General features: G+C 45.3%; 2 protein-coding genes across 3 annotated transcripts in view; both read left to right on the forward strand.

The window, feature by feature from the left end:
- The window catches only part of LOC117354580 (gastrula zinc finger protein XlCGF26.1-like), a 10,339-nt gene extending 8,996 nt beyond the window's left edge, over positions 1–1,343 (forward strand). The window contains exon 3 of one of the 2 annotated variants that reach the window (XM_033932347.1): positions 1–1,343. This exon is cut by the window's left edge and continues 2,174 nt beyond it. The gene's annotated coding sequence lies outside the window, so the exon portion shown is untranslated. The other variant, XM_033932346.1, reaches the window with a different exon arrangement.
- A 29,770-nt stretch (positions 1,344–31,113) lies between these two features.
- Positions 31,114–42,769, forward strand: LOC117354962 (zinc finger protein 436-like). Its single transcript, XM_033932921.1, has 5 exons — positions 31,114–31,273; positions 34,560–34,686; positions 36,592–37,905; positions 41,393–41,697; positions 42,554–42,769. The coding sequence occupies exons 1-5, from the start codon at positions 31,250–31,252 to the stop codon at positions 42,767–42,769; spliced, it is 1,986 nt and encodes a 661-aa protein (XP_033788812.1). The 5' UTR covers positions 31,114–31,249.
- The last annotated feature ends 19,868 nt before the right edge of the window (positions 42,770–62,637 follow it).

Below are 62,637 nucleotides of genomic sequence, written 5' to 3' on the forward strand. Positions count from 1 at the left end.
TTTTACTACCTGCGACAAATTAATAACTATTTTCTGAGTCTGACTTCACCCAACTACTCTATGCCTTAGTACTCTCCCGCATAGATTACTGCAATGCACTATTCTGCGGTCTAACGGCGAAGAACGTACAACGGCACCAGCGTGCTCAAAATGCAGCAATCAGAGTGCCCTTGACTTTGTTTCCCAGGCTCTATCGTTGTTTGTTTCCCAGGCTCTATCGTTGGCTCACTGGCTGTCCGTAGCCAAACATTGTGTCTTCAAGGGCCCGATGCAAGCATTCAAATCCTTACATGACATGGCGCCGGACTACATAACAACCAAGCTTCCTCCATATGTACCAAACAGCTCCCTTGCTGAAATACGCCTTAAACGCCCTGGTCATGCCCTTCAACCGCACTCCACCAGATGACATTTCTATTCCCACTTCATACCGAGCCACTGGAACCAACTGCCCCCACAGATCAGATTCCTTGAAGGACTCCTCAGCTTTAGGAAAGCAATAAAAACATACCTCTTCACCTAACTCTCCTGCCTGTGACCCATGGATTACAAAGAAATGTATATTGGGACCAGATTCCAGTATGTGTCACATTAGGAAAAAGCTTGTATTGATCAGTTTTGCACTATGGCAAATTGTGACCTGTAGACTGTATATTGGTATTAGACCCCTACTATGTGTCAAGTTATAGTAAAATCTTATATTGTAAACATGTGCTGTAATTATGGCAAATCATAACCTGTTAACTGTATAGTATGTACGTCTATCCTGTAACCCGCTCTGTGCTCTTTGGGGAAAACGGGATAGAAACCGAATTAAATAAATAAACAGCGTGTGAGGCAACTGTGAACCAATAAGGACAAGTGTGGAAATACTGAAGTTTGCTTTATTCCTAATGAATAGTTTGCTCTCTGATTCTGTGAGTTAACAGGATCAGGCCAAAGTGAAAATGAATCTTCTGGGTGTTTCTATGCCGACCTCTCCTGCTAATCCTGTCCAGCCTGTTACACTCCCATGACCCGCCCCTTTTTTGGTTTGCAAGTAAGTTTTTAGGTGCAGATCCAAACAATTCAATTGCTCATGTAATTTGGGTATAATCTGGTTTTCCATTGCTAGTCTGGATCACGTAATTTGGGTACATGACCAAAATTCTGCATGCAGTTTTGGGAGAGCTTTATAGATGTGAGGAGGGGTGTGAGAAATTAAAATATTCATACATTTCCAATGTTATTAATTGTTGCAAAATAATACATAAAAGAACCTAACATGGGGGATGTCTGGAGGAAGGGGAGAATACTGTTATCACTTTTTGTCTGATTTGCTGGCACATCTTTGAAAAATGTAATAAATATATTTAAACATAAAACAACATAATATTTACATATAATACATCTAATCAGGTGTGGTTAAATAAAAAAGAAAATATATACATATAATTGTAATAGGTTAGAGTGTCATATAATAAATATCCTGTGGAGATGATCCAAGATGGCTGCTTCAAGTCAGACGCGCTGAGCTGCTCGCTTCGGGCTTGCTCACAAATCAAGAATTTCTTCACAACTGAACTCTGGAAAGGGTTTTTGATTACTTACAATTATGCCCAAGAGAAGAGGACGGAGCGCTGCTGCTGTCTTGCGGTGTCCCGAGGTTCCCTCTCTGGGCAATATCGAGCGGCTCTTGAGGCGAGTCCAGGAGGTTTCTCGAGCGTCGGAAGGCAGCCCGCTGAGGACACAGGGAGGCGAACCCGTAGCTGTTCCTCCAGGGCATGGAAGCCCCGATGTAAGGGAGCCGCCCCCACACTCTCAGGTTACCAGTTCTCCCAGGGGTGGGGAAACCCCGGAGTTGGAGGTGTTCTCTCCCTCAGAGGCAAGTGTAAATCTGGGAGAAGGTTTGGAGGTTGGGGCTCATGCTCAAGGAGCCCTAACAAATATACCTGAAGAGAATCCAGCTTTACAAGGGGGTGAAATCCAAGAGACAGGCCCTGAAGATTCTCTACAGAATGGTGAGCACTCTACTATTTTACAAGCTTCAATTTCTTTGGTAAAACCTGAAGTTGTAACCTTAGATTCATTATGGGACCTAATTGCTGGTTTTGTAAAGCTCACTACGCCTAAATTTCAATATTTGGAAGGGAAAATTACAGAACATACAAAAGAACTTAAAGATTTAAGAAAAGAACTGTCTGACTCAGATAAAACCATTCAGAAAATTGAAAAGGAAATAATTACATCAAAACAACTTCAAGAGACTTTAATTAAAGACAATACCAACCTGAGAAGGAAAGTTGAAATGCTTGAGAATAATTCTCGTAGTAATAACTTAAGGCTAATTAACTTTCCTAAATTAGAAATGGTAAATCCAAGAGAAATGCTTAAGAGATACTTGATGGAAATTTTAGAAGTATCAGAAGAAATGATACCACCATTCTCACGTGTCTATTATCTGCCTATGAAAGTTTCTGTAAATCAACAAAAAGAATTGGGCCAACAAACTTTAAATGTTTCAGAATTATTGGAGACATCTGATAAAGACTTGGCATCACCAGCAACTTTGATTCTAACTGTGGCGCTTCCGTTAGATAAAACATGGTTCTTAAGACTTTACTTTAAAAATAGACAAAAAATTTTCCTTGGTTGTAAAGTACAGATGTTTCCTGATCTTACAAGGGAGACACAGAAGCGTCGCCGTGAATTTCTTCTTTTGAAACCTGGGGTTACTTCTCTGGGGGCAACTTTTTATTTGAGACATCCATGTAAATGTGTAGTGTGTTACCGTTCTGTTAAATATGTATTCTTTGAACCATCTCAATTGACAACTTTTGTAGCTACGTCTCGTCTGGATGGAGAATCATCTTGAACCCTAATATAATTAAGAAACCTCATCTTTCAGCGTTCCTGCTTTGAACATCTTGCAAAATAATTTCTTTTTAATTCAATAAATTTTTATTGAGTATTTTGAAAAATACAGGGAGCAATTCAGATACATAAAATAATATAACTTTTTGTATATATATGGTCTATAAATGTAAAATTAACTATAAAGGATTATAGTATTAAGAAAAGCTCAGAGTAATGAAGTTGTTTATGAAGACTGTATGAGAAAAAGGTGAGAGAGAACAGAATAAAAATTAAAAGAGAAAAGAAAGAAAGAGAAAGAGTGAAGAAAAGAAAGGGAAGACAAGAGTGTCTACAAAGCAGAGCGTACATATGAATCTAAGAATGACCAGGGTGATTTCTTGCTTTTCAAATTCCTGGAGATTCGGAGTGTGAATTTATTCTCATATGCGTATGATTTAAATCTATGATACATACATAGTGAGTTCCACCAAAACGTATAATCTAATAACGAAAAAGATTTCCAATTTTTCAGAATGTGCATGAGAGCAGTCACAAACATGGTATCAATAAGTTTTGGAGGACATTTTGATTGCGCGAAGCAGGGATGTTGAGATCGAAGGATTATAATGTCCATAGAAATCTCTTCTGAGCAGTTAGTGATAGATTGTATGGTATTCCAAATTTGGGTCCAAAAAGAGCGGACTAAAGTACAATGAAAAAACATATGATCAAGAGTTCCCTCCTCTTTCAAACAATTCCAGCAAACAGAGTCTAGTTTTAGGTTGGCTTTCCACATGCGGAATGGAGTCCATATTGCATTCCACATAATAAAGATCATTGATTGTGAAAATCTGGAAGATAAAAGCGGGCGGTTTGTTGAAGACCAAAAGAGTTCCCAGTCAATGTCAGAAAGCGGAGTGGTGAGTATATTATCACAGTGTTTCATAGATTGATATGAAAAAGTGAAGAAATGATCTCTCAGAATATTATAGAAAAAAAGATATAGCTTTTCCTTTTGATAGAGACCATAAAGACCAATGGCAGATAGTATTTTTGGACGACATGAAGTCATACCGTATATTCACAGAGGACAGCACTTCAATGAGTGAGATCCACTGTGAATAAGCAGAGGAAGGCAATAGGTATGTGGATTAAGAAACCTCATCTTTCAGCGTTTCTGCTTTGAACATCTTGCAAAATAATTTCTATAATTTTAATTTTTCGCTAATTTAAAATCTTGGATCCTTTAGGAGGACTTGAGCTTAAATAGTTAAATAATGTTTTCTTATTGGATGTTGAATTACTTCATGACTATTTTGTTATTATGACTATTGCTTTCTGTACAAGTGCTTAGCTTGATTTAAATTGAAAATTAATAAAGAAATAAAATAAAAAATAAATATCCTGTGGAGGTAACATAGAAATAAGGATAAATTAATGAGTGGTAATAAAAACCAAATGAAATACAGTAAAACCTTAGTTTGCGAGCATAATTCATTCCAGAAGCTTGCCTGTAATCCAAATACTCGTATATCAAAGCCAATTTCCCCATAAGAAATAACGGAAACTCAGACGATTCGTTTCACAACCCAAAACCTTTAATACAAAATACTATACGTATTTGTATTGCAAAACCTCGCTCATTTAGAACAGTCACTATACTCCTGCAGTGTCCGAGAGAGAAGAAGCATCGGCTCAGTTGCGATGTGTGTATACTGTGTGTTCTTATATTTCAAGATAAACAAATAATATAGAACAATATAACACTACTAGTTTTATAGCCCGTTACATTTACAGGTGCTAGAATATATGTGTGTGTATCTGTCTTTCTTTCTTTCTCTTTCTGTCTCCTTAACCGCTTTCTGTATTTCTGTCTTTCTTTTGGCTGTCCACCACCACCTCTTGCGTGCTCCCCCTGTCCATTCTCCCTTCCTTTTACCTCCCCTGTGTCCACCACCACCCCTTCACTGCTCCCCTTATCCAGCAGTTGCCCTTCTCCCTTTGTTTTACCTCCCCCTTGTCCATCAGCACCTCTTCCTGCTCCCCCTGTCCAGCAGTAGGCCTCCCTTCCTTTTTTCCCCCCCTGTCCATCAGCACCTCTTCCTGCTCCCTCTGTCCAGCAATAGGCCTCCCTTCATTTCCCCCCCCCTGTCCATCAGCACCTCTTCCTGCTCCCCCCCTGTCCAGCAGTAGGGCTCCCTTCATTTTTCCCCCCCTGTCCATCAGCACCTCTTCCTGCTCCCCCTGTCCACGGGAGTTAGTACAGGCCCGGTCTCTGCCGTTCTCCCCGGAGTTTTTTATTTACTCGGATGGAGAGTCCCCCCTTCACTTCCCGTGGGCCCGACTACGAACCTGGTGATTGCAGCAGCGTGTGCAGCAGTCTTCACACACTGCTTCGGGTCCTTCTACTGCCCTGATTTACTCTGGCACATCCCTGATGACATCATCAGAGACGCGGAGCAGGGGGGTGTTGCCAGGTGCAGGTAGAAGGGAGAGGGCCAGATGCAGGACTCATGGGTGAGGGAGGAGAAGAGAGAGAGAAAGAGAGAGGGGAGGGAAACAAAAGGAAATATTTCATACTGGGCTGAGCCGGAGTGGAGGGAGGGTGGAAAGATTCTGGCTACAGGGTGCATTAACAAAGGAAAAGGGGGGAAAGCTGAAAATGGAGATAGTGACACAAAGATGAGAAAGGGTAAGCAGGACCTACTGAATAATGATAGAGATACAGAGGGGACATGAAGAGGAGGTGAAATAGAGACATAGAAGTAATGCTGAAAAAGGGGGGGGGAGATAAAGACATTGAAAGGGCAAATGGTGAACATGGGGTAAAGACAAGGACAGAGACAAATGAAGATTCTGAAAAAGTGGTGAGATAGGGATATAGGTGAGATGGACACAAAGAAGGGTGATGCTGGAAAATTGGATGGTAATTCTGACAAACACAGAAGGGAAATGCTGGATCAAGGAGAGATGGGGCTCAGGCTGGATGGAATGAGGAGAAATGCCTTGTTGGCCCGGAACTTCCTCTCCTACGTCAGAATTGACGTCAGGGAGCGGAATGCTGGTCAGCGCGACGCTTCTGCAGGGAAAGCTTGGGACAGCGGTGGCTTGGGGGCTATTCCCCGATGGCGGTGGCAGCAAACCGAGTGGCTTGGGGGAGGGCACGGAGAAAGAAAGGGGGCAGACAGGGAGACAGAAAGAGTTGGGGGAGAGAATGAGGTCTGGAGGAGAGGAAACATACAGGAGGCGTATGTTTCTATGTTTCTAATATCGTTTTTTAGCGCAGGGAGCCTATGAGCATTGAGAGCAGCGCGAGGCATTCAGCGTAACTCCCTGTGCTAAAACCTACCTATTGTGGTTTAGTAAAAAGGGAGGGGGTGTATTTGTCTATTTTTGTATTTTGTTACCGAGGTGACATTGCATAGAGTCATCTGCCGTGACCTCTTTGAAAAAACCCGGAATATGAATAATTAACATTTTCTCTGCCTTTCATTGTGCTTTGTGTTTTTTAAAATTTTATTGTTGGTAGATCATTTTGACTTAGTCATTATAAAAGTAGCTCGCAAGCCCATAAAGTGTGGGCACCCCTGCTTTAAGTCTTCTTACTCTGGGGCACCAGACCTCCCTCATACAAAGGCCGGGAATGCAGAGTTGGTTCCATTGTCGGTAGGGGATGCCTTGGTAGGCTCACTGCTCAGCCACTGGGAACCCAGATTCGGTCCTGTTCTGGGTGGAGGACACTTGTGGGGTGGGGTGGGGTGGGGAGGGGGGCTAGTTTGCGCCATCGTGCAGGCTCACCACTCTGCCTCTGCTGGCAAAAGCATAGTCTGTCCCAATCTAGGGGGAGAAAACCTAGCAGGGACCAGGCTGCACCACAATACTGGCTTCTAGGAAGCACAAAGTACTGGGGGGGGGTCTAGCAGTGTGTGGCACCATTTGGACCCATGTAGACTTGCATGTCCATTCAGATGCTGACCTGAGGTCTCTTTCCATCCAGCATCTGCTCCTCCTCCTCTTTCCATCCAGCATCTGCCCCTCTGTCTGCTGCTTCTGCCCAGCATCTGATATGTCTCCTCTCTTCCTCCTTTCTGCTCCCTCTGTCATCCCATCCATTATCCACCCTTCTTTCTCCCCCTTCCATCCAGCATCTGCCCATCTTTCCCCCCCTTTCAGCCCAGCATCTGCTTCATTTCTCTTTCTCCCCCTTCTATTCAGTGTCTGCTCCATCTTTCTCTTTCCTCCCTTCCATCCGTATCCTCCCCTTCTCCTCCTTTCCATTCAATATCTTCCTCCCCTCTCCTTTTCTTTACATCCATCATCTGTCTTTTTCTCTCTCCCCAGGCATTCCAGCTTGTCTTATCTTTCCCCTTTCATCCAGTGTGTCTGATCCCTCCCCATTTCTATCTACAGTCTGTCTCCTCTCACCTCCACATCCAGTATCTACCCCCTCCCACCTGACACCTCAGCCACCGCCAGACTGATGCAAAGCCTTCCCTCCGATGTCAGCTCTGACTTCGGGGGAAGACTTCTGGGTCGGCTACATATGGCTTGCTGCAGGCTGCCTCCAACCTCTGCTGTTATCTGGACTCGAATGAAGTGGTGGAAGGGAGTGCATTTTTGGACACAGAAGTCATGAACTGGGGAGAGAAGAAGGGAGGGAAAGAGATGCTGAGGTGGGGGAGGGAATAGAAAGAGAGAATTGGGTGTGGGTGTGTCAATGAGCGGGAAAGAGAGATGGTTGTGTACACACGGCAAATGGAAGAAAGAGGAGAATTTTTGGTCGTGGGGAGGAAGGTACAGAATGTGATAGGGAAGAAAAAGATGAGAGTGAGAAATGTGGCAAGGGAACAATGGGACAGATTGAAAGGGATGCAAGAGGGAGGAATATTGGACAGTGGTGAAGGGAATGGAGGGAGAGATGTGGCATAGTGTTGGAGAGGGGTGATAGAAGGAGAAATGTTGGGCATGGGGCTGGAGGGCAGGCACGAAAGATGAGAAAGAGATAAATGCTGGACCATGGTAGGGGGAACCAATGGACAGCAACAGAAGAATTTACAGAAGATGGGAAAGCGGAAAAAAGAAACTGGGACCAACTTTATGGAAAAATAAGTCTCCAGACAACAAAGGTAAAAAACGGAATTTATTGACTAAAATATGTTAGCTTTGGGAAATGTATATAGCAGATGTCTTTGTATTGTGTTCAAAAGAAAAGGAAATGCATTTCTGGTTTTATTTCTACAGTGTTGAAGTACTTGTTGACCCTTGCTGTGACTGGTGGGGATCCCCAAGCACCGCCAGCAGAGGACCTCCTCTAGAGATGGCCAGAATTCCCTCCACCAAGTGCAGCAGTCGCTGGCAGCATCCATGAGCCACTGAGGTGCCAGCATCTGTGACTCAGGGACGCTACTGCTGCCTGCCAAGCTTGGCAAAATGGACCCCCGGCCAACTGCAAAGGAAGTCCTCAGCTGACAGTTTGTGGGTTCTCATCAGCTGAGTATTTATATTTTATATTTACATTAGAGGTTCTGGTAGAAACCCATTTACAAAGTATGTATTCTTCCCAATTAATATTTCCAAATTAATAAAGTCTCTTTGCTTATTTGTAAATGGGTCTCTACCAGAGCCTTTAATTCAGTAGCATAATTAATTAAAATAACTATTTCTGAAGTTTATAGGGAAGGATGGTAACGGAGGGGATTCCTCACGGGGACGGGTGGGGACGGGTGGGATTTTGGCAGGGATGGGTGGGGACGGGTGGGATTTCTGTCCCCGCGCAACTCTCTACAAAGGACTCATACTCCTATGGTCTGTTGCGGAGGGCGGCCCAGCTCCATTTCTCATTTCGTCCCGGAAAGGGGGGGGGCAGGAGGCGCTCTTTGTGCCCCAGTCCCGGCTTGTGGAGCCAATCGTCGACTGGCTGGGAGCAGGCTTGTAGAGGCGATCGTTGGCTGGTGATGTAGTACGCGCATGCGCACTCTGGCCGCCACACCCCGATAGATCAGGGATCAGGGAACACGCGACACGAGTGTGCATGCGCGGCTAGCATTTTATTATTATAGATAGTGCACTATGATATCCAAACAGAGGAGAAAAGACCTCAAAGATCCCTCAGAGTCCAGTCAAGACACCAATTTAAGGTTTGGGGTATTATCATAGGTCAAAACCTCTGTTTGAAATCAATATTTTTCTAATAATTTATATTTTTAATTAATTTAAGATTCAAATTCTCTCATACTTCATGGAGAAAAGAGAGCTGGCAACCATTAAGATATAATTAATACCTTCAATTATTCAAGTGTTACACACAATAACTCCTAAAACTCACAAGCTGTTGCCAAATTGAGGAAATTTACTGCATATATAGACTTTGGAACTCAAGTGTCTGCTGGTATCACCATCGGAACTAGTCTTGGTAATTAACCTTAATGCAGACTATCATCGATCCAATTGTCTATTTTCTAATTGTATGAAAATTTTTTTTTTTTTATTTTTTATATATAAATACGTAAAGTGCTGTTGTTACTATACACGTATTGGTGAAGTTTTATCTAACTATGAAAACAAAACTGTGGATACAGATGTTCTGGAGATAGTTTATTAAACACTGACATATAAAACCATGAAAATTCAATTAAAAAACTACAATGATAAAAAATACTGTGAAAAAATCCAACCGGACCCTACACAGTCCATGTTTCGTCGAACTGAAGTAGCAAAAAAATGCATAGCTTGTCTGCGGTGTTCTTTGCTCACATGTTTAAAGACAATAGACTGTTTTCAGTCCAATTCTTTATATGTGAGGTTGCATACCATTGGACCCCTGAGGAAGGCGTGTTCGCCGAAACACGGACCGTGTAGGGTCCGGATGGATTTTATCACTGTATTTTTTACCAGTGTACTTTTTTAATTGAATTTTCATGGTCAGTGTTTAATAAATTATCCCCAGAACATCTGTATCCACAGTTTTTGTTTTCATCGGTGGATCATTGGATCTCCCCATTTTTCTTTGAAGTTTTATCTAAAACATATGTAACTTGTTTTCCTTTTAAGTCAATAATATAAGGTAATGTTACTTAGTTTGGGTGTAAACTTTTACCCAGCTGCCCAAAAGTAATGTTACGATGAAGGCTCTAACTGGATTGACTAGAGCTTCTTCAGGAATTGAATATTTTGTAATAGTAGTCGCTGTGAACATAAAAGAGGGAAACGAATGTTCAGGGCAGGATTAATTCTTCGAGGGCCCCTGGGCACACAAGTACACTGGGCCCCTCTGGGCCTGCCCCGCCCACACCCTGCCCATGCCCCATCCACACCCCGCCCCCATTTATCTGTTTTCTTCTTTACTTCTTTATTTTCCACTTATATTTCTTTTTTAAATTCAAAACAAACAAAGATTAGCATACCAGTGCACAGTTTTTCTTCTATGCAACCCCCAAACATCTCTGAACAAATCTCCCTTCCTTCCCACCTACTTACCCAGAACGTTAACTCTGAACCCTTTCCATGCATATATAAAAGTGTTCAAATATATTGTAAAGCAGTAATATTATCCAAAATAAAAATCTATATTAATAACCAAGTTTACAACCCCTAACTGCCTCACTCTACATCAACCAACTGTAACCCATAAGTATGTATAAACAACCAAATCTGTAAATCCTCTAGTATGTTCCACTCCATGTATGTTAACTTGCAACAAACAACAAGGAAAGCAGTCCGCCAAAGAATCCAACGTGAAACAAAAGAAGATTGGCAGAAAATAAGGAGATTCAAATCAGGTTTATTCAAGCTGCTCCCAAGAACCATGCCCGATGCATTTCGCTTAAAAAGGCTAGTCAGTGCTAACAAAAAACAATGTCTTTCATACAAACAGAACACAAAAAACACCTTCGCCTAGTATGGAATATGATGTATTCACAAACTAACCTCTCCCCCTTTTACAAAACTGTAGCATGGTTTTTACCCATGGTGGTAACAGCTCAGATGCTCATAGAATTCTGAGCATCATAGCTGTTACCACCACGGCCGGTGCTAGAAAATGCTCTACAATTTTGTAAAATAGAAATATGTAGACAAAGGTTAAATTGAACCACCAAAAAAGCTGGACTCTGCATACAATGCAACACCAAAGAAACAGTGATGAATCTCCCCTAAAGAAAAAAAATAAATAAATAGAATTTTTTATCTACTTTTGTCTTCTCTGGTTTCTGCACTCCTCATCTTCTTGTCACTCTCTTCCTTTCATCTGTCCATCTATGCCACTTCCAGAAACTGTATTCCTCCCCCTTCCATCTTTCCCCTCATTGGTCTGGCATCCATCTTCTCCCATTCCTTCCTCCAATGATCTGCCATCTCTCTCCTCTACTCTTCTTCCCTCTCCCACACCCCTATGGTTTGGCATTTCACTCTCTCCTCTCTTTTCCCCACTTCCATCAGCATCTGCCCCCTTTCTTTCCCTCCAACCTAAATCCATCCAGTATCCTTCCCCCTTTCCCTGCACACTAATTCCATCAGAATCAGCTCCCTTTCTTTCCCTCCAACCCAATTCCATCCAGTATCCTTCCCCTGCTCACCAATTCCATCAGCACCTGCCCCCTTTCTCTCCTTCCACCATCCTTTCCACACAGCAATGGAAGTGCACTCCCCCAGTAACGGGCCCCCACCCGGCATCGACGATGACAACACCACTGTTACGTCCCCATCGATGGATGGACGGCAATGCGGCCTCCCCCCGGCATCAATGTTAAAGCAGCTGGCTTAGCTCCGTGAAGATCCCGTGATGAAAGCATCTGCCGGTCCATCCCCCTCCGACATCACTTCTTCCGGCAGACGCATTCATCGTGGGACCTTCTTGGAGCTGCATTGGCCGCATTGCCGTTGATGCCGGCGGTTGGCTGCATTCTCGTCCGTCGATGCCCAGGGAGGGGGGCCGTTGTTGTCGTCGTCAGGTGGAGACCCATTGCCATGGAGGGAAAGAAGAGGGGAGGTCCATTGCCATCTGAAAAAAAAATGGCATGGTAAATCGTCCTTCAGTGGGCCCCCCTGACTATTTTGGGCCCTAGGCACGTGCCTACTGGGCCTATTGGTTAATCCGGCCCTGCCAATGTTTTTCTTACCAATGCATTTATGTTTTACCTAATTTTTCTTTAATTTAACAATGTAGCAATTAAAGAAAACTACTCTAGAACCTCCTTCTAGTTTATAGTCGTACGCTGATCTTAATGATATTACTTTTCCTAACGAATCTGAAAAAATCACATTAAGTTTTTTCTAACTACTCTAAAACTTAAATATCTAAAGCCGTATTATACAACGGATTAATGAATGAATAAGGTTGCCTACCTCTTACTGCGCCTCGGCATTCTTTACCATTACTAAAACAGCTTGAATCGCAAATAGATCTAAATCCTAGTCGTTCTGCTTTTAAAGACGATTTGCTTCTACCAGAGATGATGTATTTGGCTTATTATTCCAAATAAAATTATTAAATCGGCTTAGGAATTAAAGACAATATTTTATTTATTGACAACTTTGTACTTTACTTTGCATCATATACAACATTATAGCAAGCAGGTACAGGAAATGAGTAACAGCTAACAACCCCCCCCCTCTCTAATCTACTCTAGACAAGCGAGGCCAGAGGTGACGGAAAGGCACTCCGAAGCCCTGGACTCTTATGAGCCCCGAAGAAGCCCACCACCCCTGCCCCCACCTTTCCCCAAAAAACAGACCCGTAACTATGTGCCAGAACCTTACATCACACACCCCTTCCCAAGTCCTCCCATCCCCTCTTCCCCCGATGGTACTCTCCACACCGCCCCACCATTACTCACCCTTGCTCTCTCCTCCCATTAAACTGAGCGCCCAGATTAGGACACCCAACGTAAAACCTCACTACGTCCCTTTGGATGCAATGACTGTAAATATGGCTCCCAGGTATTCAAGAACAGCATCTTCCGCTTCCGAGACCCTCCCGCATCTCTTGCCTCCCAGGTGGCCAGCTGATGCAACTGGTTCCGCCAATGCCAAAACGCCGGAGGGTCCGGGACCGTCCAGCACTGAAGAATACATTTCCTGGCCAGTAAGCTCATCTTCCTTCAGAGAGCCCGGTTTCCCCTAGGCAAATGGACAAAATCCTCTGGCAAATCTAGTACGAAGTGGGCCGGAGTACTGCCTAAGACTCTACCAATTAACCCTGACATGTAAGAGATTAGACACCTCCAGAAGCACTGGATAATGGGGCAGGACCAAAAGGCATGTCCCAAAGTGTGTCCCCCCCCCATCCCACATTTATGACACAGTGGTGTAGGCAGACCTCCACTATACAACTATATACAAGTATAATAAGCGCGTAAGGTCACCCTATAATATGTTTCTCGCAACCAAGCACACGGGGTCACCCCAGGTGTCGCCTTCAAGGTATAGGCCCAAATTAATCTGCAATTCTCCCTCCCATTTACCCTGGATACGTTGGTAGTCCCTAGCTGGTTGTTATTCTTGCAAACTAGCATGAATGCTAGACACCAGGAGGGACACCCCCTCCTCCCGGGCAAACAACTCCCGCAGCCTAGCCTCCAAATGCATGCGCAATTGTGCTCTGTCGAGGGATCTCACATAATGCTCCACTTGATGACACGCAAACTGCGCTCCCAGGTCTCCCCCACCTTAGCCAGCAAGTTTGCATGGGTCAACAGCTCCCCATCAGCCCCCAAGATATGTTCTAATCGTGAAACTCCTCTCTCTCCCCAAGACAAGTACTCCCTGGATTCCCTACCCGGAGGAAAGGCCGGATTAACCCGCAATGGCAAGAGATCAGTAACCATCAGAACCCCTCCCAGGGCTTGCACAAGCCAATGCCAGGCCGCTTGCAGTGTGCTGAATAATACACTAGGTTGGATGGAAGAGGGCAATGCCCTCCGGTGACTATGTAGTAACGCAAACACATCATAGGAGCAAAAAAACTCACGTTCCATCTGAAGAGCGGTATAGCCGCTTGACATGTTCACCCAATCTCCCAAATGACGAAACAAACACGCGTAATTATAGACCCACACATCCGGTAATCCTAACCCCCCCCTGATGCCAATTCCCCAGCAACAGAGACAACTGGAATTTCGGTTTCTTGGCCACCCAACAGAGTAACCCCTTTATAGAAAATGCGCAAATCCTTCTTCATCAAACACAACGGCAGAGTCTGCAAAACATACAGCCATTTGGGAAAGATAAACATCTTAACCATGCAAATGCGCCCATCAGCGAAAGGGGCAGTTCCCGCCAGGTATCCAACAAGAGCTCCGTCTGTTGCTGAAGCTTGTCCACATTAAGATGATATAATAGGGGAACCGTCATGGTCATCAAAATCCCCAAGTACACAAACTGGCCAGGCACCCATGTCAATGGAAACCCGTTCCCCCATAAGGCCTGTACCGCCACAGAAGATGCTAACACCTCTGATTTGTCCAAATTTAAGCGGAAACCTGCATAGTCACCATATTTATTTATTTAGATTTTTATTGTCCTCCCAACTCTTGTTTTTTGCCCATTTTATCTTCTCCCTGTGCTGCGTTCTTCCGTTCATCTTCCTGTTCTGTCAACTCTTATTGTCTGCCCGTTGTGTCTTCCCAGCATTTTTCCCACTCAGTATCTTCTCGGGATACCTTCTTCCGAATCATCGACATCTGGTTGACTGTCGGCTTTCCCCTTCTTCTTAGTTTAAAGCCAGCTGTATTCCTCTCCTGACGTTGTTTGCTAGAAGTCTAGTTCCTGCCTTGCTCAGGTATAGTCCATCCCTCCTGAAGAACTTGTTCTTGCCCCAAAACGTTGTCCAGTTTCTCACAAAGTGGAACCCCTCTTCCTCACACCATCTCCTCATCCATGCATTTATTGACTGTAGTTCCGTCTGCCTCTTCATATCTGCCCTTGGTACTGGTAGGATCTCTGAAAATGCTATCCTCTGAGTCCTCATCTTCAACTTCCTTCCCAGAATCTTGAACTGTTCGATCAGTTCGTTCTTGCTGTAAGTTCTCCTGCTAACATCATTTGTCCCGATGTGGATCATCACTGCAGTCTCTTCCATCTCTGTTCCTTCTAGGATCCTTTCAATTCTGTCAACGATGTCTTTTGTTTTTGCTCCTGGGAGGCAGGTCACTAGCCGATCCTCTCTCCCTCCTGCTACGTGGTTATCCACTTGCCTTAGGATTGAATCTCCCACTAGGATTGCAGACTTTCCCTTTTTCAGTTTTCGTTCTGGTCGGAGGTCTGTGTCCTCGGTGTGCTTTACTGCTTCCAGTTCCTGCGGGATTCCTCTGTGGTCTTTTTCTTCTTTGGAGTCAGGTTGTTCTTGTCCTCCATTCCATGTGGGTGTATCTTCATCCTTCCTACGACATTCGTGTTCTTGTTCTTCTACCTTCCTGTAGGCCTCCTCGAGCTCTCTGACTTGTTCCTCGATGTGCCTCTCTCTCAAAGGGTCTTCAGCTTTCCTGATCGGGTCTTCTGCGATGTAAAGTCCCTCCAGTTCCTGAATCCTGTACTTCAGTCGACTGACTTCCTTCTTCAAGCTTTTCAGCTCCTGACATCGACTGCATACATACGACTGCCTCCCCGAGGGGAGGTAGTCGTACATATGACAGTCTGTGCAGTACACTGGGAAAACCATCCTCTGGAATCCCTCTGCCTCCAATGTTGTTGTGTTTTTTTTGTACTGGTACCTATTTGCTAGTGTGTGTGTTCTCTTCTGTGCCTGCCTCTTCCTTACCTTCTGTGGCTGCCGCTTCCTGACCTAGCTGTCTTGAGCCTTTGTGTGCTGTCTTGTGTCTTTGTGTGCTTCTTCCTTACCTTCTGTGGCTTCCACTTCCTGATCTAGCTATCTTGTGCCTTTGTGTGCTGTCCTTACCTTACCTTTACTTGTGTGTGTGTGTGTGTGCTCTTTTGTGCTTGCCACGTCCTTCCCCCTTCTGTCCTTCTCTGGTGTCTTCAGGTGTATTGATTAATTTGGTCCTTCTTGGGCCCTTCGCAAAGGCACTCTCGCTAAGGCGAGTGCCTTCGCTGCGCGCCAAACGGCTGCGCGACGTTGGCTCATCCCCTTTTAAAGGGGAGTTCGGTTGATGTCTCTGCTGACGCGGTGGGGTTGGGCGGAGCTTACTCTCGCCGCTGCCCCTAGCTTCCTGCTCTTTCCTTACTCCCTCCAGGCGGACCAATAGTATCCCCACCCCTTATTCCCATATCTATAAGCCTGTACTTATAGTAGGCGAGGGATTTGCGCACCTGCTGATGCAGTAGGGAATTGAGGGCTACTTGATATTCCATTAACTCCACTCTGTGGGAGGAGTCACCAAACAGGCCATACTTCCTCCGGGCTCTGACTATGTCCCTCTCTAGACGTAAAATTTCCCTGTCTCGATCTTTTTTTATGTAACTACTATAACTAAGGGTATCCCCCCTCAACACCGCCTTCGCAGTTTCCCAGAATAAGATGGGGGTCTCCTTCTGCGTGAGCATTATGCCATTTATAGTCTTTCCACGAACCCAGCAACCGCTCACTATAGTTCGGATCCCCATACAATGCGAGCGGTAACACCCAGCGCCACACCCCTGGGGCCCCCTTCCTTCCCCCACCTCACATGAACTCAGGCGTAGTCCAATGTCCGCCCACTCCAGGTTCCGAAACACCGGTACCGTGTGCCTGGGACATATTGGTGTAATCCCTCTCGGTTCCATGCAGCACCCTCCAGGGGTCGATTAATTCCAGATTATCACTAAATATTTGGAGCTCCCGTTCCCCTGCCTGACGGAGAGCTCCTCCCGGCCCCGTGCAATCCAAACTCGAATCACAAACAGAATTAAAGTCTCCCCCAACAATCAGGGAGACCTGGGTGAAGGGCAACAACAAGCGGGTCAATTTAGCATAGAATGCCGGGTCACTTTCATTAGGAGCATAGACACAGCAAAATACCAGGTCCTGCTGCACGATCACCCCTCGACAGAGCACATATCTTACCTCCCCATCCTTAGCCAAAATTTGTAAATTGTCTAGGAGGCCCTTACGGAACAAAATCGCTACCCCCCTGTGTTTCCCCTTCGCAGAAGCCGCAACCCACTCCCCCACCCACCATTGTTTCAACTTAGTATGTTCAAGATCTGTCAAATGGGTCTCCTGGAGAAAGGCCTCATCCACCTTATAGCGCTGTAATTTGTAAAATTTTGGAGTGCTTAATGGGGGTGTTTATCCCCTATTCACTCAAAACAAGCCCTATATGGACAAATGATACACACACCCAACAACAAGGCCTTGCTTACAACCAACAACATTCACACTCCCCAAAGAGAAAGGGAAAAAGGAAAAAGAAAAGAAGTGGAGAAAAAGGCCTCAGTTCAGCTTCATCTGGCCAAAAAAAACTCCACTCCTACAAAAGCTGTTTATGTGTAAATGCTGAAAAATAGTCCAGCTCATAACATCCACAGTGTCACAAACCCGAGCCCAATGCCAGCCTTGTGCCAGGGAAGAGTCATAAAAAAACATCCCCTGAAACTAGTCCAGGCTAACCACGTTGTCCCTGTTAGGCAGGAACAGGACCAGGAAGCACAGGCTGTGTTCAGACCTGCTTTAGAACACAGCCTGGTGAAAACTGGTAGGGCCCCTTTAAATCCTCCATTTTGTAAGAGGCTGGCTAAACAGGGTAGAAGGTAGCCTCAGCTGAAAGAAGTCCGGCCCCTGAGTAGGACTGGGCGTGGTACAGCAGCTTGGCAGCATTTGGAAAGCTGGCTGTCCAGGAGGAGGGGAGAAAACAGGAGAAGCTCTCAGGTGGAAGGAGCCTCCAATTCCTCCAGAGCCAAAGGATGTGGAAATGCTGGACACAGAGTCAGAAGGAACAACCCTGGTAAACCCGGAACATGAAGCAATGGATTGGAGTGCTTTACCAGAGGTGAGACTGACTGAGGAAATGGATGTTAGTTAGTTTTGAATTGCTTTCTGAGTTTATTTTTGAATGTTTCCATTTCTGCTGGGACAATAAGGATTTTCCTTGAGCATGCTAGCTAAGGGATGTATGCTAGCAAAGTGTTTGCTTTGATTGGAAGTTGTTTTTTTTTTCTTGTTGCCAAGATGGCTGCTGTGAATGAACTTTAGCAGTATCTCCCATAAGGTGTGAATATCCTGAAGGCTGGGGCAGGATTTGCCCAACACCTTAGCGGAGGGTTTGCGGGTTATTTGCTCTTTGCAACAAGGAGCCGTTTTGGCAAATCCGCCAACCTTCTGCCACTGCATTTGAGAGGGCAGTGCTGCACATTGCCACGTGCCATAGTTTGTTTTTCAATTTGCAAGGAAGACTTTTGAGAGTTAAAGTCTGCCAGAGACTCTATTATACTTTGGACTGTACTCACTACTTGCCAGTAGAACTTACTTGGGACATTAATAAAACTCTGGGAGAATTAACCAGATCAGGCTGGTAAACACAATATTATTTTGTTTTCATTATTATGGCCAAGACCTTTTGAGTCTATTTCTTTTCATGCATTTTTGTTTGGACCTGTTCGGATGAACAATAAATTTGAGTTCTTTCTTTTGAAACCTACCTGTGTGAAGCCATATTGTTTTGAATACAGGATAATTTATCCACAACAGGGTCTTCCTCCCTCTTGGGGAAGCACGCTGAGGGAATATTGTAAGTGTGGGCCGGTGACTGCTAGTCTTGAGGGCCGGCCACGCTACAACAGCAAAAGCAAGAAAAATAACTTAGCTGCTAATGGCCTACAAATCCAGGCCAGGCAGTCCTTACACCCAACGGGGAACCCTCCATTTTGCATCAAATAGCTGCGTCAGGGGTGTTCATATCATTGCTTCACATCCAGATATTCCAGACCCACCATACTCCTCAAACATCCTCACCACTTCATCGATCAAAACTGGCGCAGAGAGACTCTTCACCCCGACTCTTAAAAAGGCCAAAAGCTCCGCCCCTCCACATGCAGCCACCAATCAAAAAACACTCAAACTCAAAAGAAGGCGGACCATTCTATTCAGGCATTTAAACCCTCAGGATGAACTGATTGTAGCTGATAAATCCATCTTTGCTGTTTTTGCCACAGGAGCCGTCTCCAATCCCCCCGTCGAACCGGGAGCGCAATATGTTCAATCACAATACATCGTAGGGCTCCAAACTCATGATGTGCTTCTAATCAAACGCCGGGTATTCAAACATGATCTATGTTCAATAAGTCTTGTCTTGAACTGACGGTAAGTATGCCCAACATAAATTTTCAAGCAGGGGCAAAGAATCACATAAATCACCCCCTCAGTGGAGCATGAAGTGGAACACCTCAACTTTTAGACAAAACCAATCTTAGGATGTTGAAACAAATCAGATTTGATCATTAGAGAACAGACAGAACAATGACCACACATCCGATGTCCTGGTATTATGGCTGCATATGTGTCAGATGGGGCTCTGAAAACATTGGGGCTTAAAACATCGCCCAAATTTCGGTTACGCACATAAGAGAACAAAATATTGAGCTGTTGAAAACAAGGATGTATCGGGCCCTAATCCTTGAGTATTAATTTCTGGTGTTTATCCCCAACAAAAAATAGGAACACTTGTGATATATAATGTTTATTTAAACAAGGGAAAAAAGACCTCAAAATACCCCTAGAATGTGATCAATAAGTCACAACTTTTTCGGGGTGGGTATCATCACTGATCAAAAACCCTTGATTTTTATCCCCTCCACATTCCAAATGACAAAGTTAACCAGGATCCACTGTCACTAACCACTCCATATACTCCACCATCAGACCATCTGAATTTTTGAATAAGAAACTAAAGACTGGTCTTCGTGACATTTGGAGCATTGAGATAAAGCAGCAGATTTCTGCGTCTCAATGGCCATTGGCTTGGAGGATGAGATGTATGACGTCTGCATCTATGAGACAAACATGGGGTTTTTTTGTTACATAGATCTTTTTGGACCCCTGTTTGTTTACAGAAATTAGATAGTTCCAAGTCTAATAGATGCTGGCACTGTTATCTTCAGGTAGGGACTTAGGATCATTTACTGTACTATTGTCCCTGGATACTTGGGTTTTGGAGATCCATTTGGGGTCAAGTGAATAAAATATTGGAAATGCCAAATATCTTCCCAGAATAATAAACTCTCTTTATTATGACAGGGGTTGCCATACAACTTATGAGAAACTACAAAAGTTGGGATCAGTTAAATAATATTTTCTGGGGGAAATCTCTATGCCACATGTTTAAAATAGAACGTATGATTGCTATTGAAGTAAAAGGCTGCTTTGTTTACCTTATTGGAATAACTACAAGATGGCATTGTATCTTCCAAAACAGACAATATTTGTTTATTGTTAGTATAAAAACTATAAGTATTACAGCAGCAAAGACATATCTAAAAAATGTATTGTCAGTTCAGAATATGCAATGGAGAGAAGAATTTGCACCCATATGCTTAGCAGGGGGCTAGCAGTTCCCCGTAGCATAAGTAAGTGAATCTCTCTGGCTTTTTCTAGAATGCACGTGTTTTTATACAGAGCAATTCTTCCTTTGTCCCAAGAAAGTCCATCTCCGAATTCTGGTTATGTAATTCCCTATTGGTACAAAAAATATTGTACAGCTAACTCCTCCCATCTGTCCACGCCTCTCTCTCACCTCCACCGGGGGCCTTGCAGAAACAGAGAACTGTTGCTGAACTTTCTTCTTTCAGCACGGAAACATGCAGCTGCTAATTAGAGGTGTTATTAATTCTGTGCATATTCGAGTTGGTGTCCTTGTAAGATGAAAAGTTGGCAAAGATGACCTTTCAACAATCCAGCTGTCTGGTTCCCATAGCTTGGTTGGGAGACAGGAAACCCTTGGTTTGATACCAAGTTCTTTCATCTCGTTACACCCACATGAGCAAAGCTCCTTGCTCATTATAAAAGTTTTATGGCTTTCTAGGGTGTATGGCATATGAAGTCTATGAAGTCATACAGCAGTGATAACAGTTCAGCATAACCTTGAAGGGATATTCTCCCAGCAGGGAAACAAGAACATCACTACAGACCGGTGAGCTTAACCTCTGTTCCGGGGAAGATGGCCGAATCACTGATCAGGGAAGGTATCAATGAGCATATAGAAAAAAATAATCTGATGAGATCGAGCCAGCATGGTTTCTGTAAAGGCCGATCATGCCAGACAAATCTACTGCAGTTCTTTGAGGGGATAAATAAGCAATTGGACCAAGGTGACCCAGTAGACATTATATATCTAGATTTCCAAAAAGCCTTCGACAAGGTGCCCCATGAACGCTTACTGAAGAAACTGTGGAACCACGGGGTGGATGGGGACGTGCACAGATGGATCAAAAATTGGCTGGCGGACAGGAAACAGAGGGTAGGAGTAAAGGGGCACTACTCTGACTGGATAGGGGTCACAAGTGGTGTTCCGCAAGGGTCAGTGCTGGGACCGCTGCTGTTCAATATATTTATTAATGATCTAGAAATGGGGACAAAGTGCGAAGTTATCAAGTTCGCGGATGACACAAAACTCTCCAGCAGGGTCAGAACTGTTGAGGAATGCAAAGAACTGCAGAGCGACCTGAACAAACTGAGTGAGTGGGCAAAAAAATGGCAGATGAGCTTCAATGTGGAGAAATGTAAGGTCTTGCACATAGGGAAAGGAAACTCCATGTACAGCTACACGATGGGAGGGAGGGTACTCGGGAAAGGCAGCCAAGAAAAAGATCTGGGGGTATTGGTAGATAACACAATGAAGCCGGCGGCACAATGTGCAGCGGCCTCAAAAAAAGCGAACAGAATGTTGGGCATTATCAAGAAAGGTATCACTACCAGAACGAAGGAAGTTATCCTGCCACTGTATCGAGCAATGGTGCGCCCACATCTGGAATACTGCGTCCAATACTGGTCGCCATACCTCAAGAAGGACATGGCAATACTCGAGAGGGTCCAGAGGAGGGCAACGAGGATGATAAAGGGTATGGAGAACCTTTCATATGCCGAACGGTTGGACAGGCTGGGGCTCTTTACCCTGGAGAAGCGGAGACTGAGAGGGGACATGATAGAAACTTATAAAATCATGAAAGGCATAGAGAAGGTGGAGAGGGACAGATTCTTTAGACTAGCAGGGGCAACTAAAACAAGAGGTCATTCAGAAAAACTGAGAGGAGACAGATTCATAACGAATGCAAGGAGGTTCTTCTTCACTCAGAGGGTGGTGGACACCTGGAACGCGCTTCCCGGAGAGGTGATAGGACAGAGTACAATTCTGGGGTTCAAAAAGGGACTGGATGACTTCCTGGAAGCGAAGGGGATTACAGGGTACAGATAGAGTTACCTTACAGGACATTGAGCAAATGGGGTATGGATATTTTAGGTTAGGTAGGGAACACTTCCAGGTCATGGACCTGGGGGGCCGCCGCGGGAGCGGACTGCCGGGCACGATGGACCCCTGGTCTGACCCAGCAGAGGCAATGCTTATGTTCTTATGTTCTTATCATTGTTAGCATTGCAAACAGTCTGGGCCTGGCTATGGGAAAATATGTCTGTAGTTTTCAGCAGGGTGTCCAGCATACACAAGTGAAAATCTAGGTCTGTAGAGTCCAGTTGAATCATCCATATGTCCAGGATATACATGTCACTATACAGCAGGGACATTATAGAAAGTTTATGGATATTTGGGAGCCATTGACAAAATTCTGTAAGGAATGACTGTTGATTTTGCCCTTTGTTCATAAACGTCCTGGGTGGGTGTATGGGAGGGGTTTGGGGAAATACTTTTAATTAGAGTGCAATTGTTGGATATGTAGAAAGGGAGGGATGATATATGTATTTGTCATAAAATATAATTTGATAGAATTTAAGTGTTGTTAAAATGTAAAATGTCTGTATAATATGTTGCACTTATTTTTGGCTTTAAAATTAATAAAGATATTAAAAAAGAAGCCAATTTCCCTCCAGCCCTATTCATTAGCTAGGGAGTCCTCACATATGAGAATATGCTTCAAGTTTTATTATTAGTTTTATTAGGATTTTATGTACCGCCTATCAAGGTTATCTAAGCGGTTTTACAATCATGTACTCAAGGATTTTCCCTATCTGTCCCGGTGGGCTCACAATCTATCTATCCTGCTTGTCCTGTGATAAAGCACAGTTATTTACCTGTAACGAGTGTTATCCAAGGCAGATATTCTCACATCCCACCACCTCCCCTTCTTGGCTTCTTAGCTTTCTTACTAAACTGATAGTCCCAAGAGTTGGCAGTGGGTGGGAAGGCACCACCACATGCGTGTATGGGACAGTCTTTTGATTTCTTAAAGTGAGAGTTCACTTTGGATGGTTTGTGCCAGGTTCCGTGGATGATATTACTCAAGTGAGAATATTTGTCTGCTGTCTTTGGACAACACCTGTCACAGATAAGTAACGGTATTTTACGTACCAAAACAGATCTGAAGTGGCAGGAGTGCTCAAATTCATTGATTTGCTATTCCATATGATAGTACCTAAGAGCTATTGTGTATAAGTGCAAGAGGTGGTGTGCAAATAGGCGGGGCATGAGTGGGCTATGGGTGATTCCTATACTTATACACAAAACCTATAGATTACTGTCGGACCACTCAGATTTTTGGCTCCTTTATAAAATTGACTCCCTTAACTCTACTCACTGCCATATCCAAGGAACAGCTCACAAACTTGCCCTGTCTAAAGATAAATGCTTAAAAATGTTTTGCAAATAGGAAACTGACAATTCTTGTCCTATATAACTTATCTTTCATTATAAAGTGTAGTTACTTACCTGTAACGTAGGTTCTCCGTGGACAGCAGGATAGTCAGCCACATATGGGTGTTGTCCCAACAGCTCCCAATTTGCAGATAAGCTCTCCAATAGCTCAGAGAGATTTTTTTTTTCTCTGAGCACATGCAGTGCCCGGGCCCCACTGGGCATGACCGAGCCCTACCCATTTCCCCCTGCTTCCCCCTAATCCCCAGGATGTTCCTAGCTGTGGCCGGGTCGGCCGTATGGGGAGGCGGGTGGGTTGTGTGGCTGACTATCCTGCTGTACACGGAGAACCTACGTTACAGGTAAGTAACTACACTTTCTCCTAGGACAAGCAGGATGAGTCAGCCACATATGGGTGACTCCCTAGCCGAGGGATGTACCGACTGGACCTGCGCCTTAGCGCTCTGTGCATCCCTCGCCTGGCTGTGGAGGCCGAGACGGGTAGGGTAATCGGGCGAAGCAGGTGAAGTTGAGGAAACAAGGTTTCAGATAAAGTGCTGTGTTAACTGAGCAATAATACTCACAGAACAGTGAACTGGTCAATGACAATCAATGAACAGTGAGAAACCAACTGGTCAACAGTGACAATTCGTACTTGCATGTGAGAATTCATACTTGCCTATTCCACATTCAGTCTAGACAGGAGTACTGGAAGACCTACTTAAACAGCGAAACTGGTCAATGACAATCAATGAACAGTGAGAAACCAACTAGTCAACAGTGACAATTCGTACTTGCATGTGAGAATTCATACTTGCCTATTCCACATTCAGTCTAGACAGGAGTACTGGAAGACCTACTTAAACAGCGAAACTGGTCAATGACAATCAATGAACAGTGAGAAACCAACTAGTCAACAGTGACAATTCGTACTTGCATGTGAGAATTCATACTTGCCTATTCCACATTCAGACTAGACAGGAGTGCTGAAAGACCTACTTAATTCACAGAACAGCGAAACTGGTCAATGACAATCAATGAACAGTGAGAAACCAACTGGTCAACAGTGACAATTCGTACTTGCATGTGAGAATTCATACTTGCCTATTCCACATTCAGACTAGACAGGAGTGCTGAAAGACCTACTTAATTCACAGAACAGTGAAACTGGTCAATGACAATCAATGAACAGTGAGAAACCAACTGGTCAACAGTGACAATTCGTACTTGCATGTGAGAATTCATACTTGCCTATTCCACATTCAGTCTAGACAGGAGTGCTGGAAGACCTACTTAATCAATATCTATAACACCCTACTTCATCAGTGTTTGTCGATATTTATAACACCCTACTTGATCAGTGTTCGTCAAGGCTGTGCTAGTGGTTGCTGTCCCTTCCGGGAGGGAAGAGCCACTTCCAAGACTGCTCGGTCAAATGCATTTGGAGCGTGGAATGCTATGTCGAGGCAGTAGTGCTTGGTGAAGGTGGGCATGGAGGACCAAGTGGCTGCATCGCAGATGTCCCCTATTGGTGTGTGGTGCAGATGAGCCGTTGTGGTGGCTATGGCTCTGCGCTGGTGGGTGTGGGCTCCCACCTGCGGTTGATGCTGCGCTTTTATATAGGTGAAGGGGATGCACTTGTATATCCAGCGCGAGCGCCTGCGTTTGGTGGCCGGTGCGTTTGGTGGTCTGTTTTGGTCGTAGGAGACGAACAATTGAGGCTTGTCTAATCTGCTGCATAGTCAGGGCCCGCACACAGTCCAGGAGGTGTTGCTGAGGTGGCTGTGTGCCTCCCTGTGGGGAGATGTAGAGTGCCGGGAGGCACGTTGAAGCCACCTTCGGTAAGAATTGGGGGTAGGTTCTGGGTACCACCCTGTTCTCATGGAGGAGTGTGTCGGTCGACACAATGGTCAGGGTTTTCCCGGCCAGGAATAAGGGCTCTGTCTCCCCCAAAGGTTTGAAGGGGTCGAGGTGAGCTGATGCGGCACCAAGTTGAGGTCCCACCCGGGCGGTGGTGGTCTGACCGGTGGGTGCAGATTGGACAGCCCCTTCATGAAATTTTGTGATTACTGAATGCCTCGACACTGGTTTGTTGTCTAGACCAGTGTGGTATGCCGTGATTGCACTTAGGTGGACCTTGATGGAAGTGAGTTTTAGGTCCCACTGAGATAAGCTCAGTATGTACTGCAGGATGTCCGGTATGGGACAGTTGTAGGGGTCTCGCTGCATGTCTGTGCACCGGTATCGGAATCTTCTCCATTTCAATCCCATAGCGTTTTCTGGTTGAAGGTCTTCTGGCTACCATAAGTGTGTGCTCCACGTCTTGTGGTAGATCCATGCGGTCAGGGCTAAGGAACGCAGGTCGTGGTGGAGGGTAAGGTTCCCGTGTTGTGTTATTAGAACTGCACTGATCGGGAGGGGGGAGAGGTGGGTGAACCGCTATCCCTTGCCGGAACGGGAACCATGGTTGCAGGGGCCCGAACAAGGCAATCATGATCACCGTTGCTCTGTCCTGAAGGATCTTCTGCAGGACTTAGGGTATGGCGGGTAGGCGTATAAGAGTCCGTGGTTCCAACTCACAGACAGACTGTCGGGGCTGAGACGGCGATGGGTTGATCTCTTTGTGCAGAAGGTCGAGTATTTTGAGTTCGGTTCGGTTGCAAACAGGTCGATGCTTGGTGTGCCCCAGGTGCTGAAGATCTTCGTCGCCACTGGGTTGAGACACCACTCATCGGGATCCAGCTGGTGGCTGAGGCTTTCTGCCAGGTCATTCTGCTCCCACGGGAGGTATGTTGCCTGGATGGGGCATTGAATGGAGTTGGTGAACTCCCACATGCGGCAAGCTTCCTTGCATAGCGAAGCTGACCCTGTCCCTCCCTGCTTGTTGATATAGTGCATGGCCACCTGGTTTTCTGTTTGGGTGAGGACTGCCCTGCCTGTCACCCATTGTTTGAAGGTTTCGAGGGCATTCCCTATGGCCCTGAGCTCCAGTAGGTAGATATGGAGTGAGGACGCCTGTGCGAGGATCGAGAAGGTGTGTCCCCCCTCCGTGTTTGGAGGCATCCATGGTGGCCACCAGCTGGTGAGGTGGTGGTCTGGTTTCCCTTTTGCTAAGTTATCTCGGGCCGTTCATCAGTGAAGCATCTTGTGTATGGGCTGGCGAATTGGTATCTGGGTGGTCAGAGGTTGGGTACACTGGTCCCAGTGACGTCTGAGGTGCTCTTTCAGGGATCTCATGTGTAGTCTGGTGTGCTGGACAACAAAGACCGCAGCCGAGACACAGGAGGGAGCGTGCTGACGATGAGCTGCTGGCAGGGATGCACTGGGCCAGGGATGTCATGGCGTTGATCTGGTAGTCCATAGGACGGCCTTGGTCTGTGTGGTGTCGATGACTGCCCAGATGAACGATATCCCCTGGGGGGGTATCAGGTGGGATTTCATGTAGTTGATGAGGAACCCCAGTTCTTGGAGGAGGGTTATGGTGGTTATCGGGGCTGCCAGCTGTCGAGATAAGATAGGACGCACACCCCTTGAAGGCGGGGATGTGCCACTGCCACGCACTTTGTGAACGCTCTTGGGGCCGTTGAGAGTCCAAGGGGTAGGACCTTGTACTGGAGGCTTCTGTTTTGGTTTTAGAAGCGACAATGCCTCCTGTGGGCTGGGTGCATGGGCACGTGAGTGTATGCACCTGTTGAGCTTGCAGAGATCCAGGATCGAGCGTTGTCCTTGTCCATGGGGACGCGGGAGTTACTGGAGTAGAAACCCCTTGGTGAGCTCCTCTGTTCGTCACCGCCTCTTTTGATTCTGCCGAAGCAGGTCCTCTCCTTGCTGCAGGAAAATTGAGTCCTCGGATGGAGGGTGCTCCGCCCACTCGGGGGGGGGGGGCGGGAGTGGAGACGAATTCGGAATCCCTGCTTGATGATGCTGAGGGCCCACTGGTCGATGGTGATCCCGGACCAAGCCTTCGCAGACAATCTGATCCTGCTGGGCCAGAGGGTGGTCAAGGTTCTGTTTTTGTCTTGGGGAGAGGGCTGTCCTTGGATGCCCCTGCCCCTTGGGCGGTGCTTGTTTGCGTAGCAGTTATGTTACTGTTGCGAGCGCTGGGGCACAGACTGTTGCCAGTGTGGACTGGCTTGGTAGTGAGCTGGAGTCCCTATTTTTTTTATTTATTTTCTCTCACTGGCCTCCTGATAAAGCCGCATCTAGAACTGGAGCGCAGGAATCCAGGGGCGTTGGAGGGGTGGGTCGTGCTGCCCTGTTTCTCTTAAGCGCCAAGGCTACCGCAATGTCCATGTATGGCTGCTGCGGGCTGTCGAATCTCTGGGCTGGAAAGATCTGGTACTTCAATCCCAGTCTCCTTGATGTTGGTTGCCCTGAAGAGGGAGTCAGCCAAATCTTGTCTCTGCAGGCCAGGAGGTTCTTGTGGACTGGAATCGCCACTGCCTGCGTGAAGTACTAGTACTGGTAGTTCAGGCCTTGTAGTACTCTGTCTTGGGTACTTGTTGTCCACCCACGTGGATCTTGAGAAAGGCTGTGAGTTTCTGGTGGGACTTGGGGTGAGTCCTCTTTTGTGGGTTTTCTTTTTTTTTTTTTGGTTAATTCTTTCTTTCTTTCTTTATTTTTGTGGGTGGTGACTCAGGGCGTGGCTGGAGGCTGGTGTGTTTTGTTCCTCCGTTGCTTGGGTGCATGGCATACCGCTGGAACGCGCCATGTTGTTGTGCATGGCTCTCTCTAAAGGGGGCATTGGGGGAGTGTTGCCTGCTGAGAGAGGAGTGGGTCAGCAGGAAGATTAACTGTTGCTGCTGGTCCCAACCATGGTGGTTCGCAGGTTCATGTGCTGCTCCACTTGACTGGTTGGGTGGCTCCATGTACCCCACCGACATTCTCTGTCCTTCTTGAGAGGGGGGGAGAGCCTGCAGAGAGGGGGCAGGATGCACCCCTTCAACTGTGCCAGTGCTCCTGGATGCGTTTCTCACTGTGCCTGGAGGCAGAGAAAGAGGAGTGATAATACCTCTTCAGTGGGCTTCCCCTGCTGTATTGCCTATTGTATATTAAACTATACAGCGCTGCATATGCCTTTCAGTGCTATAGAAATTATAAATAGTAGCAGAGTCCCTCATGCTGGCTGGGAAAGCACTCTGGCTAGGTATCTGAAGTGCAAACAGCTCTTAGGCTGAGGAGTTTCAAACCCCCACCTTTGGAGAGGCGTGGTCTGACATGCCGCATCACTGATGATATCAGCACCCTGCTGTGAAAAACAGACTCCTCGTTCCTGACATGAGAGGGGGAGGGGAGCGGGGTGGGGGAGGTGTGAACTGCAGACTCTGCAAGACCCCAAGAGGGAAAGAAGCATCGAGTTGGTTTTTTTATTTATTTATTTTTTTTCAGCATGTCCTTTACAAGCTGAACTCTGGGGCAACATGTCTCCTGCTGGTAGGAGAGGTCTGCAGGTCCCCTCCGAGGGAAAGAAGCATGGGAGTGTCTTTCTCCTTAAATTCAGATTGGGAGGAGGGTGGGGCAGAGCCCTCGGGGCTGCAAAAGATTATCAGAGGTTTTCCCAAAAACAAGCAGATAGGACTTATCTTTGGGGCTGGAGAGGGAACCCCGATCATCTCCCTGCAGAGGCTGGCTATACGCGGCAGCATGCAGTCTGGAGGGCGAAAACCCCAATCTGCTGATTGCAGAGGCTAGCTTTAAGCGGCAGCATGAAAAAACTCCGGGGGAGATCTCACAGTCTGGAGGGCGAAAACCCCGATCTGCTGACCGCAGAGGCTAGCTTTACACGGCAGCATGCAGTGACTCCTGGAGAGATCTCTCGGTCTGGTGAGACTCCTATCGGCTGCCCTGCAGAGGCTGGCTGTAAGCGGCAACATGCAGGGACTCCGGGAGATATTTCTCTACCGGGCCGAGTGCAGGCGGGGTGATTAGCTGAGCCAGGGCATTCTGGAGGCTCCTTGCCGCTGTAGCTTGTGGATCCTCCGCTGCTGCATTCCGATGAGGATGGCTGCTGGAGGAAGATTCTCGGGCCTCACTTCTCTTCATGAAGTCTCTCAGTGCCTTCTTCCTTAGCTTGCGTGCACGTGGTGACATGTGCGCACAATGCAAGCAACACGGAAACCTCGAGCGCCGGATCCAATCAGTGGGCGCACAATTCATGAGGATCCAGTGTGTTCATCTTTCTCCTGCATCCCAGTCGTTTCTTTAGATGATTCAGGCATCTTCAAGGTGATGAGTAGAAAAGTTGTAATGGAGAGCTGTAGAAAATCCGACCGATGGGAACGGGCGGAAACTAAAGACTGGGGATTAGGGGGAAGCAGGGGGACATGTGGATAAAGGTGAGCTGGTTGATAATAGTATACCTAGATTTTCAGAACGCTTTTGATAAAGTTCCTCATGAGAAAATTAAAGGGTCATGGGATAGGTGGCAAAGTTCAGTTGGTTCAGTTGATTACGAATTGGTTAAATGGTAATTTTTTTTCAATGGAGGAGAGTAAACAGTGGAGTGCTGCAGGGGTCTGGACTGGGACTGGTGCTCTTTAACTTATTTCTAAATGATCTGGAAATTAGAATGACGAGTGAGGTGATTAAATTTACAGATGACACTAAACTGTTCAAAGTTGTTAAAACGCATGCCGTACTTGCACGTCCCCTTCCCTTTCCCCATATCTCTAGTTGATCGCCGTGAGCAACTGCAACATGCTTGTTGTGACTGCTTCGTCGACTGCTGACATCACCCAAAGAAGGCTGTAGCAGTGTGAGTGATGAATCTGTTTAACGACAATGCAATGTCACATTTCCACAAAATCCTCAAAAGGAGGCAGAAGCAACTGTCATCGGGAGGGTTCCTTGTTAAAGTCACACAGAAAGAAACAGATTCCAGTGAACAACGATTCTGTTAGTTCTAGTGAAAGTCCTACACAATAACCCTCACCCTCTCCTCTCTCTCGTCTCCCTCACACCAGCCACGATTCTATTCCAAAACTAAAGTGCAGGTTATTGGCTTTACTGTATATATTTTTATTTTATACAGTACAGTATTTTGTATTAAAGTTTGTGGATAATTGAACGAATCGTCTGAGTTTCCATTATTTCCTATGGGGAAATTCGCTTTGATATATGAAGTGCTTTGGATTACAAGCATGCTTCCTGAATGAATTTTTTCTCCCAAACCAAAGTTTTACTGTAAAGAGAAAAAAAAAAGAAATCAAATAGAAGTAAATAAACAAGGAAATAAATAAATAAATGGAGGGGGGGGGACAGGAACAGGGGGAACAATGTATTTATGTCTCTAGGGCCCACCAAACAAATAATCCTGCCTGCTTCCAACCTTGCTCCTCCTTCCCTCCCTCTCTCCCCGCGCCAGGATCATTCTGACCAATGAGTGCCAGTAGGAGCTGAAACTCCTCCTCCTCCTCTCCCTCTCAGTGATAGTGGATCAATTTTCTGACCAATCAGCACTGAAAGGAGCAGAACCGAGAAGACAAGCCTGCCCCTCTCAATCAATGTGAAGCACCGCCTCTCCTTTGTGATGTCATCAGCCTGTACCCAACAGGAAACGAGCCTTAGAGCTCCAAATCTCACTTCCTGTCTCTTTGTTCCTTCTGCCACAGACAGGAGAGAAACCCTCAGCCGGAGAAAGAGCCCCAGATTCATTTCTAATCCTGGAAAGTACAAAAGCAGAGAGGAAAATGCCCGAGGGAGCTTCTGCCCAGGTAGGAGAGTCCCCCAGCTTCTTCCTTCTTGTTACAACACTGCTGCAGCTTTCTGACCTGGGATAGTGCAGAGTCAGGACCCTGAGCAGACCTGGACTGAGGAAAGACACTTTGAGACCCTCCTGAGGGGAAGGAGAGAGATCAGAGTCTCACAAGGGGAGATTGTGGGATGTGACTGCTTCCTTTTGCTATAGTCCTGCTCTGGGTCTGCAAATTATATACACACAGAAATCTTTCCCTCTGCCCTGCTGAGCCCAGCGCTGAGAAGTGCTCTGGGACTGAGTGTTATGTGGTTGTGAATGATATACACCCAAAAGCAATTCCCTTTACCTAATGAATCCCAGCACTGGGAGGTCTCCTGAAATATAACTCTGCTCTGGGATAGTGCAGGGCAGGATTAATTCATTGAGGGCCCCTAGGCACATAAGTATACTTGGCCCCCTAGCCCTGCCCCTCCCACATTTATTTACCTGTTTTCTTATTTACTTCTTTATTTCCACTTGTATTTCTTTTTTTCTTTTATTATAAAATTCAAAACAAAGATTACCATACCAGTACCAGTGTACAGTTTTAGTTCTATGCAAGCCCCAAACATCTCTGAACAAAACCCCCCTTTTGCCCAGGACTTTAACTTTAAACCCTTTCCATACTTATATAAAAGTGTTCAAATGCATTGTAAAGCAGTAATACTATCCGAAAGTTTGCAACTTCTCTCAACTGCCTCACTCTGTTGTCAAACTGTAACCCATATGTATGTATAAAAATACGTACATATGGGTAACTCCTCTAGTATGTTCCACTCCATGTATGTTAATTTGTAACAAAACAACAAGGCAAGCAGTCCACCAAAGAATCCAACGTGGAACAAAAGATCGGCAGCCAATAAAGAGATTCAAATCAGGTATATTCAAGGTGCTCCCAGGAACCATGCCTGATGCATTTCGCCAAACAAGGCTGCTCAACGCTAACAGAAAACCATATCTTTCATACACACAGGACACAGAACCACCCTCACCCAGTATGGAATAAGTAATCACAAACTAAACTCCCCACCCCCTTTTTACAAAAGCACGGAAGAGGTTTTTAGCGCTGGCTGGCGGGCTGAATGTTCTGTGATGTTCAGACAATCATAGGAATTCTATGACCATCGGAGCAGTGCAAAGCATTCAGCATTCTGCCTTGTGTTATAAACTGAAGGAACGGTACAGTTTGGGGTGAAGAAACAGGGGTGCATATCCCCCAATACTGAACAAAATATAAAGATAGCAGATTTGAAAAAAAGAGAAATAACAAATCACGTTACAAATTAACAAATAAAAATAAAACAAAAAATGGAAAATAAGATACCATTTTATTGGACTAATACATTTTTAAATTAGCTTTCAGAAGTCAATCCCTCTTTCCTTAGGTCAGTATCCTGTCTGGACCTGAGGAAGGAGAATTTTGTCTCTGAAAGTTAGCCAAAAATATATTAAAATTAGTCCAATACAAGGATCACCATTTCTATTTCTAAACATTTATCAACACAGCTACAATATTACTTTATCCTAAAGCAATAAAATAGATTTTTTTTTTCTACCTTTGTCATGTGGTTTCTGCTTTCCTCATCTTCTTGTCATTCGCTTCTTTCTATCCAGTGTCTGCCCCTTCCAGAAAATATCTACCTCCCTCTGCCATCTCTCCTCCTGCTCCCCCCTTCGCCCCCTATTGGTCTAGCATCCATCATCTTCCCTCTGTTCCCCCCCATGGTCTGGGATCTCTCATTCCATCTCTCCTTCTCTCCCCCTGTGGTTTTTAGTGTCTCTCTCTTCTCATTTACTCCACTCAGATCTGATATCTGTCTCCCCCGTTTCTGGGAATTCTCCTCTCTCTTCCCTTCTCTGTTCTTCCTTCTCTATTTCCTGCCTCCGTCTAAATTAAATTCTTTCTTACTATTCAATCCTCAGTTTCCTTCTTTTTACTGTGTCTACTCACAGCTTGCCACCCCTTTCCTTCATCCCTCCTCTATCTCACTAACTCTATCTTCTTCCCCCCATCCAGCATATGGGAAAGCAGCAGCAGTGGTGATGAGGTGAGGGCTCCTGAAGCTGACGGCACAAGTTCTCTCTACTTCTATCATCTGCCCCCTTCTCTCTCTCCACCTCAGGCAATTCCATCAGTTATCCTGCCCCCCCTCAGTGAATTGCCTGTGGTGGAGGGAGGGAGAGAAGAGGGCAGATGATGGAAGTGGGAAGAACTTGTGCCGTCAGCGTCGAGCGCATGCGGGAAAGCAGCAGTGAGGGGCTAGAGGTTATCTTCCTCTCATTCAAGTCCTTGCCACCCCCCGTCCCTTGATCGGTCCCACAATTTCCAGCATATTCCCCTCCCTCCATTCTTGTAGCCCAGCATCTCCTCTCTTGACATCTCCCTGTCCTTTTTCCTTCACTATCTTCCTATCCCATCTCTCTTCCCTCCTGTCCCTCTCCCCATAATCAATCATCTCACCACCTCTCTTCCCTCCCCTTCAGGGTTGAAGATTGCTTCCGCTCTCTTTCCTACTGTTCTCTCCCCCCGTCACCCTATGATCTAGCGCCCCTCCTGCCGTTGTCCAACATTTCCCCTTCTCTCCCTCCCTCTCATACCCTGCTCCAACATACCGTATTTCGACTGCCCTTCCATCTTCCCCTCCCAGGCCTGCCGACTTCCACTGATTTACTGCTTTCTGCCGCCCCTGCCGAAGATTGTAAACAACTTGAACACACGCCGCAGGGCTCTAGCAGTGTGCGTGCCGCTGACGGCTTCCTTCCTCCGCCCTCATGATGTAACTTCCCATTTGGTTGATGGAGGAGGAGGGAAGCAGTGTTAGAGCCCCGCGGTGTGTGTTCAAGTTGATTACAGGTTTCGGCAGCAGCGGGAGAAAGAGAGAAAGCAGTCGCCGGCTCTGTTTCTCCGATCAAGGGGGGGAGCCCGGTGTTGCCAATAGAGGGGGTGCCCAGTGTTGCCGATCGAGGGGGGGGGCCCAGTGTTGCCGATTGCTGCTGGGGGGGGGGGGGCTGGGCTGTCGCTGTTTGAAAAATGTTTTTTTTTTGAGAGGTCTCTTTTTGTGGGCCCCCCTGACCATTTTGGGCCCTAAGCAACTGCCTTCTTGGCCCATTGGGTAATCCGGCCCTGGGTAGTGTGTTACGTCATTGTAAATTATGTGCACCAGTACATTTTCCTTCTCCCCAATGAGCACCAACCCTGGGAGGCTTCTTTATGGAAGTTTTGCTGCAGAAGATGCTGAGTGTGATTCTGGTTTATATTTTAGAAGCAGGTGACATTTGAGGACATCACTATCTCTTTCACCCAGGAGGAGTGGGCGTATTTAGATGAAGAGCAGAAGAAGCTCTACAGGGAGGTGATGAAGGATAATTATCAGATGCTGATCTCTCTGGGTAAGAGATAAATTTACTTCCAGTGCAATAGGAATGCTACGATATTCCAAAAGAGATGAGAATTATCACTGGGAAGACTCCCAGATCCAGATCTACCTCTCCACACCAGATATTTCTACAGGAATCCAGATCCTAGTCTCAGCATGTCTTATCTCAGATTGATGCCTGGATATCTCACTGCTATCTAAAACTGAATATGGGGTTTGGCCAGATACAACTGACCTGGATTGGCCACCGTGAGAACGGGCTACTGGGCTTGATGGACCATTGGTCTGAACCAGTAAGGCTCTTCTTATGTTCTTAAGTACAGGACCTCCTTAGGGGGAAAACTGCTTTTGTGAAGTTACTAGGGCTGCTCGTTCAAAAGGGGGTTATATCATGCATTTTATCAGTCTCTGAATGTGCGTGGAGAAACTCCTTTGAACTACATGCCAATTTCAGAGAGCTGTTCAATGAGGAGAGGATGACTTTAGAATTGTCAGTGTCCTATTTGCAAAACATTTTTTTAAGCATTCATCTCTAGGCAGTGTAAGGTTTAGAGTTGTTCCTTAGAAATGGCAATGTTCTATGCATTTCCTTCAATTCCTTTAATCAAGGCAGCACTTCTCAAATTTTACCAGGAATCAGCCACCATGATACTCATCGCACCTCAGTGGCCTACAAATGAGCAAACAGAAGTCAATCACTCTGCAAGTCTTTCCAACACCACTGTCACAGAACGAGGGCTTTCTACTGCATCCCAGTCTACTTTCTTTAGCTCTCACAGCATGGTATCTCTCTCCCAACCAGTAGATACCCTTTTGCTCTCTGCACCAGTGTCGGCTATTATTGAAGCCTCCAGAAAGCCATTAATACAGCACTACCATATCAAGTGGACTCTCTATTCCTTGTGGTGTAATGCCAAATATCTGGATCCAGTGACCTGTTCTGTTCCGGATTATCTCCTACACCTCTCTAATTCTGAATTAAAGACTAATTCAGTGAGGATTCATCTCGGTGCTATAATTGTTTTTCACACACAAGCCTGTAGCAGTACAGCCTCTGATTTCTAGATTAATGAAAGGGTCTGTACAATATCAAGCCGCCTATGAAACCTTCAATGGCATGGGTCCTTAATAAAAACATAAGAACTGCCTCTAACTTTTGCAGATACTTTTTCATATTTTCCACTCCCTCTTCAGTGTCTACTCTGTTACAAATCTTGGTATCATCTGCAAAAAGGCACACTTTTCCTTCTAACCCTTCAGCAATGTCACTTACATACATATTGAACAGGATTGGCCCCAGCACCGAACCCTGAGGGACTCCACTAGTCACCTTTCCTTCCTTCGAGCGACTTCCATTAACCACCACCCTCTGGCGTCTGTCCGACAGCCAGTTTCTGACCCAGTTCACCACTTTGGGTCCTAACTTCAGCCCTTCAAGTTTGTTCAACAGCCTCTTATGAGGAACTGTATCAAAGGCTTTGCTGAAATCCAAGTAAATTACATCTAGCACTAGTAAATTACATTGTCACTTTTAAGTTTGTCGATATGGTAGTATACCTGGTCCAAGTACCTAAGAGCTATTGTGTATAAGTGCAAGGGGTGGTGTGCAAATAGGTGGGGCATGAGTGGGCTATGGATGATTCCTATACTTACACACAAAACCTAGAGATTACGGTCGGAGCACTCAGATTTTTGGCACCTTTATAAAATTGACTCCCTTAACTCTACTCACTCCCATTTCCAAGGAACAGCTCACAAACTTGCACTGTCTAAAGATAAATGCTCAAAAATGTTTTGCAAATAGGAAACTGACAATTCTGGTCCTATATAACTTATCTTTCATCATAAATAAGTCTTATCTTAGAAACCACTGCTGTTTTCTAATTCATGAGAAATAACTTCTGTTTATATCCAGCAGATCATCAGATCCGACCTGAATGGCAGAGAATAAAGAGTCAAAGAGAAGATCCGGTAGAAATGGACCAAATCCAAACACAGTCAGAAAATATCTATGAGAATATTTCCCAGAGACCTGACAACATTAGCACAAAGAATTGTAAGCAGGGATCAAAGGAACAGAGAAACCCTGCAGGAGCCACAAAGGAGGGACTCACTAAGTGTGAGATAAATGATGGAAACATCCCTGAGGACAAGAGACACCTAGCAGAGAGACCCTTCCAAATTCATAATAGTGGTAAAGTGACTTCTGAATTCCTCCATGGCAAGAAGAAAGGAAAAAAACACCAGAAAGAACTCCAACTGCATAAAAGTGATCATAAAAATGAGAAACTATTTACATCTGCTGAGTGCAATAAAAGTTTCACTCAGCTTTCAACTCCAAAAAGTAAGAAAATAATCCACACAAGGTACAGACCATTTACGTGTTCTGAGTGTAATAAAAGCTTCACTCTCCTTTCAGGTCTAAAAAAACACCAAGTGATCCACACAGGGTACAAACCACATACGTGTACCGAGTGTAATAAAAGATTCATTCGCCTTTCAGGTCTAAAACAACACCAAGTGATCCACACAGGGTACAAACCACATACGTGTACTGAGTGTAATAAAAGCTTCACTCAATTTTCAGGTCTAAAAATACACCAAGTGATCCACACAGGGTACAAACCACATACGTGTACCGAGTGTAATAAAAGCTTCACTCACCTTTCAGGTCTAAAAAAACACCAAGTGATCCACACAGGGTACAAATCACATACGTGTACCGAGTGTAATAAAAGCTTCATTCGCCTTTCAGGTCTAAAACAACACCAAGTGATCCACACAGGGTACAAACCACATACGTGTACCGAGTGTAATAAAAGCTTCACTCAACTTTCAAGTCTAAAAAAACACCAAGTGATCCACACAGGATACAAACAACATACGTGTACCGAGTGTAATAAAAACTTCACTCATCTTTCAGGTCTAAAACAACACCAAGTGATCCACACAGGGTACAAACCACATACGTGTACCGAGTGTAATAAAAGCTTCATTCAACTTTCAGGTCTAAAACAACACCAAGTGATCCACACAGGGTACAAACCACATACGTGTACCGAGTGTAATAAAAGCTTCACTCTCCTTTCACGTCTAAAAAGCCACAGAATGATCCACACAGGGTACAAACCATATACGTGTACTGAGTGTAATAAAAGCTTCACTCTCCTTTCAGGTCTAAAAAGTCACAAAATGATCCACACAGGGTACAAAACACATTCGTGTACTGAGTGTAATAAAAGCTTCACTCATCTTTCAAGTCTAAAAAGTCACAAAATGATCCACACAGGGTACAAACCACATTCGTGTACTGAGTGTAATAAAAGCTTCACTCATCTTTCAAGTCTAAAAAGTCACAAAATGATCCACACAGGGTACAAACCACATACGTGTACCGAGTGTAATAAAAGCTTCATTCGCCTTTCAGGTCTAAAACAACACCAAGTGATCCACACAGGGTACAAACCACATACGTGTACTGAGTGTAATAAAAGGTTCACTCAACTTTCAAGTCTAAAAAAACACCAAGTGATCCACACACGATGCAAACCATATAAGTGTATTGAGTGTTAAAAGCTTCACTCGCATTTCAAATCTAAAAAGCCACAGAATGATCCACATAGGGTGCAAACCATATACGTGTACTGAGTGTAATAATAGCTTCACTCAGCTTTCAACTCCAAAAAGTCAGAAAATGATCCACACAGGGTACAAATCATATACGTGTACTGAGTGTAATAAAAGCTTCACTCAGCTTTCAGATCTAAAAAGTCATGAAATGACCCACACAGGGTACAAACCATTTACATGTACTGAGTGTAATAAAAGTTTCACTCAGCTTTCAAATCTAAAAAAACACCAAGTGATCCACACAGGGTGCAAACCATATACGTGTACTGAGTAATAAAAGCTTCATTCATCTTTCAAATCTAAAAAGTCACATAAGGATCCACACAGACTACAAACCATATACATGTAATAATAATAATAACAACTTATATACCGCAATACCGTGAAGTTCTATGCGGTTTACAAAGATTAAACAAAGGAACAAATTGATTGACTTTAAGAGGGGAGGAAGAAAGAGGGTTAATAGGACAGGAAATCCATTTTTGAGGAGAGAGTGATCAATAGAACAAGTTAATCACTATAGAGGGGAGAGGGGAGAGAGAAGAGAGGATTAGTTGTCTGGATACTTTAGTGTACTGAGTGTAATAAAAGCTTCATTCAACTTTCAGGTCTAAAAAAACACCAAGTGATCCACACAAGATAAAATTGACTCCCTTAACTTGACACATTGCCATTTCCAAGGAACAACTCTCAAACTGTCTAGAGATGAATGCAACTAGGACATTGACAATTGTCAAGTCATCCTCTCCTAACTGAACAGCTCTCTGAAATTGGAATCCAAGACACCTCACTACATTCACCTCTTTCCTGACTAGCATCCAAAGCACTCAGCTCAAGGATGCGCAACCCTGCAGTGGGTTCTTCTGTCCCCGCTGTTATTGAAGCTCTACGGTAGGCCTGTCCTAGACATATCCCGCAAATATCAAATACAAATTCACTCCTTCGCAGATAAGATCCAATTGTACCTACTGCTAGGAGGAATCCGTGACACCTAGATCACAAAAATACTAAACTACCTCTCAGAAATCAAAAAGTTAATGTCTCTCATCAAATCACAACTAAATGCCTCCAAGACGGGACTCCTTTGGATCCACAAAGAACACTGCAACTGTACCCATCCTACACTGCACTAGGACTCAACTACCGTAACTGCAAAAGACTAAGCACGCAGCCTAGGAATACTTCCTCATTTTACTACCTGCGACAAATTAATAACTATTTTTTTGAGTCTGACTTCACCCAACTACTCTATGCCTTAGTACTCTCCCGCATAGATTACTGCAATGCACTATTCTGCGGTCTAACGGCGAAGAACGTACAACGGCACCAGCGTGCTCAAAATGCAGCAATCAGAGTGCCCTTGACTTTGTTTCCCAGGCTCTATCGTTGGCTCACTGGCTGTCCGTAGCCAAACATTGTGTCTTCAAGGGCCCGATGCAAGCATTCAAATCCTTACATGACATGGCGCCGGGCTACATAACAACCAAGCTTCCTCCATATGTACCAAACAGCTCCCTTGCTGAAATACGCCTTAAACGTCCTGGTCATGCCCTTCAACCGCACTCCACCAGATGACATTTCTACTCCCACTTCATACCGAGCCACTGGAACCAACTGCCCCCACAGATCAGATTCCTTGAAGGACTCCTCAGCTTTAGGAAATCGATAAAAACATACCTCTTCACCTAACTCTCCTGCCTGTGACCCATGGATTTTAAAGAAATGTTTATTGGTGTCACATTAGGAAAAAGCTTGTATTGATCAGTTTTGCACTATGGCAAATTGTGACCTGTAGACTGTATATTGGTATTAGACCCCTACTATGTGTCAAGTTATGGTAAAATCCTGTATTGTAAACATGTGCTGTAATTATGGCAAATCATAACCTGTTAACTGTATAGTATGTACGTCTATCCTGTAACCCGCTCTGCGCTCTTTGGGGAAAACGGGATAGAAACCAAATTAAATGAATAAACAGCGTGTGAGGCAACTGTGAACCAAGAAGGACAAGTGTGGAAATACTGAAGTTTGCTTTATTCCTAATAAATAGTTTGCTCTCTGATTCTGTGAGTTAACAGGATCAGGCCAAAGTGAAAATGAATCTTCTGGGTGTTTCTATGCCGACCTCTCCTGCTAATCCTGTCCAGCCTGTTACACTCCCATGACCCGCCCCTTTTTTGGTTTGCAAGTAAGTTTTTAGGTGCAGATCCAAACAATTAAATTGCTCATGAAATTTGGGTATAATCTGGTTTTCCATTGCTAGTCTGGATCACGTAATTTGGGTACATGACCAAAATTCTGCAAGCGGTTTTGGGAGAGTTTTATAGATGTGAGAAATTAAAATATTAATACATTTTCCAATGATGTTAATTGTTGCAAAATAATACATAAAGAACCTAACATGGGGGATGTCTGGAGGAAGGGGAGAATACTGTTATCACTTTTTGTCTGATTTGCTGGCACATCTTTGAAAAATGTAATAAATATATTTAAACATAAAAGAACATAACATTTACATATAATACATCTAATCAAGTGTGGTTAAATAAAAAAGAAAATATATACATATAATTGTAATAGGTTAGAGTGTCATATAATAAATATCCTGTGGAGGTAACATTATGCAAATAAGGATAAATTAATGAGTGGTAATAAAAACCAAATGAAATACAGTAAAACCTTGGTTTGCGAGCATAATTCATTCCAGAAGCTTGCCTGTAATCCAAATACTCGTATATCAAAGCCAATTTCCCCATAAGAAATAACGGAAACTCAGACAATTCGTTTCACAACCCAAAACCTTTAATACAAAATACTATACATATTTGTATTGCAAAACCTCGCTCATTTAGAACAGTCACTATACTCCTGCAGTGTCCGAGAGAGAAGAAGCATCGGCTCAGTTGCGATGTGTGTATACTGTGTGTACTGTATTTCAAGATAAACAAATAATATAGAACAATATAACACTACTGAAACTTCCGGCGGAAACATGGCGCTGTAGACAGCTCGCTGCTGCAGCTCCGAAACACCTGATCGCGGCTCGGCACTTATCCTGCTCGTTAAACCTCGGGTTCGGTCCTCCCCAGATATTGCTGTGCTGCCTGGTGGTGGGAGTGATTTTGGCGCTTCAACACCCGCCGTGATGGCCTCCAAGCCAGTCCGTAAGGAACGGGAGCGGAGCAAGCTGCCAGAGCCTAAGATGGCGGACCACGTGGCTCCCCCATCGCTGGAGGCTCCTCACTCCTCCTGGGTGGCGGCAGTTTCGTCGGAGGTTCAGGCAGCGCTTGAGAGTTCCCTGGGGGATAAATTACAGCGCATCCTGGACAAACTTGACACCCTGGATCAACGTTTTGCCTCCCTTACATCGGAGGTCAAGGAGACACAGCAGAGGGTGAGTGCTGCCGAGGATCAGGTTCTGCGGCTTGCCCAGGAGCAGTCAGCCCACACTGCCTCTTTGCGCTGTGAGCCAAGGTGGACGACCTGGAGAACAGGTCCCGCCGTAATAATCTTCGCTTTGTGGGTCTGCCCGAATCGGTGCGAGATGTGGAGCTGGGGGCGCTGTTGGAACGCTGGCTGCCTGAATCTTTATAATAATAATAATAACTTTATTTTGTATACCGCCATACCCAGAGAGTTCTAGGCGGTTCAAAGCAATTAATAATATTACAAAGGAAGGTAACATTGGGAAATTACAATTTTTTTGGAATGAACATGTCATTTAAGTAGACAAGAATTAACATTTTTTTGGGGAGTACAGGTCAATGAAGTTGACAGAATATATAATGAAGTACAATAGGAATATACAAGAGTGTACAATAGGAGGGAAAAAATACCGGTCAGAGAAGTTAGTTGGTTTGGAGGGTACAGTTAGGAGGGGAAGGTGGAGGTTCATGTGTATTGAAGGGAGTAGAAGGAACGGGCGGGAGTGTTAGGGATTCTGTCCATGGAATAAGTGAGTTTTGAGTTTTTTTCTGAAGTCCAGGTAAGTAGGGGCATCAAGTATAATTTGGGCAAGCCATGAGTTTAGTTTGGCCGCCTGGAAGGAGAAGGTTTTATCTCTACCATCCTCCTCTGGGCCTTTGCGGGTGGAGCGGGCGCATCGCTTGGGGCAACGGAGAGAGAATGCTGACCGGCCCCGAGTGGTCATTTGCCGTATCCTGAATTATCACCATAAGCTGGAGGTCCTGCGTGCGTTGCGGCAAGGCAAGAAGCTCTTGTATGACAACCGGCCCATTCTTTGCTTTCAGGACTACTCTGCAGAGGTCTCTCAGGCAAGGCGCTGGTTTTCACCTTTGTGCACTCGTCTCATCCAGCATCACATTGCCTTTTCTTTGCAATATCCGGCTCGTTTGCGGTTGACCCATCTGGGTAGAGCTCATCACTTTGACACCTTGGAGGCAGCGCAACGGTTTGTGACGGAGATGATGCCTGAAGATCCAGCGCAGGGAGCGGTCGTGGACTGAGACGACCCAATTTCTGAGGACTGGACTGTAGTTCGCTTTTGGACTGGTGGTTTTTCTCCACTCCATCCGAGTTGGGACTCTGGGTCACCCTGAGGGTGTGCCTGGCTGGTGTGTGTGTGGATGAGGTGGGGGATTGGCATGCTTGTCCTGTGGGTGTATGGTATAGGGGCCTTTTGGTTTGTGTTTTTTGGTTTTTTCTCTTTTCCTTGGGGTTTTCCCTGTGTTTGTTTGGTCTGTTCCTGGCCCCTCCTGTTCTGTATTCCTTGGGGACTTAGCTGGGTGAGTGAGGTTGAGTGTAGGTGATGTGGCTGTGGGGATCGGGGAGGGGATGGGTGGTTTGAGTGCTCTGGGGGGGTTTGGTTGCTGGGTTTGTTCTTTGGTATTTTGTGAGTTTTGGGGACTGCGGACCAGGGGTTATTGGTCAGTGATCCCGTGGGAGGGTGTTCATGGTTTCCTGGAAGTGATGCCCTTTTTGGGGTGACTTGGGTGTGGGTTGGGTGAGGGTTGGTTGTGGAGGGGGGATAGAGGGGTGGGGAGGGGAGTGGTTGGGGGAAGGGGGGAGGTCTTGAAGGGTCTCAGGGATTCTGCGGTTGGGTTCATTGTGGAATTTTGTGGGGGTGGGGTTGGGGGGTTGTGTGGTCTGGGATTGAATTGGTGGCAGGGGTATGGCTGGCTTCTTGGGGTAGGAGGATGCTTGACACTGGAGGAGTGGTGGCTGGGACGCTTCTCTGGTACTTTACTGGTTCCTTCTTTTTGTTCTACTTTTCTACTGAGTGGACTACTCTGGAATACACTTTAACTTCTTGGAATGTTGGGGGGATCCACTCCCCTATTAAGCGCTCAAAAATTTTGCAGCGTTTGAATCGTTCTAAAACCTCCATTGCCTTTTTACAGGAGACCCGTTTATCCTCAGCGGAACATGCTAAGCTCTGTACCTGGTGGGTGGGTTCCCATTTGGAGGCGCCCGCCGTTGGGGGAAAGGGAGGTGTTATTATTTTGATCCGTAAGGGTCTCCGCCTACAAACCCAGAGAGTGCTCCGTGACCCTAGTGGGCATTATATCGTTGCCTTAGTGTTGCTCGATAATCGGCCCCTTTTGCTCTGCAATGTCTATGCTCCTAACAATCCTTCGGACAGGTTTTTTCGGGGGCTTCGCAATCAACTCTTGCAGTTTGGCCCGATGCTTGTGGGCGGGGACTTCAATGAGGTACCGGATCCTAAGTTGGATCGCTCTGCTTCTTCTGGCAGAGAGACCTCCAAACTTTATACGGGTGCCCAGCTCCTGGAATCTACTTTGGGGCTGCTTGATGTGTGGCGGGTGCTACACCCTTTGGAGAGGGATTACTCCCACCTATCTAGGGCGCATGGGACGCTTTCCCGAATCGATTTTATCCTCATTTCCCGCAACCTGCTTCCCGGGTGTTGGGGGTAGATATGGGCCCCATTGAAATTTCTGACCACGCTTGGGTGGGATTTCGGTGGACCTGGGACGATTCCCCGCTTTCTAGAGGGACCTGGCGATTTCCGTGTTATCTGTATAGGGATACTCGTTTTCAAGAGTTTTTGGTGCAGCGATGGCATGATTTTCAACACAATAATCAGCAGCATCGCGATGATCCCATTCTCTATTGGGAGACGGCTAAGGCTGTATTACGGGGGGATGTCATTGCTTATGTGGCCCGGGAGTCGAAGCTTAAGTATAGGACGGTTCTGGCTTTGGAACGGAAGGCGACTGTGTTGAGACGTCAATATAGCAGGGCACCCTCATTCCTGCTTCGCACGCAGCTTCTGGAGGTCCAGCAGGAACTGAACGAATTATTGCATCTCCGGGCTATGCGGACGCGGGCATACTTTAAGTTTCATTTATTTCGATTTGCGAATAAGAGCAGCTGATTGCTGGCCCGCATGGCGCATCCGCGGGGAGGACCTGAGAGCGTCTCCGCTCTTCGGGACTCTTCTGGGGTGCTGTATCATCGGCCGGAGGAGATCTGTGAGCTGTTGCGGGCATTTTTTGCTGAGGTGTATACGGATCCAGGTCATGAGATTTTGGATGGGCAACTCTATCTTGACAGCCTCGATTTGCCCTGTTTATCTCAGTGGGATGCTGCCGCTTTGGATCTTCCCTTTACTGCAGAGGAGGTAGAGTGGGCGATAGGGGTCAGTCCGTTAGGAAAGGCGCCGGGCCCGGATGGGTATCGGAGTGAGTTCTATAAATTGTTGATGACGAAGATAGCGCCGGTGTTGGCTGAAGTTTATAATCTGAGTGTTGCTAAGGGCTTTTTTCCTCGTTACGTGAATTTAGCGTTTATTATAGTTCTCCCAAAGCCCGGTAAGGACCCTCTTTTGCCTGAATCGTACCGTCCTATTTCTTTGTTGAATTATGAGGCGAAGCTTCTGGCAAAAATTTTGGCTGCCCGCCTGGCGCACGTTCTGCCCTCTGTGATCTCGGACTCTCAGGTGGGGTTTGTGCGGGATCGACCTGTAGCTAAGAATATCCAGCGTATCTTGTTGGCTCTGGAACGGGTGGGACAGGAAGGTAGCCCCTCCATGCTTATTAGTTTTGACGCCGAGAAGGCTTTTGATAGAGTGCGGTGGGGTTACCTCTTTGCGGTGCTTAGGACGTACGGTTTGGGCCCTTTCTTTTTTGGTGCAATCCAGGCGTTGTATAGTGATCCCGCTGCGCGGATTTTGGTTAATGGGACTTTTTCAGGTTTTTTTTAACATTCACCGAGGGACTCGCCAGGGCTGCCCCCTGTTGCCGCTCTTGTTCGTGCTTTCTTTAGACCCTCTACTTCGTGAGATTCAGGCTAATGCGGATATTCGGGGCTTGGCATTGGGAGATTCTCATTTTAAACTTGCGGCGTTTGCGGATGATCTCTTGGTCTTTTTAACGGACCCGCAGCGTTCCTTGCCCGTGTTGCTGGAGAGCCTTCAGGAATATGGGGATTTCTCCGGCTTTGCCTTGAACTTCGCGAAATCTGAGGCTTTGGCTTCCTCGGCTCACCTTCCGCAGCTTTGGGGGGATCGTTTTCCGTTGCGCTGGGCCGACTCCTCTTTTTGATACCTGGGGATCCGGATGACTATGGATGTAGCCCAACTGTATCGCCTTAACATTGATAAACTCCTTGCCGACACTAAACTGTTCCTAGCCAAATGGCAGGCGCTGCCGCTGTTTCTGTTGGGTAGAATTCATTTATTTCGTATGGTTGTCTTCCCGAGGTGGCTTTACGTTCTCCAGACTCTTCCCCTTTCTTTGTTGCAGAGGGATATTCGGTCCCTCACCTCCTTGTTGTCACGGTTCTGTTGGGGAGGGCGGAGACCTAAATTGAAATGGTCACTGTTGGTGGGGCCTGCCTCCGGGGGTGGTTTGGGGGTGCCCGACATCAGGGTTTATAATCAGGCTTGCTTGCTGCGTCATGTTAGTGATTGGGTGTTGGGCACCTCTTTCTACACGGATCTTTCTATGGAACGGGATAATTTCTATCCTCTTCATCTTTTGTATCTCCTTCATGCCCCTTTATCTAAATTGCCAAGAAACTGTAAGCGTAGCCTTCTGTTTCGGTCCTTGTGGACAGTGTGGCACTAGATCCTTAGGTTGTGGAATCAGGACTCCCATACTAGTGCCCTTTTGCCATTGGTGGGGAACTTAGCTTTCCCTCCGGGGGTTGGACCCTCCGTTTTTAGTCGCTGGAGGGCTCGGGGGGTGGAGCAGTTGAGGCATGTTCTGCAGGATGATGGGTCTCTACTTTCTTGTGCTGAGTTGGCGGGGAGGGGGGTTCCTGAGCTTGGTCTTCCTTTTGCATATTGTCAACTTAGCCATTATGTGGCTTCCCTCCCAGGGAGTTCCTTGCAGGGGGATTTTGGGACCCGGTTCTGTACTTTTTTGACAGCAGATCCTGCTACTAGGGTCTCTATTTCTTTTTTTCATTGCCAGCTTATGGCTCTTCGCCCACCTAGGGTTTTTCCTGGTATTTTGGAGGCTTGGCAGCGGGACTTGGGAAGGGACTTTGGGGGACAATTTTTTGTTAAAAGTCCTGAAACGTACTGCGAGCCTGGTATATAGTGCTGAATTACGTGAATGTCACTATCGCACTGTCCTGCGGGCCTATGCTTCCCAAAGTCAGGCTTACTACATGGGTTGTGTTGGCACTCAGTTATGCGTTTGCTGTTCGGTGGAGGTTAATTCTTACTTTCATGGTATCTGGAGCTGTGAGGGGATTCAGGCTTTTTGGAAGGCGCTGGCCTCCTTTTTACAGGGCCTGTTGCAAACACCTGTGCCGGTCTCAGTGCTTTCTATGTTGTTTGCCCAGTTCTCCTTCCTGTCCATGTATACTTCTTTTGAAAAATTATTTCTTAGTAAATGTTTTATTTTGGGGAAGAAATGTATTTTGTGTTGCTGGCTTTCTCCTGAACCCCCCTCCTTTTGGTATTGGAGGAATCGACTTCACGAACTTATGGGCTGGGAGGCCCGTTTGGCTTGTTCTTCTCGTCGCCAGAGCAGAGACTTTGTTAACACTTGGACTCCGTATTTGAACATTTTGACCCCTGAGAGTCGTAGCCGTATCTTGAACAGACTCCACCTATGATTCCGTGCATCTCTTTGCCATTGATGTTCCCTGCTTGAGAGTTGTATGTTTCTTTGGGGGAGGGGGGGAGGGGGTTTCTCTCTGTGGGGTGGGGGTGGTGCTTGATCGTGGAAGACATTAGAGTCCAGTCCTCCGCGGTTGTCGGGTGAAATTGTATACCCTGTTTTCTACTGCTGTTGTAATTGCTGTTGTGTTTGCTTAATAAAATAGATTTGAACATATAACACTACTAGCTTTATAGCCCGTTACATTTACGGGTGCTAGAATATGTGTGTGTGTGTGTCTGTCTCTCTTTCTCCCTCTCTCTTTCTCCTTAGCCGCTTTCTGTATTTCTGTCTTTCTTTCTTTTGGCTGTCCACCACCACCTCTTGCGTGCTCCCCCTGTCCATTCTCCCTTCTTTTTACCTCCCCTGTGTCCACCAGCACCCCTTCACTGCTCCCCTTATCCAGCAGTTGCCCTTCTCCCTTTGTTTTACCTCCCCCTGTCCATCAGCACCTCTTCCTGCTCCCTCTGTCCAGCAATAGGCCTCCCTTCAATCCCCTCCCCGTCCATCAGCACCTCTTCCTGCTCCCCCTGTCCAGCAGTAGGGCTCCCTTCATTATTTCCCCCCCTGTCCATCAGCACCTCTTCCTGCTCCCCCTGTCCACGGCAGTTAGTACAGGCCCGGTCTCTGCCGTTCTCCCCGGAGTTTTTTATTTACTCGGATAGAGAGTCCTTGCCGCCCCCCTTCACTTCCCGTGGGCCCGACTACGAACCTGGTGATTGCAGCAGCGTGTGCAGCAGTCTTCACATACTGCTTCGGGTCCTTCTATTGCCCTGATTTACTCTGACACATCCCTGATGACATCATCAGAGACGCGGCAGAGCAAATCAGGGCAGTAGAAGGGCCCGAAGCAGAGTGTGAAGACTGCTGCACACGCTGATTGAATCGCCAGGTTCATAGTCGGGTTCGCGGGAAGGGAAGGGAAGGGGGGGCGGCAAAGGACTCGGACTCCTCGAGTCTGTTGCGGAGGGCAGTCCGGCTCCATTTCTCGTTTCGTCCCGGAGAGGGGGGGGCAGGAGGCGCTCTTTGTGCCCCAGTCCCGGCTTGTGGAGCCAATCGTCGACTGGCTGGGAGCAGGCTTGTAGAGGCGATCGTTGGCTGGTGATGTAGTACGCGCATGCGCCCCGATAGATCAGGGATCAGGGAACACGCAGCACGAGTGTGCATGTGCGGCTAGCATTTTATTATTATAGATGGTGCACTATGATATCCAAACAGAGGAGAAAAGACCTCAATGAATCCTCAGAGTCCAGTCAAGACACCAATTTAAGGTTTGGGGTATTATCATAGGTCAAAACCTCTGTTTGAAATCAATATTTTTCTAATAATTTATATTTTTAATTAATTTAAGATTCAAATTCTCTCATACTTCATGGAGAAAAGAGAGCTGGCAGCCATTAAGATATAATTAATACCTTCAATTATTCAAGTGTTACACACAATAACTCCTAAAACTCACAAGCTGTTGCCAAATTGAGGAAATTTACTGCATATATAGACTTTGGAACTCAAGTGTCTGCTGGTATCACCATCGGAACTAGTCTTGGTAAATAACCTTAATGCAGACTATCATCGATCCAATTGTCTATTTTCTAATTGTATGAAAATTTTTTTTTTTTTATTTTTTATATATAAATACGTAAAGTGCTGTTGTTACTATACACGTATTGGTGAAGTTTTATCTAACTATGAAAACAAAACTATGGATACAGATGTTCTGGAGATAGTTTATTAAACACTGACATATAAAACCATGAAAATTCAATTAAAAAACTACAATGATAAAAAATACTGTGAAAAAATCCAACCGGACCCTACACAGTCCATGTTTCGTCGAACTGAAGTAGCAAAAAAATGCATAGCTTGTCTGCGGTGTTCTTTGCTCACATGTTTAAAGACAATAGACTGTTTTCAGTCCAATTCTTTATATGTGAGGTTGCATACCATTGGACCCCTGAGGAAGGCGTGTTCGCCGAAACACGGACCGTGTAGGGTCCGGATGGATTTTTATCACTGTATTTTTTATCATTGTACTTTTTTAATTGAATTTTCATGGTTTTATATGTCAGTGTTTAATGAATTATCTCCAGAACATCTGTATCCACAGTTTTTGTTTTCATCGGTGGATCATTGGATCTCCCCATTTTTCTTTGAAGTTTTATCTAAAACATATGTAACTTGTTTTCCTTTTAAGTCAATAATATAAGGTAATGTTACTTAGTTTGGGTGTAAACTTTTACTCAGCTGCCCAAAAGTAATGTTACGACGAAGGATCTCCGTTTCGCTCTAACTGGATTGACTAGAGCTTCTTCAGGAATTGAATATTTTGTAATAGTAGTCGCTGTGAACATAAAAGAGGGAAACCAATGTTCAGGGCAGGATTAATTCTTCGAGGGCCCCTGGGCACACAAGTACACTGGGCCCCTCTGGGCCTGCCCCGCCCACACCCTGCCCATGCCCCATCCACACCCCGCTCCTATTTATCTGTTTTCTTTACTTCTTTATTTTCCACTTATATTTCTTTTTTAAATTCAAAACAAACAAAGATTAGCATACCAGTGCACAGTTTTTCTTCTAAGCAATCCCCAAACATCTCTGAACAAATCTCCCTTCCTTCCCACCTACTTACCCAGAACTTTAACTCTGAACCCTTTCCATGCATATATAAAAGTGTTCAAATATATTGTAAAGCAGTAATATTATCCAAAATATAAATCTATATTAATAACCAAGTTTACAACCCCTAACTGCCTCACTCTACATCAACCAACTGTAACCCATAAGTATGTATAAACAACCAAATCTGTAAATCCTCTAGTATGTTCCACTCCATGTATGTTAACTTGCAACAAACAACAAGGAAAGCAGTCCACCAAAGAATCCAACGTGAAACAAAAGAAGATTGGCAGAAAATGAGGAGATTCAAATCAGGTTTATTCAAGCTGCTCCCAAGAACCATGCCCGATACATTTCGCCAAACAAGGCTAGTCAACGCTAACAAAAAACCATGTATTTCATACAAACAGAACACAGAAAACACCTTCGCCTGGTATGGAATATGATGTATTCACAAACTAACCTCTCCCCCTTTTATAAAACTGTAGCATGGTTTTTATCCATGGTGGTAACAGCTCAGATGCTCATAGAATTCTGAGCATCAGAGCTGTTACCACCACGGCCGGTGCTAGAAAATGCTCTACAATTTTGTAAAATAGAAATATGTAGACAAAGGTTAAATTGAACCACCAAAAAGCTGGACTCTGCATACAATGCAACACCAAAGAAACAGTGATGAATCTCCCCTAAAGAAAAAAAATAAATAAATAGAATTTTTTATCTACTTTTGTCTTCTCTGGTTTCTGCACTCCTCATCTTCTTGTCACTCTCTTCCTTTCATCTGTCCATCTATGCCACTTCCAGAAACTGTATTCCTCCCCCTTCCATCTTTCCCCCCATTGGTCTGGCATCCATCTTCTTCCATTCCCTCCTCCAATGATCTGCCATCTCTCTCCTCTACTCTTCTTCCCTCTCCCACACCCCCATGGTTTGGCATTTCACTCTCTACTCTCTTCCCTCTTCTCCGGCCTCCCCCCGGCATCAATGTTAAAGCAGCTGGCTTAGCTCCATGAAGATCCCGTGATGAAAGCATTTGCCGGTACATCCCCCTCCGACATCACTTCTTCCGGCAGACGCATTCATCGTGGGACCTTCTTGGAGCTGCGTTGGCCGCATTGCCGTTGATGCCGGCAGTTGACTGCATTCTCGTCCGTCGATACCCAGGGAGGGGGGCCGTTGTTGTCGTCGTCAGGTGGAGACCCGTTGCCATGGAGGGAAAGAAGAGGGGAGGTCCATTGCCATCTGAAAAAAAATGGCATGGTAAATCGTCCTTCAGCGGGGCCCCCTGACTATTTTGGGCCCTAGGCACGTGTCTACTGGGCCTATTGGTTAATCTGGCCCTGCCAATGTTTTTCTAACCAATGCATTTATGTTTTACCTAATTTTTCTTTAATTTAACAATGTAGCAATTAAAGAAAACTACTCTAGAACCTCCTTCTAGGTTTATAGTCGTACTCTGATCTTAATGATATTACTTTTCCTAACGAATCTGAAAAAATCACATTAAGTTTAAACGATTTTTCTAACTACTCTAAAACTTAAATATCTAAAGACGTATTATACAACGGATTAATGAATGAATAAGGTTGCCTACCTCTTACTGCGCCTCGGCATTCTTTACCATTACTAAAACCGCTGGAATCGCAAATAGATCTAAATCCTAGTCGTTCTGCTTTTAAAGACGATTTGCCTCTACCGGAGATGATGTATTTGGCTTATTATTCCAAATAAAATTATTAAATCGGCTTAGGAATTAAAGACAATATTTTATTTATTGACAACTTTGTACTTTACTTTGCATCATATACAACATTATAGCAAGCAGGTACAGGAAATTAGTAACAGCTAACAACCCCCCCCTCTCTAATCTACTCTAGACAAGCGAGGCCAGAGGTGAAGGAAAGGCACTCCGAAGCCCTGGACTCTTATGAGCCCCGAAGAAGCCTAACCCCCGCCCCCACCTTTCCCCAAAGAATAGACCCGCAACTGTGTGCCAGAACCTTACATCACACACCCCTTCCCAAGTCCTCCCATCCCCTCTTCCCCGGATGGTACTCTCCATCCCGCCCCACCATTACTCACCCTTGCTCTCTCCTCCCATTAAACTGAGCGCCCAGATTAGGACACCCAACGTAAAACCTCACTACGTCCCTTTGGATGCAATGACTGTAAATATGGTTCCCAGGTATTCAAGGACAGCATCTTCCGCTTCCGAGACCCTCCCGCATCTCTTGCCTCCCAGGTGGCCAGCTGATGCAACTGGTTCCGCCAATGCCAAAACGACGGAGGGTCCGGGACCATCCAGCACTGTAGAATACATTTCCTGGCCAGTAAGCTCATCATTAAATCACCCCTCTGTATCAATAACCTTAGTTACCCTATCCAGCGCTCCATAAAGAAACTAGGTGTAACTCTGGATCAATGCCTAACCATGAAAGACCAAGTAGATTCCTTAATCAGAAAGGGATTTTTCACTCTCTGGAAACTCAGATCCCTTAAAGCTTATTTTGTTACATCGGTTTTTAGAATCCTAGTCCAATCCCTCGTACTAAGCCTGTTTGATTACTGTAACATCGCCTATTTGGCAATTTCCCCAAAAAATATGCGACGCCTACAAATGTTGCAGAATGCGGCAGTCAGACTAATCTTTGGACTAAAAAAATTTGACCACGTGACACCCTACTACCGGCAGCTACATTGGCTGCCAAAGAAGGCACGCGTAAAGTTCAAATTTGCCTGTTTCTGCTTTAAAGCATTACACAGACTTGCCCCCAAATACATTACTGACCTTTTCTCCTTCTCAACCAACAGACACAAGAGAAGTTCACATTCCAACTTCGTTTCCCTCCCAGTGAGAGGTTGCAAACTGAAAAAACACCATGAATTCCTTCTCTCACACCAAGCAGCATCATGGGGTAAAGACCTAGAACAATTGAAAGGTCACTTGGACACACAAAGTCAGAGGCGTGAAGAAGTACAAGTTTTATTCACAGCATGCATGCTGGACCCCTGAGCTCCAAGCTGGCTCAGAAGTGCCGAAACCAGGAAGTTACAGAGATATTTATTCATTTTTCTGGCTATACAACTGAATTCTAGAAAAAGCTTTTCACGTGTTACTTTTCTTAACACTCATTGGTTCTAAGCTCACACTAGCAGGTCACTAGCAGGACACCTATCTAACTTTTACAGTTAAATGTACAGAAGGGCAGGGTACATCATGGCTCAAACTCTTATCTATTCAGCTTACAATGTGGTAAGGTAGGGACATACATTTTAGGCAGATGCAGTCAATAGATTATACACTGTTTTCAGCTATGTAGGCCAGAGCAATATTTTAAACAACAGTTAACTATTTCATGACCCTACATTCCCCCCTTTCAGGCTGGCGTACCTAAGGAGCCAAGCCTGACAAAATAAAGTTAGGGGTCAGGAAAGTCGGGGTCCCCAGTGGGTAAGGGACGATACTGGGAGAGGGCCAATGCAGCAGTGGAACGTTTGACAACAGAGTCCATAGTTCAGTGGAGCAGCTTTATGGCTATGGGGACCATACAGGGCAGGCAGCAAAGGAGCAGAGAAGACAGGGCAGCAACCAGCAAGATGATCTTCAATGCTGAACCAGAGGGCAATCAGGAGCTGAAGGTACCAGAGATCCAGTCTGCAGTAAGGTCACGCCAGGTCTGGTAGTTTGGTGATACGATCCACATCGTTCTCAATCACTTTACTCAAGTTCAAGGCAGCAGTTGGAGAGGTTGAATTTATCACAGGCACAGCAGCTAGTAAATAGTCCAAAGCTAGACGATTCTGATAAATAGCAGTGCACATTTTAGCATTCGCTCTGCCAATGGTACTCAAAGCTCGGGAGGTCTCATTGGTTATCAGTTCAAGTACAGCTTATAGACAAATAATGCAGTTCAGCATATAGATTGGGGTCCGATAGCCCCAGGTGTCATCCTCGGTCCACGTGGCAGGTCCATAAGCAGCAATGATCCGTTCTGCAGGCCAGTCATCACCCCATTCACCTATTTTAAGGGAATTGGTGGAAGTAGACCGCTTTTGGCGACCTCTGGTGTTGAATACAGGGGCTCCCAGGTGTTCACCATCGGGAAGAAGCTGGGACGAATCATGCAAAGCACACATGTACCAGTCTAGTTAGCAGGCAATCAAGAGTAGGCAAACAGATCACAGAGCCAGTATCAATTATCAGGAGCTGACCATCATTCATAGGAAGTTCCATTAAGCAGTGTCTGAAGGGCTGAAGACAGTGGGAAGCAACAATGGAGGTTCACAAGGCCCATCGTGAAGGTCGTGGACCTGACGTAAAAGTGAGGGTCTGTGAAGTCAGGTTTAACATGTCCAGCTGCATTGCCTCCCATAGCCACTGTTCTCCCATACCAGTCCCTCCTCATACAAAATAATTGCTAACATTAAGAGTCTGACCTATAGTTTCAGCAAACTATATAAACAGATTTCTAGTGATTACAGGATATTAGTATCTACTTTCATAATTTCATAAAACTGGGAAACACCACAGAGTGATAGACAGGAGCACATGAGTGGGATACAATTCGGACATATACATCAGTACCTGAGTCTCACCTTTTACCATCAATATACAATGCCATGCAGTCTCTGGCCTTCTGGACTTGGACATTGGCATTCCAGTTATATGGGTCAGTGATAGTGAAAACCATGGGATTACAGTAGCCTGTAGTACACAAGGGGCCGGAGCTAGGACCTATAGTAAGGGAGGCAGACGGGGTATTCTTTCTCATAAAGGACAGGCTCCACCATTAGTGAAGGTTTCCTCATAGGGGCAGTTCTTAAAGGCATCAGGTTATACAGACCTATATACTTAGCACATTTGGTATAATAACGCTGTCAATCTAGGGAGCCACACAAAACTGAATTAGGGGTAGTACCATGACCTTGAGAAACATCAAATAGCACACATGTATCACAATACAAAGACACCGGGCGAGTGGGGTCTACAATAAGAGTCTAGTTGATAAGTGGACCCTCAACATTATAAATGCAGATTTCCGCCCACTTTTAAACTTCATCACCAGTTGGTTGGAAACAGAAAATACCCTCAAACGTTTGACACTTTCTGTACTTAACTCCTTCATGCAAACAAACATCAGGCAAAGGGCTAGGGGCACTTGTTAAGTACAAAATACAGAAGAAAGAAACATAAGTGAGGGCAACACAAATATCATATATATATATATATATATATATATATACTAACCTAGGAAACTCATTTTTCTTTCAGGCACAACTTAGAAAACTTCAAACAGTTATACACTTGCTAAAGGCAGTGGTGAACCACAGGCAGTCAATTAAACTCAAACACTTATAAAGAATTATATTCAGAACACTTGATAAGTACAGTGGTAAATATTCAGAACTTTTGAGGTCTTAGAAAGCTTCAGCTGAAGATCCGTGTTGTAGTGGAACCAAGTTTCATGTCCGGACACCTTTGACAACTGTAAGAGAAGAAATTAGGACAGTAAAAGGACCTATCCACCTAGGTTTCAGGGGGTCTGACTTCCAAGTTTTAGCCATACTGTATTTCCAGGGAATTACCCATGGACTTGTGTAGCTATCGATAGTGGGGCCCTTTCCAGGACCCATTTGTGGAGCTCTTAAAGGGCTTTAGCTAAAGACTGGACCTGACTCTGGAGGATATCTGATCCCAGAGTAGCAAAGGAACCAGGATCTGGGTTCACAATGGGTGGTGGCCGGACGGACATGAGCTCAAATGGGGCTTAGATGGGATGCATCTAATCTGAAAAAGAACAGAAGGCAGCAGGACAGGCCAGGACAGATTAGTTTCTTCAATTCATTTTGTGAGAAGGGTCTTAAGAGTTCTGTTTATTCTTTCGACCTGACCAGAGCTCTCAGGATGGTAAGCAGCATATAATTTCTATTCAATTTGGAGGGCCTGAGCAATTTGTTGGACAACATCGGCAATGAAAGCAGGGCCATTGTCACTGCCTATAAAAACAGGGAGACCAAAGCACGGAATTATTCAGGAGGTGTTTGGTTACTTCCCTGGCGCGTTCAGTGCAAGTAAGGAAGGCTTTGACCCATCTAGTCAGGGTGTCTGTGAAGACTAGGAAGTGACTGAGGGAACGGGAAATGGGCATGTGGATAAAATCTACAGACAGAACCTGCATCGGATATGTTCCAATAGGTTGGTATCCAAGAGGTGGCAGTCATCTGATTGGGAATTTTATTCTAGAACCGACAACACACTGTCGGACCATATTCCGGACTAGCTGATCAAGGTGATTGATAAAGAAATGTCTCTTGAGAGTCAATTTTCATAGCGGGTTCTCCAGAGTGTGCCAGATCATGGCATCTTTTGACAATCGTGAGGGCCAGGTGTTGAGGAATGAATATGAGGGTACCCGCTGTGCTTATGTTTGAAGTATCAGTGTGTGGGTCTGGATTGGCACTTGAATTGGCGCATTTTGTATCCACCCCTCTTTCAGGACAGACTGGCCCAAAATAATGCATGCCCAAGTCTGTTCCTGAGAAGCGTACTGGGGTGTAAGGGAATCCAGAAAAGGAATGATTGTATACAGAGGAGCCAAAAGAGGGGGCAGAGACTGGCAGCTCGGGCTGTGCGGTTGGCAAGGGCATTACCACGAGAGACAAGGTCCGTCACGCGTCTGTAAGCATGGCAGAGCATAACAGAAACACGTGAGGGTAGTTGTACGTGGATCAGGCGGCCGGAGGCTGTAATGAAACCTCGATATTTCCAGATGGCCCTATGGGAATGCAAGTTAAGGAAAGCATATTTGGAGTCAGTATATATATTGCAAGACTGAGAGGCAGAGTGGCGCAGGGCAGAAGTGAGGGCATAAAGCTCAGCTTCTTGGGCAGAAGGGCCAGAAGGCAGGGGCCTGAGTCAGAAGTTTTTGGAGGCAGCGAAAAGACGCTCCTGAAGTTGGGTCCAGACAAAAGGGGCTGAGTCAGCGCCTTTGGTGGAATCATACAGAGGACGAGCAATAGTAGAGAAATCAGGGATCCAGATGGGACAGTATCCTGCAATACTGAGAAAGGTGCTCAGAGCCTTGCAGTTATCAGGGACAGGGAGACTACAGACAGCCTAGACCTCGGTGTAGGAAGGGACCTGGTACCCTTGGAGATTTGAAAGCCAAGGTAGGTGACACGAGGAAGGCATACTTGAAATCAATGTAAATATGGCCACAGGAAAATTTAAAAGGCAGACCCACTATCTGAAAGACTCAGATAAATAATAATAATAACAGTTTATATACCGCAATACCGTGAAGAGCTATGTGGTTTACAAAAGATTAGAGAAGGTACAAAATAATTGAACTTAAGATGTGTACTAACACATAAGAATTGTTCTCAATCCCTATTCTATATCAGGTTCCTACCCCAAAGAGCTGACTTATAAAATTAAGCTAAATGCAGTTCTGGATCCACCCACTAAGCAGGGTAGTCTGACACAAGCGCTCTCTAAAGCAGCAGTCCCTTCACTATCAGCTGACTGGCAAAAATATTTACTTCAATACAAAAGCATTCCTAAAAATTACATTGTTATACCTAAACTTACATTTTTTTTATATACAGAAATACAAAACAAAGATTGGAATATACAGTAAAACTTTGGATTGCAAATAACTTGGTTTGCAAGTGTTCTATAAGACAAGCAATGATTAAATTTTAACTTGCTATACCAGTAACGTCTTGCAATACACGTACATACAGTATAGAAGCATCACATTTTCACAACTGAGCCAATGGTTCCTCTCTATATGACGCTGCAGGAATGCAGTGACTGTTCCAAACGAGCAAGGGCTTACAATACAAGTATGTATATTTTTGTACACTAGTGCCCTGGAATACAAGCATACTTCTGGAACAAATTATGCTCCCAAACCAAAGTTTTACTGTACTCACAAGTTTAAACATTGTTCATTTTTATTTTTTTTTTACAATCAACATGGGTCTCAGTAGAGACTTACTCCCCCTTCCTACAGAATTTCACAAAGGAGAGAGAGTTGCTTAAAGATCAAAGAGATCAAATTACAGATGTAGTCCTTTTCAGAACTTTTATATTTAGACAAACAACTACTAAATTTGGACAAAGAACTTCTTTTTAGCATGGAATATAAGTTCCAGAAATCATATTTTTCGTTTATATGCATTTCTGAATATGCATATACATTTTATAACATAGCCAAAAACTTCAAATGCAAAACCACTTATCTGTTTCAGGAGAAACCACATTGGAAGTGCTACACACTTCATGGCCCTTATCAGCACAAAAGGAAAAGTACTCTCCTCTCATGCTGTGAACAACTGACAGTTTAAACTTCACTAATACATTTGGACAGACAGAACTCATAAAAAAACCCGGGATACTGCAGGACTTGGGAATCAGATGAAGGGAAGAATTTGGCAAGGTCTGAAGCAAGGACGGTGAAGGATTTTCCAATTGGAATGCAAAATAGGCTGACTGGAAGAGGAACCGACAGCAAACGAATGCATAAAAACTTGACGGGTTATGTCCTCTTCCAGGGAGCCAGAGGGGGCCAGCCCACACCAAATATCGGCCATTCTAACTGGCACAGACAAATAAGGGTTGATTTGTTAAGTATAATCAAAGACAAATTCCTTTTTTAAAATTAGCTAACATATCAAGAGATCCCCACAGGTAGACAAACATCCCCCCATTGTGCAATGGAGGACAAAAACACTTCCCTGAATTCCTGGCCCCGCCCATCTCTGGACTAGGGAAACGCAGTACTAACAGGTCCACACTCGCTTCGTCCTCAAGGACGTCTCAGACACTCTCAAACACACAAAACACAACAGATTTCAGTTCAGTTACTCAACCAGAAAATAACAGTTCCTAGAATCCCTTTCCCACAACTTTTCAGCGACAGATCACGTGGCTTACTAGGCAGGAGACGAGAGACAGGATAGGGATGATCAATCCCCACTTACCAGATAGTGGCCACTCCAGGTACAGATACAGATACAGATACAGATTCTTGTACTTTAAACTGAGACTAGATAAGTCAGTTGAAGCGGTCCAACGTCCTGAGGTCTGCCAACCCCCCAAAAGGAAGGCAGCCGGCTAAGCAGACATATCAGCCGTAGGACCAGAAACAAGTGACCAATCGAGTAACCAGTGGTCAAGAGACCTTCAAGTCCCTGTTCGGAAGCCAAATGAAAGGTCACTTGGACACACAAAGTCAGAGGCGTGAAGAAGTACAAGTTTTATTCACAGCATGCATGCTGGACCCCTGAGCTCCAAGCTGGCTCAGAAGTGCCGAAACCAGGAAGTTACAGAGATATTTATTCATTTTTCTGGCTATACAACTGAATTCTAGAAAAAGCTTTTCACGTGTTACTTTTCTTAACACTCATTGGTTCTAAGCTCACACTAGCAGGTCACTAGCAGGACACCTATCTAACTTTTACAGTTAAATGTACAGAAGGGCAGGGTACATCATGGCTCAAACTCTTATCTATTCAGCTTACAATGTGGTAAGGTAGGGACATACATTTTAGGCAGATGCAGTCAATAGATTATACACTGTTTTCAGCTATGTAGGCCAGAGCAATATTTTAAACAACAGTTAACTATTTCATGACCCTACACAATTACTTTCGCCCTTTACTTATGAGGTATTTAGGAAACGTCTAAAAACACACCTGTTCCTAAAACATCTTGACAACTGATCCACTTATCTCTTTCCTCTCAATAGCGACCTACTGTCCTTTTGATCACTTTTCTCCTCAACAATGAATAACCTGTCTAATTACTTCTCTTTCTTCTTCCCCTCTTGAAGTCAGTCAATTTGTACCTTTGCTTAATCTTTTGTTAACCGCATAGAACTTCACGGTATTGCGGTATATAAGCTGTTATTATTATTATTATCTTCCTTCAGAGAGCCTGGTTTCCCCTAGGCAAATGGACAAAAGCCTCTGGCAAATCTAGTACGAAGTAGGCCGGAGTACTGCGTAAGCCTCTACCAATTAACCCTGACATGTAAGAGATTATACACCTCCAGAAGCACTGGATAATGGGGCAGGACCAAAAGGCATGTCCCAAAGTGTGTCCCCCCCCGTCCCACATTTATGTCACAGACCTCCACTGTAATACAACTATGTACGAGTATAATAAGCACGTAAGGTCACCCTATAATATGTTTCTCGCAACCAAGCACACGGGGTCAACCCAGGTGTCGCCTTCAAGGTATAGGCTACATCCCAGAGGCCCAAATTAATCTGCAATTCTCCCTCCCATTTACCCTGGATGCGTTGGTAGTCCCTAGCTGGTTGTTATTCTTGCAAGCTAGCATGAATGCTAGACACCAGGAGGGACACCCCCTCCTCCCGGGCAAACAACTCCCGCAGCCTAGCCTCCAAATGCATGCACAATTGTGCTCTGTCGAGGGATCTCACATAATGCTCCACTTGATGATGCGCTCCCCAGGTCTCCCCCACCTTAGCCAGCAAGTTTGCATGGATCAACAGCTCCCCATCAGCCCCCAAGATATGTTCTAATCGTGAAACTCCTCTCTCTCCCCAAGACAAGTACTCCCTGGATTCCCTACCCGGAGGAAAGGCCGGATTACCCCGCAATGGCAAGAGATCAGTAACCATCAGAACCCCTCCCAGGGCTTGCACAAGCCAATGCCAGGCCGCTTGCAGTGTGCTGAATAATACACTAGGTTGGATGGAAGAGGGCAATGCCTTCCGGTGACTATGTAGTAATGCAAACACATCATAGGGAGCAAAAAACTCATGTTCCATCTGAAGAGCGGTATAGCCGCTTGACATGTTCACCCAATCTCCCAAATGACGAAACAAACATGCGTAATTATAGACCCGCACATCCGGTAATCCTAACCCCCCCCGATGCCAATTCCCCAGCAACTGAGACAACTGGAATTTCGGTTTCTTGGCCGCCCAACAGAGTAACCCCTTTATAGAAAATGCGCAAATCCTTCTTCATCAAACACAACGGCAGAGTCTGCAAAACATACAGATATTTGGGAAAGATAAACATCTTAACCAAGCAAATGCGCCCATCAGCGAAAGGGGCAGTGCTCCGTCTGTTGCTGAAGCTTGTCCACATTAAGATGATATAATAGGGGAACCATCATGATCATCAAAATCCCCAAGTACACAAACTGGCCAGGCACCCATGTCAATGGAAACCCGTTCCCCCATAAGGCCTGTACCGCCACAGAAGATGCTAACACCTCTGATTTGTCCAAATTTAAGCGGAAACCTGCATAGTCATCATATTTATTTATTTAGATTTTTATCCTGTCCTCCCAACTCTTGTTTTTTGCCCATTTTGTCTTCCCCCTGTGTTGCGTACTTCCGTTCATCTTCCTGTTGTCAACTCTTATTGTCTGCCCGTTGTGACTTCCCAGCATTTTTCCCACTCAGTATCTTCTCGGGATACCTTCTTCCGAATCATCGACATCTGGTTGACTGTTGGCTTTCCCCTTCTTCTTAGTTTAAAGCCAGCTCTATTCCTCTCCTGAAGTTGTTTGCTAGAAGTCTAGTTCCTGCCTTGCTCAGGTATAGTCAATCCCTCCTGAAGAACTTGTTCTTGCCCCAAAACGTTGTCCAGTTTCTGACGAAGTGGAACCCCTTTTCCTCACACCATCTCCTCATCCATGCATTTATTGACTGTAATTCCATCTGCCTCTTCACATCTGCCCTTGGTACTGGTAGGATCTGTGAAAATGCTATTCTCTGAGTCCTCATCTTCAACTTCCTTCCCAGAATCTTGAACTGTTCGATCAGTTCGTTCTTGCTGTAAGTTCTCCTACTAACATAATTTGTCCCGATGTGGATCATCACTGCAGTCTCTTCTGTCTCTGCTCCTTCTAGGATCCTTACAATTCTGTCAACCATGTCTTTTGTACTTGTTCCTGGGAGGCAGATCACTATCCGATCCTCTCTCCCTCCTGCTACGTGGTTATCCACTTGCCTTAGGATTGAATCTCCCACTAGGATTGCAGACTTTCCCTTTTTCAGTTTTCGTTCTGGTCGGAGGTCTGTGTCCTCGGTATGCTTTACTGCTTCCACTTCCTGCGGGATTCCTCTGTTGTCTTTTTCTTCTTTGGAGTCAGGTTGCTCTTGTCCTCCATTCCTTCCTACAAGTATCTTCGTCCTTCCTACAACGTTCGTGTTCTTGTTCTTCCACCCTCCTGTAGGCCTCCTCGAGCTCTCTGACTTGTTCCTCGATGTGCCTCTCTCTCAAAGGGTCTTCAGCTTTCCTGATTGGATCTTCTGCGATGTAAAGTCCCTCCAGTTCCTGAATCCTGTACTTCAGTCGACTGACTTCCTTCTTCAAGCTTTTCAGCTCCTGACATCGACTGCATACATACGACTGCCTCCCCGAGGGGAGGTAGTCGTACATATGACAGTCTGTGCAGTACACTGGGAAAACCATCCTCTGGAATCCCTCTGCCTCCAATGTTGTCCTAGTTTTTTTGGAGTACTCTTTATTGTACTGGTACCTATTTGCTAGTGTGTGTGTTCTCTTCTGTGCCTGCCTCTTCCTTACCTTCTGTGGCTGCCGCTTCCTGACCTAGCTGTCTTGAGCCTTT

This window comes from Geotrypetes seraphini, chromosome 2 (genome assembly GCF_902459505.1).
Source record: "Geotrypetes seraphini chromosome 2, aGeoSer1.1, whole genome shotgun sequence".
Taxonomy (NCBI): Eukaryota; Metazoa; Chordata; class Amphibia; order Gymnophiona; family Dermophiidae; genus Geotrypetes; species Geotrypetes seraphini.

Excerpts from the sequence above, each read along its gene's own strand:
- LOC117354962 (XM_033932921.1), top strand. The coding sequence starts at position 31,250 with ATGCCCGAGGGAGCTTCTGCCCAG. Across the intron at positions 34,687-36,591 it reads TCAGATGCTGATCTCTCTGG|ATCATCAGATCCGACCTGAA; the intron begins GTAAGAGATAAA and ends TATATCCAGCAG. Across the intron at positions 41,698-42,553 it reads TCAAGGAGACACAGCAGAGG|GACTACTCTGCAGAGGTCTC; the intron begins GTGAGTGCTGCC and ends CTTTGCTTTCAG.